The following is a 72,089-nucleotide window of genomic DNA, read 5'->3' as shown; positions in this document are numbered from 1 at the left end:
TGCTCTCCGAGGGCTGCGTTGTGACTTATATAGGCGGAGACCCCGCCCCCTTTTGATGTCACAGTCCCTGGGCATGCTGGGACTGTGACGTTTTAGGGGGCGTGGTCACTGGGTGATGTTGAGGGCATGCGGCCTGGTACGGTTCAGGAGGGGGGGGCGCTCGCTCGTCCCCACCCCCTTTCCTGACCTGCCAGGCTGCGTGCTCGGATCGGGGTCTGGTATGGATTTTAGGGGGGACCCCACGCCGTTTTTTCGGCGTAGGGGGTTCCCTTTATAATCCATACCAGACCTAAGTGCCTGGTATGCCCCGCGACGGGGCTCGCAAGGTGTCAATCTCGCCGATAAAAGCGGCAAGATTGACATCCTTTTCTAGTCCCGTCGCACCTGAGTCACGTTCAAAATGAACGGACTTGTCCGTGTGTGGGCAAGTCCGTTCATTCTGAAAGTCCGCCGGAACTCCGGCGAAAGTCCGTCGGAAAGACGGGCGGACTTAGCCCGCCGGAAAGTCCGGGTGTGTGTGGGCAAGTCCGTCCGTTTTAAAGTCCGGTGCACCTGGCGGACAAAGTCCGTCGGAAAGTGTGCCGGACCAAGTAGGATAGAAAGTCCGACCGTGTGTACGCGGCATTAGACGTTCTCTCACCTGGGGGTATGAATGAAGGAATAGAAATCTCTACCATACTGTAATACTGTAATACTGTAATTCCGGTACCTTCGTCTTTCCGCCCATAATGTAGAGAGTTCACAACTATATAGGCTTACAATTAAAATAACGATATTATTCTTCATTATCCCCTAGACCTGTGGCCCCATTCAGTATTGCAGACACTGGTTTCCCCTTTTTATAGTCCTATTGACATTTCTATACAACTTCGTACTATGTCAGATATCTTCTATATATATTTCTATATGTGCATTTATTCTATATGTGCGTATATGCATTTACACGTGTACATATACGTGTATATATCCTATTGTTATACATCTTATATATATATTTTACAATTCCTTCCAATTTCTTTCAATTTTTTCAAATTTTTTCCAATTTTACTACTATGCAGAGCATAGTCAGTAGTATGCCATATTTTTATATTTTTATTTTTGACTCTTCTAATTCCTTACTTTATCTCCCAGTGCTATCCACGCATATGTTGTGCGTGTATATACATCTATCTTGAACATTTAGTGTTTTACCATTTTTATATATATGCTCTATGACTAATGTGTTGTATTAATAAGATGCATTTTACATGTCCGATTATTGTTTTGTGCTTTTAGAGACCAGTCAGTTGTCCCTTTCCCCCCTCTCTCTCTACTCCCCTTCCTTTTTTTTTTTTTTTTGCTCCAAGTCGTCTTCACCACTTCAGTCCTTTTTTTTTTTTTCCCCTCCCCCCTCCCCCTCCTTTCCCCTCTCCTTCCCCCTTCTCTGTTCTCCCCTATTCCTTGGTTACATACCTCCCCCCTACTTATTTTTTGTCTCCGGTTTTATCCTGTATTTTTTCTTTTCTATTCACGTCATTAATCACTTTAAACAGCATTGAGCTCTGTATATTCCTTTTGCTCTCCCACCCCATCCCCTCCCCTTTCTCCGCCCCGCTCCCCCTCCCCATCCTTACTTAACTCTCTAGCATGTCTAGTAGATTAGTCTGTTGAGAAAGGGGCGCGGCTTGCTTACCACCCAAGCGCGCTTGCTCAGAAAACGCGTCCACTACTGATGACGTCATCCCCCTGCAGCCAGCTGTCTCGTGTGTCTCAAGCCTCGTTCTGAGGCTGCTCCTCCATTGTCTGAAGCCGGCTCATTACAACCAGGAAGAGCTGTCACTACATCCACCACAGAGACTGTTCACAGGCACAGGACTGGAAGCGCCATCCATGACTCTTACTATCATGCTTGTTTTTATCACCACAATGTGAGTTTATCTCTATATATCTTATTAAAGCATTTTAAATCTATAAAAACGTCTGCACCCAGAGGCGCCTCTTTACTTGTTGTATTTCAGCCTCAGGACCATGGTTTTGTTCCTACTATGATGGCAGCCCTGCTTGCTTCTCTGGACATTTTTTTCCCCTCATCCTGATCACAACAATATATGGACTATTGGTCTATTGTATGGATTGTCATTGTTCACATTTTATATTTATTTTTTTGACTGTCCTTTGATTGCTGTATTGTATAGCTTTATTGTATAGATTTGATTATGTGGGAGCTCTAGGTGATTGCGCCTAGACTTGTTATTTTACGCTGCTGTCTCTGCGCGTTATTCCAAAAGTCCTTTGGTGTGGGCCTTTTTTGAGACGAGTACATCAGATCGCACTGCTGCTATTTGCAACATATGTCTCAAGCATATGGCCAAAACATCTCCCGCTTGGACATCACTTGCTTGACCAGACATATGTTGACCTTTCATGCAGTTCGTTGGCAAGCATATCTAAAAGACCCACACCAAAGAACAAAGAGGACCTCTCCTTGCTCCTCATCAGCTGAGATCTCCAACCCCACTATAACTTCAGTCTTCTCTGAGACCTGCACTGAGAGGAATGAAGGTGTAGAATTAGGTGTGTCACAGCCAAGTACTTGTGGGCAATCTGCTTTCGGTACACCGACATCAGATTGTACCAGGCAAATTTCCCTGCCCCAGCTGCTGCACCGCCGAAAGAAGTTCGCTCCCAGCCATCCACATGCCAGCGGTTGAATGCTAGCTTGGCAAAATTGCTAGTACTTCAACTGCTACCTTTTCAGTTGGTAGACTCTGCCCCCTTCCATGAGTTTGTGGAAAGTGCGGTTCCTCAGTGGCAGGTACCCAAACGCCACTTTTTCTCATGGAAGGCGATTCCGGCTCTCTACCGGCATGTGGAAGGCAATGTCTTGGCCTCGCTGGACAGGGCAGTCAGCGGTAAGGTGCATATTACCGCTGACTCATGGTCCAGCAGGCATGGAAAGGGACGTTACCTAAGTTTCACGGCGCATTGGGTCACTCTGCTGGCAGCTGGGAAGGATGCAGGACAAGGTGCAGTAGTGTTGGAGGTTGTTCCGCCACCACATCTACAAAATGCCACTACTAATGATTGTGACACACCTCTCTCCTCCACCCCCTCCTCTTCTTCTTCCTCCATGGCCTCTTCCTGTGCTTTGTCCTCGGAACCAGCGGTGCTCTGTAGGCATTCAAGGGGCTACGCAAGTACACAGGCCAAAAGATGCCATGCGGGCCTTGAGCTGGTGTGCTTGGGGGACAGGAGCCACACTGGGGCAGAGGTTCTGTCAGCTCTGCAGGGGCAGGTTCAGAGGTGGTTGACACCACGCCAACTTAAGGTAGGAATGGTGGTTTGCGACAATGGCACCAACCTCCTCTCCACCCTCCGACAGAGACAACTGACCCATGTGCCCTGTTTGGCTCACATCCTTAACTTGGTGGTGCAGCGGTTCTTGGGCAGGTACCCGGGCTTACAGGATGTCCTGGGGCAGGCCAGGAAAGTCTGTGTGCATTTCCGCAGGTCATATAATGCCAGTGCTCGGTTGGCTGACCTCCAAAAGGAATTTAACCTGCCCAAGAACCGCCTAATGTGTGACATGCCCACCAGGTGGAACTTAACGTTGGCCATGCTGCAGCGGCTGCACACACAGCAGAGGGCCATCAATGAGTACCTGTGTGACTATGGCACCAGGAAAGGGTCAGGGGAGCTTGTTTTTTTTCCTCACGCCAGTGGGCCATGATCAGGGATGCATGCACTGTCCTGTCACCATTTGAGGAGGCCACGAGGATGGTGAGCAGTGACAGTGCATGCATCAGTGACACTGTCCCACTTGTCCACCTGTTTGAGCACACCCTGCGTGGAATAAGGGACAGGGCACTTGAGGCAGAACAGAGGCAGGAAGAGGAGGACTTCCTTAGCTCTCAAGGACCCCTTTATCCAGACAGTGTTCCTGTATGCCCGCCGATCACGCAGGAAGAGGACGAGGAGGGTGAGGAGGAAGAGGAGGATTGTGTCAGCATGGAGGGGGAGTCTGGCACTCAGCATCAGCAGCAGTCTTTAAGGGATCATTTACAGTCCCAAGAAACTAATGGACTTGTACGTGGCTGGGAGGAGGTGGCTGCGAATCATGTCGTCCTTAGTGACCCAGAGGACTCCGGACCGAATGCCTCAGCAAACCTACACTGCATGGCCTCCCTGATCCTGCAAAGTCTGCGGAAAGATCCTCGTAATCGTGGTATCAAGGAGAGGGATCAGTACTGGCTGGCTACCCTCCTTGATCCACGTTACAAGGGTAAGGTAGCAGACCTCATCTTGCCGTCGCAGAGGAAGCAGAGGATGAAACATCTTCGGGAGGCCTTGCAGAAAGGTCTGTGCAACGCGTTCCCAGAGACTGGGAGGTTACAAACTTCTGTTCCTGGACAACGTGTTGCTGAGGCTTTGGTCAGTCAAAGAAAGAGCGGTGGAGAAGGTGGTCGTCTGACCAATGCATTCAGACAATTTTTTAGTCTGCAGCCCCAAGGTATGATCGGTTCCAGCAACCGTCGCCAGCATCTGTTTTACATGCTGCAGGAATACCTAGGAGCAAGATCTGACTTGGACACCTTTCCCACCAAAAATCCTCTGGGTTACTGGGTCTTGAGGATGGATCACTGCCCAGAGCTTGCACAGTATGCAATTGAGCTACTGGCCTGTCCTGAATCCAGTGTTCTTTCGGAACGCACATTCAGTGCTGCTGGAGGTTTTGTAACCGATCACAGGGTGCGTCTGTCCACCAACTCGATCATTCGACTGACCATAAAAATGAATCAGTCTTGGATCACCACCAGCTACCAAGCACCTGATGCTGATGTAACCGAATATTTTTTTTGAAATGTCAGATCCCTTCAAGACTGCCTATGCTGATGCTGAGTGACTATCCTGTTATGCTGAGTGACTATCCTCTTCCTCCTCAATGATCATGCTGATAGCTTGTAAGAATATTTTTGGTTCTGGGCGCCGCCACCAGTGGCTAAGGCCCAATTTTTCAGCCCCTGTTTAACAGGGGCGTGTAATTACAATTTTTGATGCAATATTTTGCAAGGAGGGTTCGTTTCTGCACTCAACTAGAGTATTTGTGAGGGGTTGCAGTGTTGTGGCACCAGCACCAGTGCCTAAGGCCCAATTTTTCAGCTCCTGTTTAACAGGGGCGTGTAATTACAATTTTTGATGCAATACTTTGCAGCAGGGCTTGTTCCTACACTCCAACTAGAGTATCTGTGATATTATTTATTTAATATTTCACAGCAGGGCCCGTTTCTGCGCCCACCAAGAGTAACTGTGAGGACTTACAGTGTTGTGGCACCAGCACCACCACCACCAAAGGCCCAATTTTTCTGACCCTGTTCAACAGGTGCATGTAATTACAATTATTGATCTAATATTTCACAGCAGGGCACGTTCCAGCTCCCACCAAGAGTAACTGTGAGGACTTACACTGTTGTGACAACACCACCACCAAAGGCCCAATTTTTCTGCCCCTGTTCAACAGCTGCATGTAATTACAATTCTTGATCTAATATTTCACAGCAGGGCCCGTTTCTGCGCCCACCAAGAGTAACTGTGAGGACTTACAGTGTTGTGGCACCAGCACCACCACCACCACCACCAAAGGCCCAATTTTCTGACCCTTTTCAACAGGAGCATGTAATTACAATTCTTCATCTAATATTTCACAGTAGAGCCCGTTCCTGCGCCCACCAAGAGTAACTGTGAGGGCTTACAGTGTTGTGGCACCAGCACCACCACCACCAAAGGCCCAATTTTTCTGACCCTGTTCAACAGGTGCATGTAATTACAATTATTGATCTAATATTTCACAGCAGGGCACGTTCCAGCTCCCACCAAGAGTAACTGTGAGGACTTACACTGTTGTGACAACACCACCACCACCACCACCAAAGGCCCAATTTTTCTGCCCCTGTTCAACAGCTGCATGTAATTACAATTCTTGATCTAATATATCACAGCAGGGCCCGTTTCTGCGCCCACCAAGAGTAACTGTGAGGACTTACAGTGTTGTGGCACCAGCACCACCACCACCACCAGCAAAGGCCCAATTTTCTGACCCTTTTCAACAGGAGCATGTAATTACAATTCTTCATCTAATATTTCACAGTAGAGCCCGTTCCTGCGCCCACCAAGAGTAACTGTGAGGGCTTACAGTGTTGTGGCAACACCAACACCTAAGGCCGCAATTTCTGCAGAGTATTTAGGGCAGGCCCCTACTTTCAAACATCCAACTTACAAACGACTCCTACTTGCAAACGGAAGGAGACAACAGGAAGTGAGATGAAATCTACCCCTAGGAAGGGAAATTCTCTCCTGTAAGAGTTAATATGGGAAAAACGTGTCTCCTCTCCACTGATGTTTTATCACCAATCCTTGTTTCACTAAACACCCCAAATTGTCAAAAAACATTTGTCATTGGGACAGAAAGTGAGGTAAAATCTTCTGAAGAGGTGCACAGACAGCAAAACAAATGTCACAGGGGTGATAACCCTTCCCTATGCTTTCCAAAAAGCTTAAAAATAGATTTTTTTGGCTGGAGCTACACTTTAAAAATGTACCAGTTCAAAATTACAAACAGATTCTACTTAACAACAAACCTACAGTCCCTGTCTTGTTTGCACCGCCTATATACTGCTGTTCAGAGGGCCTGGGGCCTTTCCTTTTTTAATTTGGGTGCGGGGTTCCCCTAATATCCATACAAGACTCAAAGACCTGGTAATGGACGGGGGGGGGGGGATACCCATGCCGTTTGTCTCACTGATTTTCATCCATATTACCGGGACTGGACATTACATTAAAGCCGTAAGCGGTTTTAAATGATTTTTATTACTTTAAAAGTATAATTTTGTGCAGGGACTGTTCTAAGCACGGGAAACACGCGCCACTTTACAGGCATACTATAGACACTCCCTAAGTACGATATTTAAAGGAATATTTCACTTTTTTCTCACTTTAAGCATCATTAAAATCACTGCTCCCGAAAAAATGGCCGTTTTTAAAACTTTTTTTTGCATTGATACAAGTCCCCTGGGGCAGGACCCGGGTCCCCAAACCCTTTTTAGGACAATACAATGCAAATTAGCCTTTAAAATTAGCACTTTTGATTTTGAACGTTTGAGTCCCATAGACTTCAATGGGGTTCTAACATTCGTGCAAATTTTTGGTCCGTTCGCAGGTTCTGCTGCGAACCGAACCGGTGAGGTGTTCGGCTCATCTCTAGTCCCTCGGTCGTCCGGGTCTTTCCCCCCTTATTTGCCAAGACACAGCAGTGGCACCATTGTCAATCAAAGTCAGTTAGCCAATCGGGGGGAGAGAGGGGGCGGGGCTGAATGGACACACAGAGCTGCAGCTCAGCTCAGGTCCCCCCGTAGCAATCTGCTTGCTTTGGGGGCAGGAGGGAGGGGCCAGGAGCAGCGAAGAGGGACCCGAGAAGAGGAGGATCCAGGCCACCCTGTGCAAAACCACTGCAACAGGGCAGGTAAGTATAACATGTTTGTTGTTTTAAAAGGAAAAAAAAACAAGACTTTACAATCACTTTAAGGGTAGGTTAAGCTAAAAGGGGCTGCCATTCTAAATCTCTTCTGAAAAATGCTAGTTGCTGCTTCAATGGCTTCAATATTTTTTGAACCAGTGACCCAGAAAAAGCATGACAATTAGGACTTCAGATTTAATTAGAGGCATACTAATTGCAGGTATATTATTCAGAAGAAACTCAGCAATGGTAGGCCTCGTTTTTCTCTTTGTCAAGGCTTCTTTTAATAAAATGGACCAGTGCTAGCTTCAAAGCCAGCAGCCAGATTAATGGAAACCTTGTTTAAAGTAGTTGGAGTTTCCACCTACTTGCCTGGCTGGCATTTATGAGCCCTGGATAAAAGGGAAGCAGAGATCAGTAGTAATTGATGCAGAGTTCAGGGATCAGTAGGAAGTGATGCAGAGTTCACAGGTCAGTAGTAAGTGACACAAAGTTTACAGTGCAGTAAAAAGTGATGCAGAGTTCACAGGTCAGTAGTAAGTGACACAGAGTTCAGTATGAAGTGATGACTTCCGGTTTCCGGCGCCGCATATAATTCTCCTCAGCTCCCGCTACCCGGTCCGTTCTTCTGCCCTTTAAAACCGGCCCTGACACCTATCACCACCAGCAGACCACCCACAGACCTTTCTCCTACCCTCCGCAATGAACCGATTTGTAGAAAAAAATGGCCCGCGAGTAGCGCCGGCCCAGCGCCAAATCGAGGCCAGGGATGCAGCCTTGCTCTCCAGCGCGGTGGACGCGCCTGACATGGAGGTGAGTGGCGGCCCACCCCCTCCATCACACCAGCTAACGAGCTGTGGCTGCAATTTTAGCCCCCACCATCTCAGCCTCTGTATAAAAAGCTGTAACTGCTGGCATGTAGCAAAGAGCTGGGAGAACATGCCTCTCGCCTCAATGAAGCTGAAGAAAAAATAGCAAGCCTAGAGGAAGAGCTCTACAAGGCACAGGCTACTGAGGAAGCCCAGGAAAAGACGAATCAATGTTTTACAGAGATTGGAAGATTTAGAGATCAGATCGAGACAATCGCTACAATCCTCTGCCATAGCAGAATTTTGCTCCTGTCGCATACCCAAAGCCCTAGGTCTGCTTGGACCATGCACGATCGAACGAGCACATCGCCTGGGGGTATACTCCTCCGAACGTTCTTCTCCATGTACAATTATTGCCAAGTACCTGAACTACGCAAATAAAGCAGGCATTTTACAGAAATACCGGCAAGCCAGGAGCCTTCAAATTGACGGTATTAAAATTCTGATCTTCGATGACTATACAATCGATGTCTCCAAGAAAAGAAAAGCTTTCCAGCACGTCTTCTCAGCGCTTCACCAACAACAGTTAAAATTCACTTTGGTTTTCCTGGCTACCTTTCGCCTCAAGGTACCCAGTGAGGACCAACTCTTCTTCCAATACCCATCAGAAGCAGAAAAGTTCATTCTCTACACCAAGATGCACAACCCAACTTTCAATCCAAGGCAACGCCGATCCCAAGACCCCTGGATCAACACAGTCCATGCAAGGACCCACCTAAATGCCTTAAATCCTCAGGATCAAACAATCGCTACAATCCTCGCTAACTCTTTGAATATGGTACTTATACGTTCACCACTCTGGTAATATCAAGTTTTATTTAGACTTTGGTACCGCAACCCGTCCACTATCGCATCCCCTTAATTGTGTGTTTTTATTACTCAAACAACTTGTTATTACACTCTAAACTTGGCGCCATATGTTTTCCTATGGGCCTTATTATTAGCACTATTAAGCCTCCCTCACTGATGGACCTTGCCCACCACACTGCATATTCGCACCTAATAGGCGGCCATTCACAGCACTTACAGGGCCTGTGGTTCGGAGCTGCCTTTTACTGAGTACCCATGTGCAAAAAAAGCGAAGTCCTCTGTTAGCTATGTTTGCTGGTTCATTTTTGTTATCCTCCCTCAATGTCCTCCCACCCACGCCTCTCCTACTCCCCCTATCTTTGATAACCTGCTCATGTGCCAGGCAATCATCAAAACACCTAGGCAACATACCCTACCAACCCCTTGTGTACTAGTCTCCCAATATCCTAAATTCACTTACGTGTTATTAATACCCGCACATCACCACAAGCTACACCCCCCCCCCCCCATGAGAATTACCTCATGGAATGTAAAGGGGCTAAGGTTTTCTATTAAGAGAATCAAGATATTAAGACACCTTAAAAGACTCAAAACTGATACAGCCCTGCTTCAGGAAACCCATCTGACACACTCTGACTACCACCGCGTGCAAAAATTATGGGTGGGATCTGTGTTAGGATCTGACGCAGTTGGCCGCAAAGCAGGGGTCATCATCCTGATCCATAAAAATCTTCCATGCAAAGTAATTTCGAGCAATGCGTATAACCAGGGGAGATTCCTCACAATTCATGTCCAAATAGGAGACAGGGATCTTCTGATCTCAAATGTTTATGCACCGAACAACCCTTGGAAACTGTTTCTGGGAGACCTATCCCTCAGACTTATACAACACCCCCTCACTCCCCACGTTGTCGGAGGTGACTTTAACTCCACCTTACACATGACGGAGGACAGATCCTCACCTTAACAATTACCGAAGACAGTAACAAACCCAGACCAAACCCCTCTTGCCTCCACCATGGACTCCCTTCACTTTACTGATTTGTGGCGGCTCTTCTACCCATTGGACAGTGAATACACCTTCTACTCTACCCCTCACAAGGTGTTTACTAGAATTGACTACATCTTTGGCACCGATACTGTGATTCCTCTGATCTCAGAGACTGAGATCCACGAGATAGCCATATCAGACCATGCCCCAGTATCAATTTCAGTGAACGATATGATTTCTAAATCCAACCCTCAACTGTGGCGCTTCCCATCATATCTACACAATAACGCTGACTTTCAAGTATATATGGACAAGGCATGGAGGGAATTTGCCACTGCCAACTCCTCCCACGCTGATAACTCCAATCTTTACTGGGATGCAGGAAAAGCTTATCTTGGGGGTCGAGTCATATCTTATGCTGCTTCCTGTAAGAAACATACTCTATCCAGTTACAAGACAGCAAGCTCCTGCTTTAAGCAAGCTCAACTAGCGCTCTCTGCCCAAGACTCTCCCGAAAATAGGGGCATTTGGCGCAAAGCCAAAAATTACTTTGACACGTGGGCGGACATTTTAGAACTAACTAAATGAGCTCTTGCTGACGCAAAGTTATACAATGTCAGTAATAAATCAAGCAAGCTCCTGGCTAGATTGTGCAAGGGTCCATACAAGCCCACACATATCACAACCCTAAGGGACCCATCCGGCACCATCAAAAAGACACCACAAGAGGTCAGTAGCATCATACAATCATTTTACTCCTCCCTTTATGCAACGGACCCCATAGACCACAGCTTAGCCCATAAATTCCTTGACAAGTTTAAATTACCTTCAATCACTCCATCTCAGTTAGAGACTCTTAATGAGCCAATATCCACCACGGAAATTTCTACTGCCATAAACCAACTTGCCCTTGGCAAAGCCCTAGGTCCCAACGGTTTTTCAGGGGAGTTTTACAAGACTCTCCACAAGACCTTTGAACCCATCCTCCTCAATGTCTACAATTACATCTGGAAAGGTGGGCTGTACCTACCTTCTGGTAACCAAGCCATTATAAAATTAATCTTAAAAAAAGGGAAAAACCCTTTAGACCCGGGTTCATACAGACCCATTTCCCTATTAAACTTGGATGTCAAGTTCTTTTCAAAAATAATTACCACCAGACTTGCCAATATCATCCCCTCCTTAATCCATCCAGCGCAGTCAGGATTTGTAAAAGGGAGAACAGCTAAACATCCGCAAGATACTGCTGGTGTTAGATCATGCGATAAAATACCGGGATGGGGATTTTGCTATTATCACTCTGGACGCGGAGAAAGCTTTTGACAACGTCAGCTTCGACTGGCTCTCTTTAGTCCTGTCAAGGCTGGGCCTCATGGGTCCATTTAATCATCTTGTTAAATCCATGTATACTGTACCCGCGGCCAGACTGGTAGTGGCAGGTCTCCTCTCTGAGGAATTCTGTCTTTTTAAAGGAATGAGGCAAGGCTGCCCCTTATCACCTTTACTCTTCAGCTTGGCACTGGAACCTCTCTCTAGATTCCTAAATACTGAGGTTTCTTTGCATGGATAGGTGAACATGAGCTGAAATCGGCTCTTTTCGCAGATGATGTACTCATATTCACAGACAACCCCACCTCCATCATGTTCACCATTAAACAAATCTTTGATGACTTTAGACTATGCTTGGGTCTACGTATCAATTACAATAAAAGTGAAATTCTTCCTCCAGGCCCCATCTCCAACCCTCCCTGGGCGTCACTCTCGCCCTTCACCATAGCCAAATCTCACATTACCTATCTGGGAATTAAGATTGGTAAAATCCCTTCTTCTCTGTATACCTTAAACTATCCACCACTAATAAACAAAATCATCCAAGAACTGCAAAACTGGATGGATCTGCCTCTCTCGCTCCTGGTAGGATGCCATTTGTTTCAAATGGTTAGTTTTGCGCAGCTCCTTTACCCACTCCAAACCATACCTTTACTCTTAAAACATAGAGACATCCAGCTTTTGAATAAAGCCACCTTCAAATTTATCTGGAGACAAAGGAGGCCACACATAGCACTGACTACACTGCATCTCCCCAGGGGGAAGGGAGGCATTGGTTTACCAAATATTAGAGTTTATAACCTAGCTTGCTTATTAAGGATAGGCCTAGACTGGATACAACAGGCATCAAGATACTCAAACTTTCCTCTTGAATCCGCAATGGCACACCCCTACTCTTTGGTGGCTCTACTACACTGCCAATGGAAATCCGTACATCTGGACTTACAACATAACCTTCTCCAGTCATTGCATGGAGAGAAGTACGAAAAAGTGAAAAATGATCCCCTTTCTTATCCAGGTACTCGCCTATCCAAGGAAACCCTAGCTTTTCTCAGGGAATGGACCACCAAATCTACACTCTATGGTCAAGGAACGGTCTGAAAAAATTTTCCTCCCTCTGTGATATGGATACAGGTCTACCACATGCATTCCCAGACATAGCTCGGAAGTTCGCTTTACCACATTCTCACATATTCTACTTCTGGCAATGTGTCAACTTTATCCACACCTCTTGTAGGGAATGAGACAAGAGATTTAGATCATCCATCATGGACAGATTGCTGCATGCGGGTTCAAATACCATCTCCAGCATTTACAAACCACTACTATGCAAGATCACCCCTTCCATCGCATCTTCCTCTGTTGCGCACTGAGGCAAAGACTTTCCTGATCCAGAGCTAATTGACAAACTGTTGCAGTGATACAACAAAGTCCTCCAATTGATACCTTGTGAATACTGGAGGAAAACTCAGATGAAAATACTGCACTGCGCTTATATACCTTTCCTCATGGACAAAAGCAACCCCCAGTCTTTCCTTTGCCCTCTCTGCAACCAGCCAAAACCTACTTTAACACATTGCTTCTGGTCATGTTCATCCATCTCCTCTTTCTGGGAACAAATCATATCCTTAAATCATATCCATATGAATACCCTTCATACAGGGTATTACCCTGCTGCATCTCCCTAAAGACCCCCTGCTTCTGATCTTTGGTTACTGGGACAAGCAACTTCTGACTTGGTCTTCCAGTGCTGATCATCATCATAAAAAGTGGATCCTCATCAGCCTCTTTGCAGCAAGGAGAACAATTCTAAAAAATTGCACATCTCCATCCTGTCCAACAATATCACTTGTCAAACAAGAGCTACTGCTGCAACTACACAAGGAAAAAATTAGTCCGGATTTCAACCGCCCGGTCGATATGCAGCGCCTCTTCTCACGATGGGGGGCTTTTATTTATGCAACAATACAGCCAGAGTCACTAAAGTCTCCTGCGACACCTTAGGAAAAGTGTCGCAGGTTCCCCTCCCCTTCACTTTCTTCATTTTCTTCCTCTCCTTCTTTCTCTCCCCTCCTAGCCCCCCTCCCACTTTTTAGTTTTCTCGTTATCAGAATGGTCCATCCAGTTCTGTACTGTGGTTTACTAGTTATTGTCACCGGTTTCACTAGATTTAATGCTTTATGTCTTGTACCTATGTTAACAAACAAAAAAAAAATGTACTATCTAGGGCGACGCGGGGTTCCCCCCATTGCTCACAATATTTATCTGTATGTTGATGAAGTGATGCAGAGGTCAGGGACTAGTAGTAAGTGAAGCTGAGTTCAGAGATCAGTAGTAAGTAATGTGGAGTTCAGAAATCAGTAGGAAGTGAGGCAGAATTCACAGATTAGTAGTAAGTGATGCAGAGTTCAGTAGGAAGTGATTTAGAGGTCAGGGATCAGTAGTAGGTGATGCAGAGTTCAGAGACCAGTAGTACGTGAGGTAGAGGTCAGGGATCAGGTGTAAGTGATGTAGAGTTCAGAAATCAGTAGGAAGTGAGGCAGAATTAATAGATCAATAGAAAGTGATGCAGAAGTCTATTATCAGTAGCAAGTGACAGGTGGTGGAGGTGGTGCAGAGCTCAGAGATCAGCAGGAAGTATGGTTGGAGCTCCTGGTAAATACCAACATGTATCCCAACTACTCCTTGTACAAAAAAATCCTAATTAGAGCTCAACAAACCCCCCAACATTCTATTAGTAATATTTCAATAGTCACAGCAGCTTCATTCTTTATATTCCATGTATTATGGGTGGAATGTTGGTGGGTTTTCTCTAATCAGGATTATTTGTAGAGATGTTACATTACAGTTAACCCCCACAAGCATCTCCCTATGTTGTGCAATTTGTGAGGGCACAGTGGGCTCTCCTCCCTTAGCGTCCGCGTGCACTGCACACATTGCACCCATGGATGATACACAACCAGGGAAACAACAACAAAATCTAAATGTATTTGAATGCGTACATACAGTATATTTATCTTTCTAAAAGAAATATGAAAGCTCTTGTGTTTATTTTATTGATGTGTTATAGTTTGGACTAAAAGTTAAAACTAAAAAATATATATTCAGTAAGTTAAATATGAAATATTGCTTATTATTTATACATTCTACCTTTGACCCAGTAGGTGGATACTTATTTTCCATTATTTACTATTTTTCTACAAAGGACTTGTTCCTATCTCTAAGATATTTTTTTAACAAATTTCTAAAACTTATTATAGTCAGGAAAAAAGTAAAATTTACAAAATATATATTTATTTGGGTAAATATAAAATATTAATAAAAACAAAAAATGTGCAATGCTCTTATACAATAGTGTAGAAAGTATGAAGCAATATAAAAATCTATGTCATGCTCTATTGTAGGCACACAAAATAAAATATGAAAATAATCAAAGCCAATACCAATTACATCACAAAGGTGTCCATACAAAATCTTTCCAAAATTGCATTAGCATCCATACATAATTCTCTTAATCCATAAACTTGGTAAATAAATCATAATCCACACTTGATCCTATGTGCACCAAACATGGTACTTAGTAGACCACCACTAACACCTCCACACTGTGCAATATATATGTTCACTAGCGTTGGGTCCTCTAAATTATAGCAGGTTGCACAAGCTCATGTTGAACAACCGGGTCTTTTTTTTATATAAGTGGGAGGTTGCGTGGGGACATTGTTTATTATTATAAAATATGAAATATTGCATATTAATATTTTGCATTCTATGTTTGATCCAGTAGGTAGATATTTAGGCTAATTTTCATCTATCTTTGCATTATCTATCTCTTTGCTCCTGCATTGCAAATGATAAAGTCACATGGGACATGATGTAATGTGTGGGAGGTGCTGGGTGACGCCGATGCCACAGGAATGTTGGATCGTGCTGCATAGCAAGGGTTTTAAAGGCACATTTACTATATTTATGCTGTAAGTGCAATACTTCTAATACATACTTGGTACTTATTTTACTACACTATGAGAGGCCATCCTATGTTTTTTTGAGCATATTTGCAACAGAAAAGGTAAAGACTGGTGGTCTCTTAAAGAGATACTCACTAGGTGTAACAAAATGAGAAGATCATCCCTAAGGATATCCAGGAAGATAGAAGGAATCATACTCATACCCCCTGGGGGTAAAACGCCCATCTGACCAAATAATTTACGTTTTTAGGGCCATATCTTGAGGTGAGCACATTGAAGGAAAAGTGGTGGGATTCACTTGCATGTTGGTGTGGTATCTTGATACTGTTTGAACACAGAGTGGAGGAAGATATTGTTTGGACACAGAAAACACGTTCTGGGACCATACATATTGTATTGGTATTATTTTAGGCATATTCACAGACATTCAGAATTTTATTGGTCATGTTCATTATATTACTTTTTGTATTGAGATTGTATTGGTCATATCCACAGATTTTATATGTTTTTTTATGCACATTGTATATGTATATATGTATAGAGCTTTGTGTTGCATAGTGACTCATAGTGAGTTTTATATAGGATCATATATCTTAGTGAGCGCTGCATGATTATTGATAATTGCAAATAAAAATGCTGCATACAAAGCTCAATAGCTCTAGCCCAAATTACCAAATAACCATGAATGAGTCAGAGAAGTGATATTTCATTTATTGGTCTGATCTGTTAGAGGGTTCAATACATGGCAGCCTGCTACAATGGAGATAACAATTGTTTTGCTGCTTCTTGAGACAACCTATAATGTTCTGCAAATTCTTTGGTAAGTACTACATTTTATTAGATGAACAAAATTGCAAACAATTTGTTGTGTTTGTACATACTGTAGCAAATGTATCATGTTAACAAACAAAATAAATATTAATACACAGAGTAAAACATTCAGAATGCACATAAAATTTTAAATACAATGTTTTTTTTTAACAACTGGAAAAAATTACAACCACATGAAACACAGATTAGGTTTGAACATTTTAATTACACACTAACAATTGTTGCAAGCAAGACAGTGTTTTATGGATGGAAATGAAAAGATATTTTCTGTATGTAGATTTTATAACTGCTTATCAGAAAATCTTTATTTTAAATGAGCTCTAATGAGGGAAAGTTACAGAAAAAAAATAAAGGCATTTTTTAAATCACTGCAGGGAACAACATTAACTGAAACAAAATGATGGTGTTTACTCTACGTGACATACAAAAACATTCATGCTAGAAAGCTTGTGTGTTTCTGTATTCAATCAGGAATACAGCCATGACATTTTTTATAAAATATTATAGTTCACGATGATCAGAATAGAATGACATTGCAAAAATTAGACCAGAAATGAAATAGTATAGGACATGATGAAATTAAATACTATTCTGCCTTTGGTAAACCTGGCAAGATTGTTTGTTTCAGTAGAGGGCATTTACTCATTTGCTGCTATGCCATTCCTCCTTAAGGGGTGTAATCAAACTGAAAGACCTCTATATAAGCTGAGCCTGGTTCACAATGAAAGCACAGCAGTTTTGACAGGAGTACAAAACCTGGAAATCTTCTTTATCACTCTGTAACTCTGTAACTGAGCAGAAATGTCAACTGTTGGAAAGGTAAGATACCCTTTAATTAGATGTTATCTCATGAATATTATGTGGCATAATCCATTATGAAATACTGATATGGAAGTAATAACGTGTACTTGAATAATCAATACCATATACTATTCATCTAGTATAATTTTAACTTATTTCACTTGCTAATCATCATTTTTATAATAAACATTCTATGACTTTCTTTGAGCACGGATTCTGTCATTGTTCTCAGAAGTTTTTTCCACTCATACAAATACACTCATAGACAGAAGATTCAATTTTACTTTTTTCAGAGTTAAAACTAAATGAATCTTTCTTTGCATTTTGTTGTAAGAATAAATTGAAAACGAGGAATAATAATTCATATAAATGAAATGCATGCTAAAGTATGTTGAAATAATTACAGGTGGCTGTATGACATTTGTGTGAGTGTTCAATGTAAACTAAGTTTATGGCCGCAGGGGTATAAATAACTCATATTAATCCTTGCATGTTATGAAATTTAGACAAGTAATTAGTCATTAGACATTAGTAAGCATAACAAGAAATATGAAATTGTGTTCCTGTGTATGCTTTGTATTTCTTATACTTACTGGGGTTGCTTTTTTAAAGGCAAATAGACATTTCCTCAGAGTTTAGTCACTGACTGTGGTAAAATTTGACTTTGCAAAGAATGCCCTGTCACATAAAAATACTTTAAAAAATACATTTAAAAAAAGGATTTCTGCTTGCGCATGATTGGATGATGGAAATCAGCAGAACTTTACCTCATTCACTAAGCTCTGTAGATAATTCCTTTGCAAAGCGCAACTAAATTTGCAAAGTTAACGTTCTATTTGCCTTTAGTAAATCAACCCACTGCTTCTTTGAGGTGTTTTTTTCTGTTTGTAGACCATCGTAAGTATTATTTGTCACGATGATGCAAAGATTTGCTGATATTTGTATCATCCTCACATATAAATTATTTTAAACTTTGAAATTTATGAACGGTGGTGTAAGATTTGCATGTATTAGTTGTGTTAGTAAGGTAAGTAATGGTAAGTAAAGTAGTAATGAAACATAGTATAAGACATAGTTTGTCTCTTCGCTAATAAAAATTTGCCTGTTCGCCATTTTTTTTTTTTTCGAGCACTAAAGTTCTATTTTATTTTACCCCTAAATATTTAGTGACTGACCTCCAAATGTGACAAAAAATATTGCCCATTTCAGGTCTTAATTGTTTCCCAATTTCTTTGATTTTGTTTGTTTGCACCAAAAATCTTGAGTTCCTGTGCGATTTGAGCACAGTGTGGGAAACTCACATGGAATGCAGGTTTCCTGCACCACATTCTAGTGTGAAAAGCCCCTAATGATCAAAATTATGGTATCCATAGATGATTTTAAACTTTCAAACTCTATAGTGAAACACTAATCTCAATAAACACTTTTGACAGACCTCCCTTTGGTTAAAGAAAAAGCTGCTTTGTATATTTAATTCTAGTACATCCCTAAGATAAGCGGGGCCCCAGGTATCTTAGGTGCAGTCAGACCTGCATGCTGAAGCCCATCTCCAGGTTGGGGTACATCCCCCTCCCACAGATCCTCTCCCCCTTACAGTCATTTTTATTTAAATTATCAATATACACACCTTTTTGGTATCTTCCTGGTGTCTTCTAAGCAGTCAAGGTGAAGGGGGTCTTGTTCCGCTTCCTCTCTCCTCCTACAATGGTCAATCTAGAATGCTGCAGAGAATAGGAGGCTAAGTACTGATTTGAGCCCCTTTTTCCTGTGAACTCAGGTCAGAAATACTCCCAATAGGTGTCCATGACACCCTAGGTTTACAGGAAACAGGTTGTATGATGCTGGGCATTAACCTAAAAATGGAGCATAGGGCTGTGCTGGAGCAAGGAGAAGGTGAGAATTGATTTGACTTTTTTTTTTCAAGTAAGAAAGCAGAAGGCGAGAATTAAAAAAAAACTATATATATACTTTAAAGCTATGCGTATAAACAGTATTTGCTTCTCAGGGAGGCTGTGGACCATTTACTGGCTGTGTATTTCCTACATGTTTAACCATTACCCTATCTATTATCTGTGAAACACAAGTCATGCTGTACTTATTACAATTTCAGCTAAATATTATATTGATTCAGCCTATCTCTTAACAAAACTAGCAGCATTAAAAATAAAATGCACTTTGATTTATTGACATAGAGATGGACTGTATTGCTAATTCCCTGCCTAAATACTACACAGTACAGTAATGTGTGACAAAGAGCTTAAGAAGAAAAAACTATAAGAAGAAACTAAAAGGGCGGCACAGTGGTGTAGTGGGTAGCACTCTCGCCTAGCAGTAAGAAGGGTCGCTGGTTTGAATCCCGACCACAACACTACCTGCCTGGAGTTTGCATGTTCTCCCAGTGTCTGCGTGGGTTTCCTCCGGGTACTCCGGTTTCCTCCCACACTCCAAAGACATGCTGGTAGGTTAATTGGATCCTGTCTAAATTGGCCCTAGTATAGGTATGAATGTGAGTTAGGGACCTTAGATTGTAAGCTCCTTGAGGGTATAGGGACTGATGTGAATGTATAATATATATGTAAAGCACTGCGTAAATTGATGGCGCTATATAAGTACCTGAAATAAATAAATAATACTATATATATATATATATATATATATATATACATATATATATATATATATATATATACATATATATATATATATATATATATATATATATATATATATATATAATTAATCAACATTAGGGTTTGAGTCAGCATCTATTCTTGTGTGCATATACATTTTATATGGTCAGCCACATACTATACATCTACTCAAATCTAAGCTATTGTAGAAGTTTGCAAATAAATTGTTTCTAAAGGTTGTTCTTTGTCACCAAGTTTTGTTATATGATATGTAACAACTGCAATAGAAGAAGAAAAACGTAAAACCTCTCTAAGAGAAACACAGAGCTCTCCTTTTGAAAATGCTATTGCTGTAGTTGTCGTGTTGATCATTTGGTCCTAATATTTTATGTGACTGACCCACAACATGGTCCATGAAGTAGAAATAAATAGGTCTAATCTCTTGTATCCACATCTTTATATCTATGGTTAACTATGAACCACAGTTTTTTTTTTTTTTGTCCCCCAGAGAGTAACAGAGGACACAAATCCCTATTCAAACATTGTAAAAAAAAAAAAAAAAAAAGGTTGACTCCAGCAGCATTTGATTGGATGGGAAAGCTGAGACCTGTAATAGTATACTGTTAGCACACTGATTACAATTCATAACGCACCACACCCTGTTCCATTTCAAGCTTTGTTGAACCTGGATAAATAACAGTTTTGGACATGCCTTCTGCATATTTAAAATACAAATTAAAATATAAAAGTAGGTCTGATTTACTCAAGAAGTTGAGAATCCTCATGCAATACATTGTAAATATTCCCTATAATTAAATCTAATCATGTGAAAATCAGATTCCTGTTCACTTAGAAAACCCCAGTCCTGTGCAGATGAAATGAGTTAACAAAAATTTCATTTTCACATAATAATTGAAGTGAATATGTATACAACTTATTGTGCAAAAAATCTTAGCAACTTTAGTAAATTGACCTCATTTTTTATGTTAGGGGTTACATTGTTATTGTTTTTTGACATGTGCTTATTTTTATGTTTTGAAAACCCACAAAGAGTTTGTAGCTGATCATTGTTAATTTTTGCTTGATGCTGTTGAGAATTTTGTGCATAGAAGTAAAACTGCCACATCTTAATTCTTTAGTAATCTATTTCAACTACCAAATTTCAGTTACCATTATTCAGAATGTAAAAACACTCTAGATGGAAAAGTTTTTTTATGAGGGGTATTGCTATTTGGAGCTTGCTTGGTTACAAAGTTTTCCATATCATTCAATGGTTAGGCTCATACCCTGTGAGCTTCACCTCTGGAAATAATACCTTGTGATAGACATTTAAACTTTTTTCATATTATGAACATGTAGTTGATCTAAAGCCTTTGTATCCATTGTAATATTGTATTAAAAAGAAAGGGCTTAGCCAACACTTTTGGCATATAGGTGCATAATATGTAGTCCCACTACCAGAGCTCCCTGCATTTGCAACAAAGCAGGCTTTTGTTACTTGTGCCAGAGTTTGTCTGTAATGAGAGTGTGGACGGTAAGATCTGAGCTCATATCATAATTTGCACTGTTTACCTTCTAACCTAACTTGATTTGATTGTAGCCATATTAGTGCAATTGTGACAGAGAAAATTGAGTATTGTCCATGATACTTCTTTTTATTTGCACTAACATACAATTTTTCAGGACAAGCTTTCGAAGTATGTCCCCTTCTTCAAGGTCGCTTGGACCTTGAAGAAGGGGACATACCCCGAAAGCTTGTCCTGAAAAATTGTATGTTAGTGCAAATAAAAAAAGTATCATGGACAGTACTCAATTTTCTCCTTCTAACCTAAGAAAGTTATATTCTGTTTCTAGCAAGGTCTCTATATACTCCCTATATATTATACTCATTGCAGGATATAAATCACAGGTTAAGAACTATGTGGTTGATTTACTAAAACTGGAACGTGCAAACTCTGGTGTAGCTGTGCTTGGTGGCCAGTCAGCTTCTAACTTCAGCTTGTTCAATTAAGCTTTGACAATAAAACCTGGAAGCTGATTGGTTTCCATTCAGAGCTGCACCAGATTCTGCATTCTCCAGTTTTAGTAAATCAATCCCTATGTGCCTAGCTTATTAACTTGCATACATTGCAATGAACACATTGGGGTTGTTTTACTAAATGTAAATAGGCTGTTTTTTGTTTTTTTTGCAAGAGACATTTAGTTTTGCAAGGGAATGTTGTGGAATTCACTTGCAAAAAATACCCAATGTGCAAAGAAAATTAAAAAAACAGCATTTTTGCTTGCACATGATTGGATGATGGAAGTCAGTAGAGCTTCACTTCATTCACTAAGCCAAGGAAAATTGCCTTGCAAATTGAACTGCCTATTTGCCTTTAGTGAATCACGTCCTTTCTAATAATGGTGCAGAGTAAGGCTTATCAAAGGCAAAACACTGTTTACTTAGCACAGTCCAAGAAAATTCTCACTTTGCAAATAATATCTAATTGCATGCAAGAAAAATAAAAGAAACAGAATTGTGCTTGCACATGACTGGATGGTGGTCAACATAACTTCACCTCATTCACTAAGCTCTGGGGAAAATCCCCATGCAAACCAACCCATATATACCTCCATCCCCAATCAGAGTTAGCCACATGGACTAGCTATGGGTGCAAACTGGAAAAGGAGGTGATTCAACAAAAATAAACTCATACCACATTGTGGTGGGTGTCAGCTCACCCAGGGGACCATAGTCAAAAATGCTTTAACCTCCCTAGCGGTATGATTATTTCAGATTTTTGAATCTCAAAGCGGTACAGGCATATCCCACTTTTAAGTACACAATGGGATTTATTTACTAGAGCTGGAAAGTGCAAAATCAGGCTCACTTCTACATAGAAACCAATGAGATTCTAACCTTGGCTTGTTCAATTAAGCTTTGGTAATAAAACCTAGAAGCTCATTGGTTTCTATGCAGACGTGAGCCTGATTTTGCACTTTCCAGCTTTAGTAAATAAACGCCATTGCATACTTAAAAGTGGGGTATGCCTGTACATTGTTTTGCATAGAAATTTGGCGTTTTATATTGTAGGCCTGTAATTCTTAGGAATAACTTAACTTAAATCTGTCCAAACAAGAGTCTAGTAGTCTAGTAGACATTCCGGGTATGATAAAGTTTGAAACACTAAATCATAAATTCTAATATAATAAATACCTATAAATAATTATCAAAAATAATAATATAATAATAATAATAATAATAATAATAATAATAATAATAATAAATGTATTCAATAATGTAAGCAAATCAAAAACACTGAAATTTGCTCAGTTGCAGAATTGTCGCTCTGGTCACTTTCAGTGTCTGATGACAAATTTCACCACGAATCACTATCGCTCAATTCTCCAAGTGATTCTAATTTACTAGCACTGTTTTCTAGCTGGTGAAAAACTGCTTTTAAAGTAAAGGAACGCTTTTTGGTTTCCATGGACAATTTCAAGTTTCCAGGCAGAAAGAACAGTATATATAATGTAAAAGTTCATGCAGGGCACTGGACAAAGCACTAGGGACAAAAGAGAGGTGAAATGATTTGATACAGTAATGTAATCTTACAGATGACAGTGTACTGTATGTGTTATGCTTTTTGCACTTTTTGAATTTGCCGCCGGCTCTGCCCCCATGCGCTGTGACGCTCGCAGGGAACGGAGCCTGGAACAGTAATACATCAGGCAGAGGATCCGGCGGAGAACACAGCGGGAGGACATCGCAGGATCCTGGGGACAAAGTAAATTGCATGCACCAGGATACTGCGATGCAATCGCGAGTGTGGTTCGGGGTTACCGCTAATCGTACTAAAAATTAACCCAGAGTCACACTCGGGATTACCGCTAGGAAGGTTAAAGGGGTTACTTTACTAAAGGCAAACCGACTGTTCACTCTGCAAGACAGTTGCATTTTGCAAGGGAATTTGACCCAAGGCTTACTGAATCAGGTGGAATTTTACTTGTAGAGAATACCCAATCACGTGTAAGGAAATTAAAAAAACTGCATTTTTGCTCCCACATGATTGGATGATGGAAGTCAACAGAGCTTCACCTCATTGACTTAGCTCTGGGGAAAATTCCTTTTTAAAGTGCAACTTCCCTTGCAGCGTGACTGGCCTATTTTCCTTTAGTAAATCAACATCAAAGTATGGGCCCCAATTATTTCCCTGCTTATGATCTATAACAGACACTTGGTAATGCATCAACACAGAAGTTTTTCAATACGCTCAATTTTTTAGCAATATGTCAGAACTGCTATTGTTTCCTGTACCTGCCGTAGACAAAAACATGAATGCTTGGGAGGTCTTAGATTGTGCCCACTTGTCCAAACACTGGCACCTATGTCCAGATTTTGCTGTTTTATATAATTAGGATTTGGTGTGTCACAATGCTTCTTTCAGTAAGAATTTATACAAAGCTAAGAACGTTTGGTTTAATTTAAAAGTCTCAGTAAAGCAAAGAAAGATTTTAGAATGGCTAATGTTATCTGCAAACCCTTTTGATTTCCAACATCTACATGAAATGGAATGTGTTTACCACTTATATAGTAACTAGAGTCCTTTTGTACAGCTCGTGGCTTTCTGCCAGCTTACTAGTAGACAGGCATAAAAACAGCTTGGAAAAGTGGAAGGGTAGTGCTTGCTTTAGTGTGAATAACTTTTTCCGGTTGCACAGTCACTACTAGAGGTTATTTAAGGACAGCTAATATAATCAGAATACAGAATGTCATTACATGCACTGGAAACTTACAAATGTGTGTGTGTATAAAGTTATATATATATACACACACACAATCCAATCAAAAGTATAAATGAATAATGTTTATTCTAAAGTCCAAATTGTCCTATTTATAGTGGACCTGCAATAGTAGAAAATCTACTGGCTTGTGTTTGAAAGGTTCAGGATCCAGGGCACTCTTTCCGATTCTGCCATCACTACTTAATGACAGCTGTGACTGCATGCTTGTTCCTACCCAATGAGGCTGATTTACTAAAACTGAAGAGTGCAAAATCTGGTGCAGCTCTGTATAGAAACCAATCAGCTTCCAGGTACATTTTGCCAAAACTGAACAAGCTGAAGCTAGAAGCTGATTGGCTATGATATACAACTGCACCAGATTGTGCACTCTCCAGTTTTAGTAAAGCGACCTCAATGCTTCAAAAGCCTACACCTTTAAAAAAAACAAGTCAGTAGAGGTGGTTGCCATATACCTGTTCTCACAGGTTTACATTAAGCTTATTGTGTATCTGAAAATCTGATGTAATATCCAGTGGCAGACAGTAGAAAAATTTTAGGGCCTCCCTATTAAAATATTGAATTAATCATAATAATAATAATGTTAAATAATTATAATAAACTACAATAATTTTAATTTAGATGACTTGGAGTAAGGCTCTAGGGCACGTTACAAGGGGATGACATGGGACAGGTTGATGAAGAGTGTTGGAAAACTTTTCCGCCTATTTTGCAAAATACTTAATCACCATTTTGCTTTTTTTTTTTTTTTTTTAGGGAATGTATAATATTTTGTCTTTTTTGTTATAATTCACATAAATAAATGTAATACTTTTATTCTAGCCTATCAAATGCAAGGCTGCAGTTCTTTATGGATTCAATCAACCACTGAAAATTGAAGAAATAGAGGTTGCTCCACCCAAAGCACATGAAGTTCGGATTAGGGTAACATGATTATGATGATGATTATATGAATACATAAATAAAAATATAAATACTCTCCATGCACTGATTCTTTTAGTCAAACTTCCACAACATGTTATGAAATTGTCATGGCAACAAGGATAGACAAAAAGAAGTAAAATGTCGAAAGTTTTTAAAAAAAATGCCAAGGAGGGTGACATATAAATCATTATACAAATGAGCCTACTGATGTGTGTTTACTGGGGATGATTGCAGTTTGTTGGTCATCAGTTCCTGTAAAAATTAAAAGAAAAAAGAATTGGCGCCTCTCCAAGTCCCAGATTTGCTTCTCTTGTACTCCGCTGCTCCGGGTGTTAACAAAGAGCTCATTTAGCACAGCAAATATAGCAAGAGTAAAATGCAAAACCACACTCTATGAAAGTCATCCTGTTAGGTTAAATTAATGTAGCCGACTTCAAACAAAATCCCCACGCTAAGCCATGGCGCCCCTGACACGTTTCACCCAGACTGGGCTTATTCATAGAGGTCTAGGAATAAGCCCAATCGGGGTAAAAAGGGTCAGTTGGAAGTGTTGGAAGTCAGCTACATTGACTAAATGGAATGACTTTTGTGAAGTGAACCATCAATGCTTGTTCAATTTTCATCTGTGGAATTCACATCTGTACATAAAATGATAATGCTAATGTAAATTTTACCAGAAATGCATTCAATATTTAGCCGATCATAGTACACATGCAATAGTGTAAATGGCCCTAATTCTTAATACTGTATACACTACATCTACAACATTTTTTTTACATGTTTTCAAACGCATAGCTAATGCAGTGAATTACTTTTACTAAGTAAATCTTATCACTGTGATGCACTAAACAGTCAGTACATTGGGCACAATTCACTAAAGGTTATCACATGCATTATGAAGGTCACGTGACCACTTATTGCATGTGATAATGAAAATGTCAATTCACTATTGCTCACATGCAGTATTTAGTACCAAAAATGCTCGTTAAATGCTGCATAAAAAGGCATTAAAGTCAATTCACAAAATAAATGCATGCGGTTATTATATACTAGTCCAAACTTGTGATAACTATGGCAATGGTCAGAACCCCCAGTGATTGGTTTAAAAAATAGGTGGGAAAGTGTAAGCTGGAGCAGGGGTCAGCTAGATTTTAATAAGGAGTTGTTTCTGGAGGCTGGCAGACAGCAGCCTCCAGAAAGAGATGGAGCAAAGATGATGGAGCTCTTTGAATCCAGTCTTCTGGAATTTAAAGCAATGCAGAAGAGGAGGAGAAGATCTCAAGTGGTCCCTTTAAAGGAAAGAGCACACACTGCTGGATCAGTTCACGGATACTGATACCCTGCAGAAGTTCAGCTTATCCAAGCAGTTCATGTTATCCTAGCCACTTATCATAGAGCTTTATACCCAACGTATAGGGTACCTTGAGCCCTCAACACAGAGAAGCCACGCCATACCAGCCATGACTAAATTGCTGGCTGCCTTACACTTTTTTGAAAAGCATCCCAGATGCTTGCGATAACTTACCGCATGATTTATGCTGTATTTAAGGCATACTTTGGAAAGATAACGCATGCAGGATTTTAAGGAGAGTTTCTTTGTGAATTACACAGTTTTATTTCTAAACGTTGTACGTACAGTATTTTTATCTCGGATGCAGTAAAATATCGCTTAGTAAATTGTGCCCATTGCTGTGTTTAGCAGTTAAAAATCCTTACCTTGGGATATGTTTTCTAATTACCAAACTAACATACTATCCTTATAAATAACATATATAGATAGATAGATAGATAGATAGATAGATAGATAGATAGATAGATAGATAGATAGAGATATATATCTATCTTAAAATGATCCCACTTCAGGAAGGGAAATGCCTATGAAGGAGTTTGGACTTTAACCTGGAAATGATGCAATGTTTTATAACAGATTCTTCAGATTTTTAATAATACTAATGGGTGGTAGTGCAACCTCCTGTCACATGATTCCTTGTTGTGCATTCTTCCTGTCTAAGAATCCTATTCAGTGCCAGTCAGAAAACAATTACAAATGTAGGGATTTGTGCAACAGGGCTGGCTGCTACGAGACATGGCAAGATGAAATTTAGACCCACTCAGCAGGTAGGATATTTTCCCCAATGAGATTGAAAGTTTTAAAATTCTCACGTTTCTTTTATTACTGTTAATTGCAAAAATGCTATAGATTAAGAGCACAGTATAAACATGTTTTCAGTTGGCTTGGATTTACATAAGCCTAAAACCTAAACCTTAAAGCAAGCAGTGGTAATCAACTCTGTCCTCAGGGCCCACTAACAGGCCAGGTTTTACATATTACCTTGGGAAGATGCAGACTAGAATACTCCAATCACTGAGCAGCAAATGATATCACCTGTGATGTATTTCAGTTATCTTGCAAACCTGGCCTGTTAATGGGCCCTGAGGACAGGGTTGATGACCACTGTCTTAAAACATGCACAGGGAAATGTGAAACATTAGTTTCCTCTACATGCCATTAGATATTTGCATTCACATTAAGTCGCATTTAGTAAATCAGGCCCAGACATACATGCTAGTTAGGTATGTTATATATAATGTATGTAATATTTAAACATTTTTTATGATGGATGTGTTTGATTTCTTAGATCTGTGCCAGTGGAATCTGCCACACTGATGACCATGCCCTATCATGCGGTATGGCCAGCCTAAATTTTCCTGTTATTTTGGGCCATGAAGGAGCTGGAATTGTTGAGAGTTGCGGACAAGGAGTAACAAAGGTTAAACCAGGTATCTGCATTTACCTTTAATATAACTCACAATTACTGTAATGCACCATATTTATCGGCGTATAACACGCGCCGGCGTATAACACACACCCCATGTTTAGGAGGGAATTTTAAGGAAAAAAACTTTTTAAGGAAAAAACTTACATTTAAATGCCCATCAATGCAGCCTTATCAGTGTCCATCTGCAGCCTTGTAGTGTCATTTGCAGCCTTTCAGTGTCATTTGCAGCCTTGTCAGTGTCATCTGCAGCCTTGTAGTGTCATTTGCAGCCTTGTTAGTGTCATCTGAAGCCTTGTAGTGTCATTAGCAGCGTTTCAGTGTCATTTACAGCCTTGTAGTGTCATCTGCAGCCTTGTAGTGTCATTTGCAGCCTTTTAGTGTCATTTGCAGCCTTGTAGTGTCATCTGCAGCCTTTTAGTGTCATTTGCAGTCTTGCCCAGTGACACTGCAGACTTATCAGTGTCACTGCAGTTTTTAAATATGGCGCCGCCGAGATACACAGAGCCGGTCCTGTGTATATCGGCAGCTCTCGGCCGCTTTCGCCTCCTCTCGTAGTCCTGTGGGCGGAGCTGAGCGCCGCCGATATGCATACATAGCCGAGTGTACTCGGCTAGGTTCGGCTAGCTGCGCTCACAGTCACGCCCAGTCCCTGGCGGGACTGGGCGTGACTGTGAGCGCAGCTAGCCGAACCTAGCCGAGTACACTCGGCTATGTATGTATGTCGGCGGCGCTCACTCCTCCGCTCACAGTCAGCGGGGGATTGGCGGGGATCGGCGTATAACACGCACCCGCAATTTTCCCCTGATTTTAAGGGGAAAAAGTGTGTGTTATACGCCGATAAATATGGTATTTTATTAAATCGAAAGAGAGAACATGCAACTGGTGCAATAGGAGCCGTCCCCTCGGAATTTTAAGGCAGAAATGGGAGTAATGAAGTATATATAGGGCAACCAAGTGCCACTTTTATTAAGTACAAATGATGAATGTTATTGTCCAAAAATAGTCTACTTAAAATATACAGAGTACACCAGATGAATTAATTATACATAGATATATATATCAAACCCAAAGGCTAATAATCTAGGCACTGCCAGAGGCAAGCGGAGGTCAGTCCATGAAGATTTGTAGCGTGCATCTCGACATGTTTTGGAAATGTTTATTGGTACATATTTTCCTTCATCAGGGGAGATTTATTTTGGGTGACTTTATCTTTATATACAGGGTTCATTGGAATAGCATGGAAAAGGATCAAAAAACAATAACATATGATCCACGTTGGCTGGGAGAGCCCAAAGGGACAAATAGGTCTGAATCGTGCAGTCCAGAGTCGGCAAGTGCTTCACACACACAAGAGACACCCTGATGTTGAACCAGCATAAAGATAACACTATGGGGTTGATTTACTAAAGGCAAATAGCCTGCGCACGTTGCAAAGTGCAGTTGCACTCTGCAAGAGCAGTTGCTCCAGAGCTTAGTAAATGAGCAGGAGCTCTGCTAACTTCCATCATCCAATCATGTGCAAGCAAAAATTCTGTTTTTTTTTATTTTCCTTACATGTGATTGGGTATTCTTTGCGAAGGGAATCTTTACCTCATCTACTAAGCTCTGAAGCAACTGCACTTTGCAAAGTGCACAGTCTATTTGCTTTTAGTAAATCATCCCCTATCTTTCAATGTGTTGGTAAAGGTGCAGTGCAAACATCAGAGCGGCAGTCCTGATAAAGGAAAATATGTACCAATGTACCTTCTCTGATGAAGGAAAATATGTACCAATAAAAATTTCTCAAACATGTCGGGATACACGTTACAATTCTTCATGGACTAACCTCAGCTTGACCTGGACCAGCAGTGCCTGGATTATTAGCATTTGGGTTTGATATACCGTATTTATCGGCATATAACGCGCACTTTTTTCCCCTTAAAATCAGGGGAAAAATCGTGGGTGCATATTATAGGCCGATCCCCGCCAATTCTGGTTGATCGGAGCGATCGCGGCGATCGCCGCCGACATACACAGCCGTGTGTAAATTCAAATATGGCGCCGAGACTGCAGGGACTCGTCGGAGCCGAGATACACATACCCGAGTGTCCTCTGCATTTCTCGGCGACGATCACAGTCACGCCCTGGCCCGCCATTGGACCTGTGTTATGTCCATCATAGGGCGGGACTAGGCATGACTGTGAGCGGCGCCGAGAAATGCAGAGGACACTCGGGTATGTGTATCTCGGCTCCGACGAGTCCCTGCAGTCTCGGCGCCATATTTGAATTTACACACGGCTGTGTATGTCGGCGGCGATCGCGGCGATCACACAAGGCTGCACTGGGGGCAAAGCTGCACTGGGGGCAAGGCTGCACTGGGGGCAAGGCTGCATTGGGGCAAGGCTGCACTGACAAGGCTGCACTGGGACAAGGCTGCACTGACAAGGCTGCACTGACAAGGCTGCACTGGGGCTAAGCTGCACTGACAAGGCTGCACTGACAACGCTGCACTGACAAGGCTGCACTGGGGCAAAGCTGCACTGACAAGGCTGCAATGGACACTGGGGCAAGGCTGAACTGACACTGACAAGGCTGCAGATGGACACGATAACGCTGCATTGATGGGCATTTTAATGTAAGTTTTTCTTCCTTAAACTTTACTCCTAAAAGTTTTTTTCCTTAAAATTCCCTTCTAAACCTGGGGTGCGTGTTATACGCCGGCGCGTGTTATACGCCGATAAATACGGTATATAATATATATATATAATTCATTCATTTGGTGTACTCTGTATGTTTTAAAGTGACTGTTTTTTGACGATAAAATTCATCTTTTGTACATAATAAAAGTGGCACTTGGTTGCCTTTTATATACTTCATTACTCCCATTTCTGCCTTAAAAGTCTAAGGGGGTGGCTCCTATTGCACCAGTTGCATGTTCTCTATTTCTATATTTAAAGAATGTTGACAGTCCCTCACATTTAATTCCCTTATAAACTTTTTCTATTTTATTAGATCACATTTTTTGAGTCTGTGATATGCTTAACTAAAAGCATTTTTCTGCCAGGTTGAACGAGTATTTCTCACTAGCATTGGACTTCATCCACAACAGAGGCGTAACTAGTATCTTTAGAGCAATAAACCATGGAGGGCCCCTGAACCCCTGGCTGGGGGCCCTTCCCTCTGAACCCGGGGCCCTTTTTTCCAACCATGGGGTCCTTTATTAGGGTCCCACAGTGTGATCCTTTCACATGTTCTACAGCAGGCCCCCTTCCTGCCATTTTCAAGTCTTTCACAGTGGCGGGAAGCCAGGGCCCAGTCGCAAGTGCCGCAGGTCCTAATTTAACAGGCGTGTAGGTGCATGTGTATGGCCCCAAACACAGACAGTGTGCATTAAAGGCCACTCATCCACACCAACACACCTGTCAAATAAAACAGGTGCTTGGACAGCCGGTGCATCCCCATAGATTAGCAAGTGGCTCCAGCTGCACAAACCCCTCATTCCAGAGAACCTGTGTGAATGAGCCCTTAATTTTTTTTTATAATTTTTTACATTTTTAATTATAAGTTTTTTTGTTTTTTTAATTTGTTGCAATTTTTTTTTCACAATGCTTTTGGTGGGTGGGGCTTTGGTGAAATTTTAGGGGTCTAAATAGGTCCCTGAAGTCTCACTTTTGAGACAGAGAAAGGGACTAAGGAAACACATTCCCCCCTTACTTTCTGCAGTCTCAGCTGCACAGCTTTTCTTTTCATTTATAAATGGAAGCAAAGTAAACAGAAGGGAGGGGGTAACGGCAGAGCTGTGAGAGGGGGGTGGGAGCACATAGGGGCCTGGGCAACAGACACGCAATCAGTGTAGAAAGCACAGAAAGGGTGATTGGTGGGCCAGTGTGCAAGGGACTGATCTCCTGTATGCCGATGAAAGTAGCGGAAGGGAGAGTAGGAGAAACTGGCATTCAGCTGCTGCAGGCTGAGCCAAACAGGGGATCAGATCCTATAATTGCCCCCACCCCTGCAAAATCTAATGTGACAGGGTGGCTGTACAGGCCCCCCTGGAGCATGGGCCAGGTCTCAATTTCGACATTTGCAACCCCTGACAGTACGCCACTGATCCACACATTTCACCACACATGAGATAGCCCAAATGCTATCTATCAAACTTAAAGAATTGTGGGAAAGCAGCATGGAAGGCTTGTGGGCCTCCTAAGAACAAATTGTAGACACCAGTCACTCTCGCTGCAAAAACCTCAACTCTCTGGGAATCTTTTAATCCTTTTTTTTTTCTCAGAAAGATGGTCCCATCATCACAAGATACTTTTTTATTTTATTTTACAGGAGATCATGTTATTGCATTGTGCAGTCCAATGTGTATGAAGTGTAAATGCTGCTTGCATGAGGACAGCAACTTCTGTGTAGACAATGAGTAAGTTCTTTTTTATTATTTCTATTTTTCTTCATTCTGGAGATACACAACTAGGCTCAACAACAGATATAATATACTCTTCACCTTGACAGGACATTTTACTATGATCTTTGAGTCTGTGTACTTTTTAATTACTAGTTTGCCAAAACATGGCAAAACTGTAAATTATGTTCTTGACACTCATCTGAACTGAAGAAGAAACTTGGCTCGATTAAGAAATCCCTTTACAGAACAAGTCCAGTTGAATGTGACTAATTAATATCTATGCAATGACCTTGATAAAAAAGAACCTTCATGGACAAAATACTATTGTTTATAGCTTGCATCTTCAGTGAACCATGGCTAGTCCCAATAGGGCAATATGTTTTGTTTTGTTTTGGGGGGCCATCCTAGACCTTCACAGTTGCATCCATCAATTAACTTTTTGCCCAATGGTTTTTCTTTTAAATAAGTGATGGGCATAAAAAATATATCAGGCAGTGGAAGTGTTGTATTCCCTATACAAATGTGGTGGATGCAGTGATGGCCAATATTACTTTAGGTGAAGTGGTGTAGGTCCCATAATTTACCAAAGAAGATTTGGGTTGTCTGCTAGTGCAGAAGTGCATGGAATTGTCCTTATCTCTAGTGGACGTCATGCTCCTACCAGGCCAGTGCATGTTTTCCCATGATCTTTGCTTAAAAGGTATCACCTAAAGACACAAGTAATGATCCAGTTACAGTCTAGGCCTAAAAAAATGGAAGGCAGCTGCTTAGCTAATTTTATCTTTTCAGTTTATTATAGTATAAGATGCAAATAAGTTGAACAAATGTTTGTGATAAACCATTATTAAATGTTTTCATTACAGTGTTGGCAAAAACAAAGGGCTCATGCTTGACAAAACCACCAGATTTTCCATCAATGGAAAACAGATTCACAACTTCATGTCCTGCAGTACATTTACAGAATACACTTGTGTGGATGAATTTGCATGTGTTAAGATTGATCCTAAAGCAAATTTGGATGAAGTGTGCCTTATTGGATGTGGATTCTCCACTGGCTATGGAACAGTACTTAACACTGCCAAAGTAAGTTTGAGTAAATATATTCCATAGTGCAAATTACAGATTGACATGTTATGAAATATTCAACAAAGATGAACACTTTAGCTTTAGGAGGTCAAAAGTAAGTATTCGTACAGTACAAGACACAAGCATAATATTCATATATATAAAGCTCTTGAAGACTTGCCACCCTGGGGCACCTCCCCTCATTCCATGAGTCTTCAATTTATTACTAGTGTCTATAGACACTAGTAACACTTCAGATGACACTTTTTCCTTGTGAAGAAATCAATCATAACTTGATTGCTTTATTATTTTAACTTCAGAATCTTCAATCAACTCTTCAATCAACTAATTATTGTTTTTGTACATGCTAATTATTGCAACCTTTGTAAAACCTTGGGGACTGTACCCGGATCCCTTGCTGTTGGGACAGCCTGTAATATTGCTTTGGACACTGGATCCTGTGTGGGGCCTTGGCATTTGGTGCAACATGTTTTCGTATGTTTTGCCATGTTTCGTTAGCAGCAGGGTGCTATGCAACTCCAGGGGCGTGGTCCAACCCTATGGCACCCAGAACTTAAATACCCCTTCTGGTGTATGCCCACCTTTACAGGGACCAGCAGGGTAGACAGGTAAGATAGGCTTACATTGTATTTATGACCTTTACTGTTTTAACAGAGATGATGTTTGGAATGTATTTCATGGTTCTGTAAACCTTTCCAAACTGATGCAAAAACTTAACCACTTAGAGCTCATGCTCAGGTGGGTGATATATATATATATATATATATATATATATATATATATATATATATATATATATATTCATCATAAAGTTTCTTGGCCAACTGATTCAATTGGCCATTGGGCTACTTCCTATACCTCTACTAACCTCTAGAGTTCTGCAGTCTTCTACGCTTTCCAGAAACTCATGCGTGTTTCTTGATGCAGATAGAATTCTCTACCCATAAAAAAGGAAAAAAGAGGTCTTAAGTATCATATGGCAGTAAGGTTACTCATCTATAAAAGCCCTGAGTTAGGTACTAACTCCCAGGGTCTCTGTTAAACTCAGCCCTGTTTTATCCTTGCTCACAGACCAAAAAACTTTAAGCAATCAAGGTTCCTATATATTCCCAATTCCGAATTACCAAGGAATATTTTATATCTTTCTAACCCTTATCCTTTTCATATAAGACAGGTCGAGGATATTAACCATTTCTAGGCATAGGGTATCTTCCCTGAGATTCTTTAACTCACCAAGCACACCAAGCCTTAATAAGAGTGTAAACGTAAATTCTTGATCACCTCCAATAATGGTGTGTTTTCATGATATGCCTTTCCTTTCAATTAGGCCCTTTTAAGTTTGTCCCAGATATGTACCTTACACCCTTGTTATAGGGCCTGGGCTACCCTATGCTTTTTCTCTAGGTGTACAAAAATTAGGTTTCAAGACTGAGATTGTTCAGAGTATGTTATCTAGCGCCAATTCAAATCCAATCTCCTTTCACCATTCTGTACACTCTGAGGGTCTCTGCATCAACAGAGCTCAGCCATGGAATGTATCAATTTATACCCATGGTGGATTCTTCCTTTTGAATAACTTCCAAGCAGCCTCCAAGCCACAGATATTCTTGACATCTCTGGCACCACCATACAATGGCGACCCTAGGGAGGGCCAGAGGGGGCCCTGACCCCCCCAACATTATGCTGGGCCCCACCATGTGCCCCCCCCCCAAAAAAAAAAATTTTTTTTTTTTTTTACAAAAAGGCAATTTCTTTTTGTTTGTATTCATATCGGATGTGCCGCATCTTACTCGGGCCACCGCTGGGGTAACACAGTCTCTATTGAGAGGGAGAACGTCCCCAGTCAGCTCCTGCGGGTGATTCCTCCCCCCTCCCTCTGCTCGCTGACACTGCATAATGCAAGCGCTCACACAACCATGGCCGCCCGATCTGCTCCTTCCCCTGCATCCTCATTGGCAGGGAGAAGAGTGAGTTGCAGGAAGGACTCCACCAGGACTCTCAGTTACTAAAAAAACAGACTGATTTCTCCCGTCCTTAGGACAGGAGAACCAGCCTGTAAAATCCAAGAAATGCCAGACCAGCGCTGTCAATAGCAGGGGCAGGACAGCAAGAGGAGGCTGGGGAACCCCACAGTGACAGAACACCAGGGCCCGGTGGCAAGACAACCTTTGCAACCCTGATAGTTCTCCCACTGCTTTGGACCCTTATATTTTCTTGGTATGCTGGTGACATATATCTCTTGTTCTCTGTCACCCTGGGGGGGGGGCCCCAATACAGTAGGAAGGGAGCTCACTGCAGAACATGTAAAAAGGGCCGTTGTGGGATCGTAGTAAAGGGGTAAAGGGCCCCAGGATAGATAAAATATATATAGATAGATAGATATATATCTATATATATAGCTATATATATATATATATATATATATATATATATATATTTGCATTTTATATTGCCCCCCTATTTTTGTCCCTGTCCCCCCATGTGCCCCTCCCAAATATGAAAGCTGGAGACGCCACTGCCACCATAAAGGGAACTTCTTCCTTTCCTCTTGAAAATAGTGTAGCACTATTACACACTTCCTTCTTACAGGGCAGTACACATTTTCTGTCATCAAATAGGCAAAAGCCTTTTTATCAGGGGTTCTTCTAAAGTGCCAGAAAAAACAGCCTGTGGGAATTCTCCTTCCCAAATTCATCCTAGTGACATTCTGTATTCCTCCCATCAGCACCAGCTGAACAGATCATCTATCTCAGATGCCTACCCCTCTTTCAATCATGTAATGCCACCTCTAAGGAGGGCCTCGTTCTATAGACATTCTGGGGCAATCTGTCATCTTGTTGGGTTAATCAATCCTTTTTGTGTGGACCTGTTGCACATTCCTGTTGCCTGTGTTTTACCCACCCCATCTAATTCATTGCTTGGTTATGTCCCAGGGTCTACGAATACAATATCTGTTAAATGCCTGCATTCTGATACACATTTACATATCTGTAAATTTCATATCTTGGCATACAGGACAGGGCACACCCTCTGTTCCTCGGTTACTCTTCACTGCTTGCTACAAAACTGAAGACTAATGGAGTGAGGCATGGGGCAGGTCCTCAAGAGCTTTGCCAGTGTCCATCATCTGAAGGTACAAGCCTATAACTCAGGGTTTATAAATACTTTGCCTGTGTCCTGTACTGTACTCCAAGAAATTGAATTAACAGGTATGTCAACATTAATTTTTTCACAAATTTGCAATGGATTCCTAGGATTACAGTCAGTGTAATGTGCTGGATTTAAGATGCTTAGATTTTCCATATCAGAAGTTTTTTTTTATAAGTATCACAGAGTTACACTTTAACATCCACATTCTGCAAAGTGGTAACTGCAGAGATGCATTAAGAAAGAATGAGGCCTAAGGCAAGACAACAGCTTTGCCCTTTCCCCCACAACCTCTTTAGTTAGCATTGATAAGGACTGAAGTAGGCACATAGCAACCCCATTTGGATTGTCTGCACTGGCATGGCCCCACCAGACATCAGCTTTCTACAAGTGTATCCCCCGTTATAAAGAAACCAGCAGGTGCAGAACTTTGATGAATTGTTCTATCCCCTTGGTTTACTACAGGAGCATACACATTGTAGATAGGCACCCTGGACATCCACCGAGCCCTAGGCAAATCCATTGGCCCATGGATGATTCAGCTCTACTTAATTGTTCATGGCTGGTAAAATTAAAACTCTAAAATATACAGATCTTGCAACCTTATAAGAAAAATTCTAAATTTTCAAGCTGTAGGATTTATTGAATAGTCCTCTCAACAGGTACACTTAGACATAGCTATTATAATTAAGGTTCATATTTTAGTGTATAATCCTCATACAGTACCCTAATACCATTTTAATGACTGTGTTTTTTCCTAGGTGAAACCAGGGACCACATGTGTTGTGTTTGGTTTGGGTGGAATTGGAATGTCTGCTGTCATGGGTTGTAAAGTTGCTGGTGCTTGCAGGATAATTGGTGTAGACATCAATCCAACCAAATTTAGCAGAGCTAAAGAATTGGGATGTACTGATTGCATCAATCCAAATGACTGTGACAAACCTATCCATGAAGTTATTGTGGAAATGACTGAAGGAGGAGCAGACTATGGATTTGAATGCATTGGCAAAATTGATGTCATGGTAAGAGATAAAAATATAGGATATTGTTTAGCTTGTCATTTCTTTATCTGTATAAAACTTAATCAAAGCCCAAAAAAGAGCCTACGGACTTTACTGGTACCAGGGAGGACAACATTTATAAAATCTTCATTCCGTTTATTACATGGTTAAAAAATAGAAAGAGCTGACTGTGAGGCCTCACGCACACTGGACGTTTTTACAGCTGCTGTTTTTGGCTTCAGACATTTTTTTCTGCAGTCAATATACTCCCCAGCATGTTATCCTATGTGTCCATGCACACATAGGCTGTTATCGCAGTTTTTGGCAGGGGCATTTTCTAGCTGGAGGAAAAAACCCAGAACTAGTGGGTTTTGAGAGAAGTTTTTTAGCTGTAAAAACACTCCAACTCTGAAAAAAGATGAAAACAGCTTAAAAACGTTGAACAATGCGGCTATTTAGCATTGATCAGCATTTTTGAGCCAAAAGCTTTTATATGAGTATAGTTTTGCTAAAAAAAAAAGCCAAAAAACACTACATCTAAAAAACACCAAAAGACGCTAAAAACGCTGCAAAACGCTACTACAAAAACACTGAAAAACTCACTCTACAGCTACAGCTTTCTACAGCTAACATTACTGGCTTTTTTTATAACGTTCAGTGTGCATGAGGCCTAATGGGTGAGGCAAACGTTGAATGATAATGCCTTTTATTCTTCTGTTAATTGTCTCTTACTAATTTGGCCTTATGCCGCGTACACACGAGCGGACTTTACGGCAGACTTTGCCCGGCGGACTTTTCGATGGACTTTACAACGGACTTTCTGAATGAACGGAGTTGCCTACACACGATCAACCAAAGTCCGTCGAATTCGTACGTGATGACGTATGACCGGACTGAAACAAGGAAGTTCATAGCCAGTAGCCAATAGCTGTCCTAGCGTGGCTTTTTGTCCGTCGAACTAGCATACAGACGAGCGGACTTTTCGACCAGACTCGAGTCCGTCGGATAGATTTGAAACATGTTTCAAATCTAAGTCCGTCCAACTTTTGAGAAAACAAAGTCCGCTGGAGCCCACACACGATCGAATTGTCCGTTGAAATCCCGTCCGCCAGGCAAAGTCTGCCGTAAAGTCCGCTCGTGTGTAGGCGGCATTAGGCCTACTGTGCTCCCTAGTGGAATTGTTTGTTAAGCTAGTTAACATGTTGCAGACATGCTCCATCTGAATTTACTTGGAAGCTTTATGTTTCTTCTACTGTATGCTGGCTTTACTACTATTTGCAGCCTAATGTTTTGTAATTTGTACAATTTGTCTTTTTCAATAAAACATCTATGGAACAAAAAAAAAAATGAAAGATTAAAATCAGAACAGGGAAATGAATCCCAAACATATACAGTAGTTACATCTCTTATAATAGCGACTACCAAAATATAGCGTTCAGACAACTTATTTGTCTGAAACAATCCAAGAGGACCTCTTAGATTGTTTTAGACAAAACACCAGTGATGGCTGGTGCTCAAAATTTTTTTGGGGGGCGCAAACAAACTGAAAAATTAAACTGTTAGTAATGCAGGACTGTAAATAGCCATTTATCAGTTGATTATATATAATTACTGCAAGATAAAACTGTGCCCATCAAATGCAGCCTCACTGTGCCCATTAAAAGGCAGCCTCACTGTGCCCAAAAAAAGAAAATAAAACCACTTAACATAAGGTATCCTCACCAGAGCCCCCTTTTACATCAAATGCCTCAATCAGAGTCCCCCTTTACAGCAGGTGCCCCCCTTTACATCAGGTGTCCCAATCAGAGTCCCCCTTTATTACAGGTGTCCCCATCAGCATCCCCCTATACATCAGGTGTCCTCATCAGAGTTCCCCTTTACATCAGGTGTCCCAATTAGAGTCCCCCTTTATAGCAGGCCAGGTGCCCCCCTTTACATCAGATGTCACCATCAGAGTCCCCCTTTACAGCAGATGTTCACATCAGAGTTCCCCTTTACATCAGGTGTCCCAATCAGAGTCCCCCTTTACAGCAGGTACGCCCCTTTACAGCAGATGTCCCCATCAGAGATCCCCTTTACAGCTGATGTCCCCTTCAGAGTCCCCCTTTACAGCAGATGTCCCCATCAGAGTCCCCCTTTACAGCGGGTCCCCCCCTTTACAGCAGGTATCCCCATCAGAGTCCTCCTTTAGAGCAAATGTCCCCATCAGAGTACTCCTTTACAGCAGTTGTCACCATCAGAGTCCCCCTTTACAGCAGGTGTCACCAAACCCCCCCCCCCTTTACAACAGATGTCACCAGAGCACCCCTTTACATCAGATGTCACCATCAGAGCCCCCCTTTACAGCAAATGTTACCATCAGAGCCCCCCGTTACAGCAGTTGTCACCATCAGAGCCCCTTTTATATCAGATGTCACCATCAGAGCCCCCTTTACAGCAGATGTCTCCATCAGAGTCCCCCTTTACAGCAGAAGTTCCCATCAGAGTCCCTCTTTACAGCAGATGTCACCATCAGAGTCCTCCTTTACAACAGATGTCCCCCCCCCCCCCGTACTCACAGCAAGTCGCCTGTAATCCACATTTTGACAGCCGGGATGAGTCAGAGGAACCAGCAGTGAAGGCACGGAACCCGCCAATCACTAACCACTGCATGGAACAATGCTATAGTAGGAGTGTTCTGGGCGCAGATCTCAGCGCTCCGATGACTTTCTAAAGGAAGCCAATAGAGCTTCTTGTGTGCAATCACATGATTTCAAACACGTCATGCTTCCCATAGCAGCTGTGTGTCCTGTTCCCTGCACACACATAAAGGGTCATTATTTATTTATTTTTGTATTTGATTTTTTCTCAGTGATTGCAGCACGTCATGCATCCCATACACCTGTGTGTCCGGCATCCCGCACACACTTAAAGGGCCATTATTTATTTTATTTTTTAAATTCTTTTAGTTTTTATAATGAGTAGTGTTGGGGGGGGGGGCGCCCCTGCACCCCCTATGGGCAGGTCGCCACTGCAAAAGACCTCTTGGATTGTTGCAGACAAAAGAGTTGTCTAAATGTTAACTACTGCAGTAGTTATTGCATGACTATAGTAAAATTACTGTGGAGGAAGAACACAACACAATAATACTTGTTATCTTAACTATGAAAAGCTATTGAAACCTTTTTCTAGAAATTTGCGCAAATTATTTTTTATTGTAGCTATGTACTTAGACCCACTTGATATTTAAAAATAAAAGTTGCAGAATGACTGAAATCTATTACAAATGATTTTCACAGGGACAAAGATTAAACTGGAAATGATTATACAGGGTTTATATTGCAGGCATATATTTAAATTGCTTCCATATTTGTTTATATTTAAGGATCAGCTAACTTAAAAGCATAAAGGCAGAGTGTAGTATGCTGAGTCACCGTATGTGGCTTGAGAGCTCATGAAGCCATAGTATTGATTTATTAAAAGCAAAAAGGCTATTCGCTTTGCTAAGGAAATTGCACTTTGCAAGGGGAATTTTCTCAAAGCTTAGTGAACATGGTGAAATTTCACTTCGCAAGGAAGACGCAATCACCTTTGCAAAGTGAACAGTCAATTTTCCTTTAGTAAATCAACCCTACGGCTCCTTCCAATACTTTCAGGATCTATCCATATACCTTAGAGTTTTGGAAGTTCTGGTTCAATCAAGTAGGGTAGTACCTCATATAATGGCAGTGGCATGAGTACAGACCTCAGAATTGTATTGATCTCAACACCATGGAAGCGTAAAAAAAGAAAACTATTAGGTGACTTTTCTCTGAAATATCAGGTTCAGGTGACTGACCATTTAAGGTGAACCTATGTTTTGCCTGTGCAGGGCGTAACACGGGCTCACCTGGAAGACCCTCTCCCTAGCAGCACACACTTACTGTCATTTCATTCTCTAGCCATTTTGTGTAGCCATCAGGGCAACAGAAAGAAACCTAGGATAATCACTGGGCACCAGCAATGTCACAAGTGCGGAATGGGCGTGAGTCACATGTTCCTCCATACCTGGATGTACCTAGTATCTTCTTCAGTCCTATTACAGTAGCTACATTGAGTGATGGGAGAGGAAAGGGAAGGGATGGTGTGCTGTTTGGGGGAGAGCAATCAAAATGCAATTACAGATTTACAGAAAAACTATAATATATGAAGTTTTAGCTGGTAAACGTGTTTAAAAGTGCATACAATAGGGTCAGTGTGTGTCTGTATGTATTGCAGTCTGCCTAGGAACACTCACTTCTCACTGAACACTCACTGACATCCATCCATCAAGGCGTTTTACCTTTGTCTAACTCCATTGCCAACCCAATGCATGCATCTGAGTTGAGGCACTTGAGAGAGAAGTACTGAGACATGGTGCTATGATCTTTTCAGGAAGCTAGGTATAGCACCCTGTTGACCCCTCCCACCAACAATGATCTACCTGCATAGCATAGAAAACCAAAGGAGACCAAGTGATAATATCAATGGGTCCAAAATAAGATATGTCGTGAAAACAGAAAGGTTTATTTGAAAAAATGTATTAGCAGCAAAGGCAACATTTAGGTAGAAAAAAATGTTCAGGTTCAAATAATAAATGATCTAATAATTAGCCAATTATTGATACATTTAAATAATGAACTAAAAATAAGCTAATAAAGAGAGTAACTAACTGGGAAACTTTTTTTTTTTAGGCATCTATGATTCAGTCCACTCACTATTCTTATGGATCTGCGAATATCATTGGAGTTCCCAAATCCACAGATAGGCTTGTTATAGATGTAATGTGGCTGCTAACTGGACGTTCAATACAAGGAGCCTTCTTGGGAGGTAAAACACTTACCCTTTACAACATGCTGAATACAGTCCACTGTGTGTTAAAATATATACAGTGGTACCTCGGTTCACAAACTTAATTTGTGAAATGACTCTGGTCGCGAACCGAATTGGTTGTGAACCGAGGCAAATTTTCCCATAGGGTTCAATGTAAATCAGGTTACTCCGTTCTGAACTTTTTTTGTCTATATATACAGTAAAATTATGAAATGTATTTACAAAAAAAAAGGATTTTAGGCATATATTACATATGGTCTTTTACATTAAGCGGACCTCATTCATGTGTACATCTAAAAAGAAAAAAAAAACTATAGCTCCTCTTTAATCCTTGTTTGAAACAATCCCAAACCCCAATTTAAATGACTAATCTAGGGGCCATAAAACAGCTCTGTGTACCCAGGAAAAGATAATCTGAGGGAACGATAAAGTTGTAGAATTCATATGAACTGTTTTTCCATGATTCCCAATCAAGTGAGCCCACCCTCATGGTAGTCAGGGGGCAGAAACCCCTATCTGAGTGGACAGGTTCTCTTTATGCCCCGTACACACGGTCGGATCTTCTGACGGAAAATGTTCGATGGGAGCTACTTGTCGGAAATTATGACCGTGTGTAGGCTCCATCGGACATTTTCCATTGGAATTTCCGTCATACAAAATTTGAGAGCTGATTCCTTAAATTTTCCGACAACAAAATCTGTTGTCCGAAATTCTGATCGTGTGTACACAATTCCAACGCACAAAATTCCACGCATGCTCGGAATCAAGCAGAAGAGCCGCACTGGCTTTTGAACTTCATTTTTCTCAGCTCGTCGTACATGTTGTACGTCACTGCGTTCTTGATGTTCGGAATTTCCGACAAGATTTGTGTGACCGTGTGTATGCAAGACAAGTTTGAGCCAACATCTGTCGGAAAAAAAACATGGATTTTGTTGTCAGAATGTGCGATCGTGTGTACAGGGCATAGCACTCTCATCCTGTACTGCTCTTCTCAACATTAACGTGTCAGAGCAGGGAAGATGGCCGTGGCAGTGTTCATGAACCGAAGAGGAGTTCGTGAACCGAAGAACATTTTTGTGAACTCTTCTGTTCGCGAACTGAGTTGTTCATGAAAAGAAGCGTTTGTTAACCGAGGTATCACTGTATGCACACTGAACACCACGGACTTGAATTCTAGCTTTTGCTTTTATTTCTTTCATTTACAGATTTTAAGGCCCCCTTGGACTTCCCAGGCTTAGTACAAGATGCCATACATGCCAAGAAATTTGACCTCTCCAAGCTGGTGACAAACAAGTTGCCATTTGAAAAGATCAATGAGGGTTTTGACCTCATGAGACAGGGGAAATGGTAAGCAGTTTGTTAGTATGGAACTTTTCCTTTTAGAAATCATGACAATCGTATATACAAATAATAATTAGCATTAAACGAATCCCTCTGCGGCTCTTAAATTCAGTGGTCTCAGCTTATGAGGTAACAAAAAAGCACTTTATTTAGCTCTATAAGCTAGTGATTTTTTTACCACTATTCATGCAAATATAGCACTGTCATTGTTTTAGTTGCCATTGTCAAAGAACTAAAGTGGTATTAAACGCAAAAATAAAAATATTATAATTCAACTTACCAATGCTTAGAAGTGGGGACTGCATTTGTTTTCTTTTTTCAATTTTTTTCCTTTATTTTCACCTGTTGATCCTGCCAGTAATGCCGGCCATACTCGGTTCGAATTTCGTAAGAATTTTCTTTCGAAAACCGTATGAAAGAATTTTCGTATGAATTTCGCACCATTAGTGGGCTGCAACAACGGCCGATTTTCGTGCGGCAATCAAATTTGAGGAATCGGACATGTTGGAAATTTTTAGAAAAACAAATGATTTTCTAATCAATGATGGGAGAATCGTGCGAGAAATGTAATAAGAAAAGAAAATTTACGGAGAGAAAATAAGATTCCCGGCCAAGAAAATTCTTTTCTGTAGTGGTGAAATTGAAGGCTTGGTCGGCCGAATTTCGAAAATCAATGGTGGCATCATCGGATCACAAAAAAAAAAAACGAACTTTCTGATTTTGAAAGAAAAGTTGTTCGAAATTCGACCGTGTATGGCCTGCTTTAGTCAGTTATTTTTCAACAGACCAGCAAATGTGGCAGTGAAAACATAACAGAAACCATTTGTTTATGTAAAAACTTTATCCCAAAAGGAACAAAACTGAAAGTATAATCTTCCACCCAAGGTGGAAAGTGTGTTACTGGCTGGATTACCAGGCGAAAATAAAGTAAAAAGCTTAAAAAACAAAATGAATGCAGCCAACATTTTTAAGGTTTGGCATACTGCAATATATTATTTTTGTGTGTTTGGGTTTAATGCCACTTTAATGTAAAAAATCTGAAATGTCAACTTGTGTAGTAATCACTGGGATTTTACTTTTGCATTGATTTTATCTTAAAGTGACAATAGACTCAAGTTTATATATAAAAAAAAGTCTTACAATTCTTAATTATAATGACTTTTAATTGTATATTTGTTGAACCAAAAGGAAGTGAATACGACAAGTTTTTGGTTGGGTTTACATTCACTATATTCATCTATCTTTCACCTAAACAGCTTTATCAATGGACAGCTACACCAGCACATTGAAAATTGCGAGATATTGGAACATGTTAGGTTCATTTTTCAGGTGGGATACAATACCGGAGAATCATATTTTATATACAAAACTGCACCACTGATTTTTTTTTTTTAAATAGAAAGATAAGATTGCCATCTGTGTAGTTTTGTGTATAAATATGCGACTAGAGGTATATTATGCCTAACAAATAAACCCAGCATGGTTTTTTTTTTTTTTTTATTGTTTAATACGATTTTATTGCAAAACATAGAAAAAGTACAGAAAGTCACACAACATGGCTATCTCTGAGAGGGGCCAAAGTACAGGGTAAACAGGGAATACACAGTGAAAGAAAATGTGTTGTACAATCACCATTAAATAGGTATATATCGCAGAATAGACGATAAACCACTGTAACCAAAAATGTGTGGGCAGTAAACAATCGAGAGCAGGGGGTTTGTTTTATTCAAATAATGAATAAAAAGAAGGGAAGAAGAGAAGGGTGAAAAAGCAATAGAAAAGGAGGAAGCGAGAGATATAGAGAGTAATTTGTTCCAGAAACATGCTTGTAATCCAAAGCACTTGTATATCAAAGCAAATTTTCCCATAACAAATAATGGAAATTCAAATGATTCGTTCCACAACCATTAATTCATAAGTCCTTTAGTTTATAGTCCATATAAAAAGATTATAGCAATGTGACCAGGTTGTGTAACCATAAAATGTCCATCCACAAATGGAAGCCTCCACAAGGGGATTAGAAGCAAAATCCAGCAGGAGCTACAGGGTATAAGAAAAAAGAGAGGCGCCTCTAAGTGTAGCAATATGTTGCTAAATGTTGTACGTTCATTAAATGTAACCTTATTGGTACACTTAGAGGCACCTCTCTTCTCTTTTATACTCACTTGTGACATGACACTACTTGTATATCAAGACATCGCTTGTATATCAAGTCAGAATGTATTAAAAAATTTAGCTTCTCTTGCAAAACGCCCTCAAACCAAGTTACTCTCAAACCAAGGTTTTACTGTATAGTAAGTCTGATGCACTGTGGTTATAACCTAGCATGTTTTAAACAATTATTCTTTCAGTCTATTGAGTTAACCACTTGCCGACCGTCGACCGTCGTTATACGTTGGCTGTTTGAAAAGGAATATCATTGTTATAGCAGCAGTTAACTGCCATAACCCCAGTATCCTCTTCTTCAGCGGGTGGTCGGCTGTCAGATAAAAGTGGTCTCTTCAGCGGATTCACCGCAAGATCACTTTTATCGGTGGCGGGAGAGGGCCCCGTCCTCCTGCCGCGCTCCGGTGCCCTCCACCGCTTACTGGAGCCGTCGGTAGCCTTCTCGGTCTGTGGTATGGAGCTAACTAAGGGGAAGATGGCCCCTGCTTGGCTCCATACCATTGCAATATGAGATCTGAGGTCTTTTTGACCCCAGATCTCATATTTAAGAAGTCCTGTCATGCTTGTTTTCTATTACAAGGGATGTTTACATTCCTTGTAATAGGAATAAAAGTGACACATTTTTATTAAAAGAACAGTGTAAAAATAAAAAATAAAAAGTAAAATAAATAATAAAAAAAAATTAAAAATTTTAACGTGCCCCGTCCCGCCGAGCTCTGGTGCAGAAGAGAGGGCATACGTGAGCAGCGCCCACATATGAAAACGGTGTTCAAACCACACATGTGAATTATTGCCGTGATTGTTAGAGCGAGAGAAACAATTCTAGCCCTGGACCTCCTCTGTGACTTAAAACATGCAACCTGTAGAATTTCTTAAACGTCACCTATGGAGATTTTTAAGGGTAAAAGTATGTAGCCATTCCACAAGCGGGCGCAATTTTGAAGCGTGACATGTTGGGTATCAACATTATCTTTCACAATATAAAAAAAGATGGGGCTAACTGTACTGTTGTCTTTTTTTCTTTTTAATTCAAAAAAGTGTATTTTTTCCAAAAAAAGTGCGCTTGTAAGACCGCCGTGCAAAAGACAGAAAGTATTGCAACGACCGCAATTTTATTCTCTAGGGTGTTAGGAATAAAATATACAATGTTTGGGGGTTCTAAGTAATTTTCTAGTAAGAAAACCTGATTTTAAAGCAGAGTTCCACCCACTTTTGAGAGGTGGTCTTAAATGAAAGACCACCTCTCCATCACTCGTTTTTTGGCTAGTTAAAAAAAAAATTCTTCTAACTTACCTTTTTATGAAGTACAGCCTGTACTTCTGATCCATCTGGTCCATGGCGCAGGACATCATATCCTCTTCTTTGGCGAGCCCCTCGATGTAGTCTGGGACATGTGTGTGTCCAAGAAGACAGCCGGCCGCAGTAGGAAGCTGCAAGTCTCCACTGCCTGTTTCCCTTAATTAGAATGGCGGCGCCTGAACCCGATCTGATGGATGGATCGGCCTCGGGGAGCCAACATTGCGGGCTCCCTGGACAGGTAAGTGTCCTTATTCAAAGTCAGCAGCTACGGTGTTTGTAGCTGCTGACTTTAAAAAAAAAAGTTTGTGGGTGGAACACTGCTTTAACTTGTAAACACCAAATCTCAAAACGAGCCTCTGTCCTTAAGTGGTTAACCAATAAATAATATCAATTCAAATCCATTTATTTTAATAAACCTTATGTTAAAATGGGCCTACCTGTAACAAAGGTAAGCTTTTGGGTTGCTTGAAGGAACACACCATTTACTAAATATTTAAAGGCAAAATAAAGTATGCTAATGCAATATTAAAATACTATCTTACAGCGTCCGTACAGTCCTTATAATGGATAAGTGTGGGAAGAAATAGAACACCTGCTGTCCTGTGGATATTCTTCACAACTACAATGTCATCTCCTCATCATTTCAATTTCATTGAAGCGCCAAAATTGTATTTTTATGTTTGGGTTCATACTGCTTTTCTAGGGTCTTTGGTGATCTTTTTGTACTAAACAAGATGAAATCATTTTATTTTACGATATAAAGCTAGCTTTTGACAATAAATAAGGTTTATGAGTTTGAACTAAACTTAATTGTCTCTGTTTTTATACTACCAAGTAAGCAACTTAGAACAATAAATTATAAAAAAGGAAATTTGAAAATAAAATGAAAGATGAATTCCACACACTCATTAAATGTATAAAAGTTCATTTATTTGCCACCCTGCATGTGGCTTACACTTACTTTTTCTTTGTTCTTCCACTGCTACATTCAGCCAGGAGCAAAGAGAAACACACTGTACTTCCACATATGGGAAATGTGCATCCATCACTCCCATTGCAGAATTTTAGGGAAATATGCACTTGTTCACCTCAAGCAGTCAAATTCGACTTAATATTAGCCACCTGTAATCGCTCACATCAGTACCTAGACTGGGAAAGGGAGATAGTACTCTGAGCCCTTGCTTGCAAGGAACACACTATCTAACACACTATCTCACACTATCTTACAAGGAACACACACTATTCTCGCAGTATCTCTTCAGCTGCCATAAGATGTCTTCAGATGCCCATTATCAATCAACTCTGAAGAGCACAGCTCCTTGAACTCACAGTGTATTGATGCAGAGAATGGTGCTGATGTTATTACAAAGGTGCTGCTCTTTGCATCAGCTGAGGATCACCCACTGCCAAGAGAAGACCAAAGAGGAAGAAAAAAATGAAAGCAAAATATACTGCTGGGAGGTCTAAAAGGTGGTCCTCTGTGGGGGCACCTGGAGTTGGGATTCAAAGAAAGGGAGAAAATATGAATAGCCTTATCTGTGGTGTGGTGCTGCTCTTTCAGTCATCGTCTGGAGAGAATCCTGGACCAGCGCTGACTCCTTAAGGGGCTGCTGGATTGTTGGATTCTTCCTGCTTTTCCCATTGGTTAACTGGACCGGACAACTCACAGACACACCAGTAGTGATTAAATGGGAATCATTCAAGGAGGAATAAGCCCTGTAAGGAAAGTGCTGAATATTTCAAAAATGGCAATGTGAACCCATTAACAACACAGAAGCAAAGTTATAACAAGGTATTTCATACTCATTCCCTTTTAAAAGCTCTTGTATGGCCTTGCCAGAATACACAGGGCAGATGAGGGAGGGAAACCCTGTTTAATGAAACAACCACACCAGTAAAGTATTGCAGGATACAAAAAAATGCATTTATCAGTGGCCTATCTTCTATCCACTGGTCAGTGGGATTGTAGATACAAAAGCTTTCCAGAGGTGGGAACCCGAATCTTGCATTGTAGTGCTCATCCTCCAAGTTAGGGTATTTGTAATCCAAGAATAAAGGAAGAGCAATGGAGTTCCCTTTAGGCAGAACTCAACTTGTGACAGCAAATGCCCAGGACAGCAACAAGTTCAATACTTATAAGGGTGGTCAAAGGCCTCTCTCCACAACAACGCTTGGCAGTCTGTACCCTGATGATGACTGGATGGAAACAGAGGAGGAGTAGGACACAATGCCTATGGTTGAATGATGGCAAATGAGAGATGTGAGCCACATGGTGGCCTCTGCACTGCTGGCAGATCAGGTGAGAGGTAAATGCTCTGGGCATCCCCTCTCTAGCTTGGGATGCTTCCAGCTCTCTGTCATTTCAGCCACAATACTGTCAGGGCTGGGCTCAGCCCTTCCTTCTCTGAGCTGGCCGCTCAGCTGTCGGCTAATTGCCAGCTCCTATCTCTCCACAGTGACTCACCTGTTGATGATATCCTGCTTGTCAGTCCTGCCTACTTAAACCGTCCAGCCCAGATGATCTCTGCCTTCGCCTTGATCAACATCACAGAGACTATCTCCTGCGTTCCTTTTAAAGACTTGCTTGGCTGACATTCCTTCTGGCTCCAAATCCTGCTTGCTGTTCCACTACGGTGATCCCTGGCTTCCTGACTTTCTGGCTTGTCTGACGTTACGGTTACCAAACTTTGGCTATGTTTTGACTAAGTTTGTTCTCTTTACTTTTATTATTAAACAAGTGTGATTTAACTGGACTTCTGTCTCAGTCTGATTCATGGTTTCTGACAGTAGGCGAAGGCCATAAATTCAGAAGATGCAGTCAATTCACTTGCTGGTAATATTTTTTCCAGATTGCATGAGTAGGATCACCGCATGGATCAATTTGCCATGGCGTTACAAATGCTCCTGAGTCACATGGCTCACCTTGAATCTCCCACTGTGGATGCTCGGGCACAACCTGTGTTGCAGGCCATCCTTGCTGCTGCTCCAGTCTCTGTGCAGGTACCCATCCAAGGAACGCCCGAACATTGAGGTCCTGTCATGGAAAGAGCTTAGGTGATGTTGTTTCATCCCCAGTTATCCAGAAGGATAAGCCCCTGGCTTCGGTTACCCTTTCTTGGGCTGAGTCGTCCGTCGAGATACAGGCTCTAATCGACTCTGGAGCTGAAGGCCTATTCATTGATGCTGTCTTTGTATCAAAGCACTCAATTCCGCTGCAGTTGTGTGACACTCCACTTGCCAGTGAGGCTCTTGACGGGAGACCTCTACAGCCTGCCCATGTGACTTATGGGACTGTTCCATTGTCCATGGCCGTAGGGGCTCTTCACCATGAGATAATCCAATTCCAAGTTGTTTCCTCACCTAGTCTCCGCTGGTTATTGGTTATCCTTGGTTACAGAGGCACAACCCCTCTTTTGATTGGCTCTGTGCTGAGGTTCTCTCCTGGTCACCACAATGCAGTAAGACATGCTTCCTAATGGTAGTCAAGGCTCTGTGCACCTTTTCACTTTCCTCCCTGCCAGAGGAGTACCGCGACTTTAGCGATGTTTTTGACAAAGGTCAAGCTGGTAGTTTGCCTCCACACCGGTCGTATCATTGCGCAATTGACCTTCAACCTGGTGTCATACCCCCCTCGTGGCCGGGTTTACCCTTTGTCGGTCTTGGAGGATAAGGCCATGGAGGAGTATGTTGCAGGCGCACTTTCTCGAGGTTTCATCCGCAAATCCTCGTCTCCTGCTGGGGCTGGTTTCTTCTTTGTGAAGAAGAAGAGTGGTGAACTGAGACCTTGTATTGATTATAGGGGTCTCAATCGTTTCACGATTAAGAATGCCTATCCGGGCGTGGCCAAGACTGGCATGTGAGAGGAAGCATCTCCCACAGCTCCCGGCGTTAATCCGGTAACCGATCCAACCAACTCCACACCGACATATGCAGTAAGAGTATACCCCAGAGATCCCTGTTGAACCTCCGCCAGCCCTCTGTACAAGGGGATGACCCAAAAAGGACAGGTGGAGATCGCGGGCCTGGAGCTCCAAGATGGCGCCACAGCGCTCTCAGTGAAGGGCACACCTCGTTGACAGGGCAAGCTGAAAGATCTGGGACACAAAACAAGTAAGCCGCATAAGCCCCTGTGTAAAGAGACCCCTAAGGACATGGTGTATTATGCCCAAAAGATGTCTGGGAACCTGGGGCCGGAGCAGCCTTCCCGCTCTGAGGAGACACAGCACAGGCAGGCAGATATGCAGGCAGCCATTTTTCCTGCTCACTTGGGGGAGGATGAGAGGTAACAGACAGCTCCCATGCCAGGAGAACTACATGGCCCAGAAACGCTGGACACAGCGCAACCCACCCTGGCTGACATCCTTAGGGCTGTGAACAACTGCACAGCTTCTGTTGATACCTTAAAGGAACAGTTTAGGGGTTTAAGAGAAGATGTGTCATTATTGAGACAGGACATGCAAAAGATTTGTGAACGCACCACGGCTGTGCAGAGCAGGGTCAGTGAGATGGAGGATCAGATACCACCCATGGCTGCTCTACAGCTAGCTAGAGATGCAAAGGATCGTGCAGAAGACATAGAAAATCACCTAAGACGAAACAACGTGTGCATAGCGGGTGTCCCGTAGCGGGTGGTAGGCAGAGACCCTACTACATATAGAGAACTGGCTGATCGAAATTTTCGGCAAAAAATGCCTTTGCACCCTTCTTTGTGATGGAGCGTGCTCACAGAGTGCCGTTGCGCCCACCCCAGCCAGGGGGACCCCCCAGATCCATCCTGGTGAGAACAATCCATTACCGTGACAGGGAAGCAGTGATGCGTCAAGCACGGGAGTGGGCAAATATCCAACACAATGGCACCAGGGTTTCCTTCTACCCGGATTTTTCAGCGGAAGTCCACAGACGCAGAGCTAAATTTACCAATGTCAAGCGCCGGCTGCGGCTCTGCAACTGCCATTTGTCATGTTGTAACCGGCGAAACTCTGGATAGCAGTGAGAGGACAAGCGCAGTTTTTTGAATCTGCCAAGGAGGCTTTAGCATGGCTGGAGCGAAACGAGCAGGCCTTGAAATGGTAATCGCAAATGGAAGAAGACTGACGCCCGAACTGTGAGTAAGCCTGTGGGCTTGCATTACCTAAAAGCGGCATGGCTAGTTGCTACCCTTAATTAGGGGGGGACCCCCTTCAATATGTTTGAAAGCTGTTCTCTGGCTGGGGGACAAAATATTGTTGCACAATGCAAGGAGAGCGAATTGGATTAAATGTTGAATCTACAAAAGTTGAACTTGGACAAAAATGGGCAACGGAATATCGCAGAGAGTGTTAAAGTTGCCCTGCTGGCGGTGTGCGAAGTTTGCAGCACAGGAAAAGTTACCTTTTTGAAACGCCTTTCTTTCATCAGTTACAGTTTACCAACAACGGAACACAGCAGAAGAAACAAGCCTCAAGTTAGTGCATGCCCAGTTACCCTTACTGACCCCAACCGTGCAGGAGGCGATACTGCACTGGTACGGGGGAACCCTTGCACACTTACATCCATACTTACCCTGGCTCCTGAAATTGTTCATTTGAGTATATGGTGGGGGTACCTATAGTTTCTTGGAAAATTAGAGGACTGCACTCCCTCTTAAAGTGCACTATGATTCTCATGTGCCTGAAGAAATATGTTCCTGGGGTACTTTGCATCCAGCAAACCCACTTGACAGCAGAGACTGTGAGCTGGAAGCCCCACTTATAGTAGAGGAGCTACAGGTCACAGTTAGCACCTTTCCTAATTGTAAAGCTCCAGGGGAGGATGGGATCCCCATGGAGGTGTATAAACATTATTCTGGAGAGCTATTACCACATTTACTGAAAGTCTTTAATGAATCACGAGAGGAAGGGTTTCTTCCACCTTCAATGTCCAAGGTGAACATAGTTTTACTGCTTAAGCCGGGTAAGGACCCAGTGGATCCAGGGGCATACCGCCCGATCTCGTTGCTACAGAGCGATGTCAAGATATTAGCTAAGGTGTTGGCGATCAGGCTGAATGGTGTGATCGCATCTATTGTGCATGATGACCAGGCAGGTTTCATGCCCAATAAATCCACGGTCGTTAATCGAAGAATGCTGTTTCTAAATATTCAGTCAAAGGCAAATAACATGGGCAGTAGGGCACTATTATCGTTGGACGCCACAAAAACGTTTGACAGTACAAACTGGGAATATCTATGGTCGATAGTATTGTAATTTGGGTTTGGTCCGTTTGGGTACATTTCATTTCGCTGTTCAGGCTTTTGGTTTCCTGTCTAGGGGCTTCACATTGAGGAGGGGTACTAGGCAAGGCTGTCCGTTGACCCCCTCCTCTTTGCGCTAGCTATTGAACCACTGGCAATTGAGATTAGGGCCAATCAGTGCATAACAGGTTTCTGCTATGGCAACATGCAGGAAAAAGTCATGTTATATGCTGATGACACCTTGCTTCTGCTAGGAGACCCGGACCTTTCCCTTCCGGAGGTCATGTCGACCATATCCAAATTCGGTGGATTTTCTGGTTTGCTTATAAACTGGTCAAAATCGTATCTGCTCCTACTGGATGGGGATGACACTCAGACAGTGAACTCCTCATGTTCTATACACATTACCACCTCCTTTAAATACCTGGGGATTCAGATCACATCTAGGCCAAGGGACTTTATTCACTTAAATATCTCCCCCCTCCTCCAGCAGTTTAGAGAAAGAGTTAAAACTTGGAACTCCCTCCTCCTGTCAGTTGTGGGTAGAGTGAATCTAATAAATATGATACTCATGCCACAACTACTGTATTTCCTCCATAACACCCCCATGGTTATCCCCTTGAAGATATTCCGTATAGTAAACACCATTTTTCGCAGCCTCATTTGAAAAAATAGACCCCCTAGGATCAAACTGGAACACTTGCAGAGGCCCAAAGACAGCGGAGGTTTGGCGTTACCCAACCCCTGGCTGTATTACCTAGTGGCCCAGCTGCAACATCTAATTGGCAGATTTGCAACAGCGGAGGGGACAACAACTAGGCCGCAAAGCTCATCTTAGAAACTGATGCTCCACACGGTGTGTAGAGGTCCAATTCCTATGGCGTTGGAGGCCTCAGCCTTCACTAAACCACACAAAAAGTACCCAACTTTTAGTCTAGTTCAGAAGGTATAGAACAAATCCAAATATCTCCAGAAGGCTGATGGCTATACAGAGTACAGCCCTATATGGCACAACGGCACGTACACTGAACTGGCCAAGCTGCAGTCTAGGGCTAGGTGGAAGACATATGGTGTTACCCATCTTAAGCAAATATTTAGTGGTGGGGTGCTGCGCTCCTTCGCTGACCTGCAGGAAACATATAGTCTACCCTCATCAATGCACTTCTACTATATGCAACTTAAGAACACAGTTGCAGCACAGGGCCGGTCTTCAGAGTGGCACTTGTCTCTGACTCCAGTGTTTAGCCTTCTTGGGGATGCTGTTTCGTCTAAAGGATTTATCTCCGAATGCTATGCCATCCTGTTACAGTCCGTGATGAGGCAGCATCCCCTGAGGGTGAGGGAGAAATGGGAGCAGACGTTGGGCATTTGGACGGGGAACAGTGGGAGGAGATCTTTCAGGCAGTGGGCTTGTGCTCATTAAATGTGTCCCAACGACTTACCCAGCTATACATCCTGTTAAGAACGTACTACACCCCTCACAGAGTCCATTTGATGAACTTGCAACCTGACTCCACATGTACAAAATATAAACGAGATCATGGAGACCTCATACATCTGCTGTGGGCTGTCCCAAGCTACATATATATTGGGCAGGAGTAGTGAATACTATTAATTCAGTGTTCAAAAGTTACTCTTCCATAGGACCTGAGAGCGTGCCTTGTGGGTGCTCTGGAGGAATATGAATGGGAGGGGCATGGCAGAGAGGCTATACATAGAGTTCTATTTCAAGCCAGAAAATTGATTACGACACACTGGAAGTCTGAGACCCCCCCGACCATAAAAGAATGGATTGACAATATTGGTACAGTATTAAGAATGGAAAAGCTGATATACCAGCACAGGGGCAGTGCACATTGTGGGCACCGTGGCTGGATGTGCCGGGACTTTCCACAGTGGAACTAGTGGCTGACAGATTACTAGGAATAAATGCAGGGTGAACAATGGGCTAAGAGAAGCAATAAAGGGGATAATGTGAAAATGTTGAGGTGCTTATGCTAATGGTTATCATTATGATGAAGACGTATGGAAATGAACCATATTGCAATGAAGACAATGTTTGTAATATACCTCTGCAAACTAAGTAAAATTTTGTTAGATTAAAAAAAAAAAAAAAGAATGCCTATCTGATTCTGTTGATTACGGAGTTATTTGACTACCTCAAGGGAGCAACGGTTTTCAGGAAGCTTGATATGAGAGGGGCATACAATCTTGTGAGGATTAAGGAGGTTGACGAGTGGAAATACCAGAACAGGCCATTATGAGTACCTCGTAATGCCTTTTGGCCTTTGTAACGCTTCGGCAGTTTTCCAGGAATTTATTATGAAAGTCCTCCAAGATTTGTTGCAGTTATGTGTTGTGGTTTATCTCAACGATATCCTCATAATTTCCAAGTCCCTGGAGAGAGCCACCACACAGATGTCTGTCGTGTGCTTCAGAAACTAAGAGAGAACAATCTCTATTGTAAATTGGAGAAGTGCGAATTCCATCGTGAACAGGTTAAATTCCTGGGTTATGTAATTTCCACTGCTGGTTTTTCGGTGGACTGAGAGAAACTTTCAGCAGTCCTACAATGGCCCTGACCTGTGGGTTTACGTCCTCTGCAGCATTTTCTTGGCTTTGCCAATTGTTATCGGAAGTTTATTCGTAACTTCTCATCTCTGGTCAAGCCCCTGACTGATATGACCAGAAAGAACGGTAACCCAGAGTTGGTCTCCAGAGTCCATTAAGGCCTTTGAGAGTTTCAAGGCTGCCTTTGTTTCTGCTCCCGTTTTGGCATATCCTGATCCTACGTTACCTTTTATCCTTGAGCTTGATGCTTCTGAGAATGGAGTTGGCACCCTTCTGTCTCAACGTCCTACCTCTGAGAGCGCTATGCATCCTTGTGGCTATTTTTCCAAAGAAATTGTCACCTGCCAAGTGCAATTATGAGATTGGTGACAGAGAGCTGTTAGCGATCATTTTAGCCCTGAAAGAATGGAGACATCTCCTCTCATTCCTACTGACCATAAGAATCTCACATTCTTGTCTGAAGCTAAATGCCTCTTTCCCAGAAGAGTGCGATGGGCTCTTTTCTTGTCACCTTTCAATCACATTGTCTCATTCTTACCTGGTACTTATGCCCTGTACACACGATAGGATTTTCCGACAACAAAATCCATGTTTTTTTTCCGACGGATGTTGGCTCAAACTTGTCTTGCATACACACGGTAACACAAATCTTGTCGGAAATTCCGAGCGTCAAGAACGCAGTGATGTACAACATGTATGACGAGCCGAGAAAAATGAAGTTCAATAGCCAGTGCAGCTCTTCTGCTTGATTCCGAGCATGCGTGGAACTTTGTGCATTGGAATTGTGTACACACGATCAGAATTTCCGACAACGGATTTTGTTGTCGGAAAATTTGAGAACCAGCTCTCAAATCTTGTGTGACGGAAATTCCGATGGAAAATGACCGATGGAGCCTACACACGGTCGGAATTTCCGAACAACAAGCTCCCATAGAAAATTTTTTGTCGGAAAATCCTATCTTGTGTACGGGGCATAAGGATGTAAGGCTGACGCTTTGTCACAACAATTTTCCTCCACTTTCAAGTTGGAGTCGGTTCTGGTTCCTGTATTTAGGTTACGGTTCGCACCAGTCTCACTTCTCCCTTGGGTGACAAAATTCATGCTGCTCATGTCCTTGCTCCTTCTGAGAAACCTTGTGATCGCTGTTTTGTCCCAGAGAGTCTCCGTACTGTCATGCTCCAGACTTACCATTCTCCCAAAGCTGCTGGCCACCCCGGGAAGAATCAACTCTTTTGGGCCACTTCCCAACAATTCTGGTGGCCTAGCCTACGTGCTGATGTAACCGCCTTTGTAGCTGCCTGTTCCATGTGTGCTCAGAGTAAGACTCCACAACACCTTCCAGTGGGTCTCCTACAACCCATACCCAATAGAGAGAGGCCCTGGACCCACCCGTCTATGGATTACATTGTGGAGTTACCCAACTCCCAGTGCAACACACTTATCCTTATGGTGGTTGACAGGTTCTCGAAAATGTATCATTGTATTCCACTTAAGAAGTTACCCACTTCTAAGGAACTGGCTTCAATTTTTGCTCGGGAGATCTTTCACTTACATGGGCTACCAGTTTGTGTCCCGGTTCTGGCGAACCTTTTGTGCACAGTTGGGAATTCAGCTTGTTTTTTCCTTTGCATATCACCCGCAGTTTAATGGGGCCGTAGAACGAGCCAATCAGTCCTTGGAGCAATTCCTACGTTGCTATATTTCTGACTACCATAACAACTGGTCAGACCTCTTGCTGTGGGCGGGGTTTGCACAGAATAGTGCCTTGAATTCTGCTTCCCGATTGTCCCCGTTTATAGCGAACTATGGTTTCCAACCTTCCATGATGCCTGACTCATTTATTCTGCAGAGTATTCCTGCGTTAGAGGAGCATCTCCGTGGTCTTCGTTCCACTTGCGCACAAGTCCAGGAGGCTTTGTGACATGCTAATGATAGGTACAGACATTTACATGTATATGCCCTCCATGTGCTCCTTACTGTGAAGGCCAGTTATGGGTGTGGGCGGTGGCCAGTGTTTTGTTACTGTTCGTAAATGTGGGTCGGGGACACACTGGACACCTTTGCTGCCATTGTGCTCTTGCTGGGTGTCCAGTGTGCTCCTGTCCCTTTAAGGGGGCTTGGGCCGCCTCCAGGCTCACCTGTCTCACACCTATCCATTTAATGCATGTACTTCCACTGTGGAGACACTTATAAATTTAGTAGTGTTAGGACTGCAAGTAATACAGGGTGCCTTGACGAGGCCTTGCAGCTTTCACATGCGTTTGCAAATGTGTGCTAACTAAACCTCTGCTTTTAACATACGGTTAGACAGGCTAATTTGGTTGGTCAGCAGACTGGTTGGTGAGTTGAGCTATGGAATTGTCTTTGTCTTACATGTATATGCCCTCCATGTGCTCCTTACTGTGAAGGCCAGTTATGGGTGTGGGCGGTGGCCAGTGTTTTGTTACTGTTCGTAAATGTGGGTCGGGGACACACTGGACACCTTTGCTGCCATTGTGCTCTTGCTGGGTGTCCAGTGTGCTCCTGTCCCTTTAAGGGGGCTTGGGCCGCCTCCAGGCTCACCTGTCTCACACCTATCCATTTAATGCATGTGCTTCCACTGTGGAGACACTTATAAATTTAGTAGTGTTAGGACTGCAAGTAATACAGGGTGCCTTGACGAGGCCTTGCAGCTTTCACATGCGTTTGCAAATGTGTGCTAACTAAACCCCTGCTTTTAACATACGGTTAGACAGGCTAATTTGGTTGGTCAGCAGACTGGTTGGTGAGTTGAGCTATGGAATTGTCTTTGTCTTACATGTATATGCCCTCCATATGCTCCTTACTGTGAAGGCCAGTTATGGGTGTGGGCGGTGGCCAGTGTTTTGTTACTGTTCATAAATGTGGGTCGGGGACACACTGGACACCTTTGCTGCCATTGTGCTCTTGCTGGGTGTCCAGTGTGCTCCTGTCCCTTTAAGGGGGCTTGGGCCGCCTCCAGGCTCACCTGTCTCACACCTATCCATTTAATGCATGTGCTTCCACTGTGGAGACACTTATAAATTTAGTAGTGTTAGGACTGCAAGTAATACAGGGTGCCTTGACGAGGCCTTGCAGCTTTCACATGCGTTTGCAAATGTGTGCTAACTAAACCCCTGCTTTTAACATACGGTTAGACAGGCTAATTTGGTTGGTCAGCAGACTGGTTGGTGAGTTGAGCTATGGAATTGTCTTTGTCTTACTTGGAGCAATTCCTACGTTGCTATATTTCTGACTACCATAACAACTGGTCAGACCTCTTGCTGTGGGCGGGGTTTGCACAGAATAGTGCCTTGAATTCTGCTTCCCGATTGTCCCCGTTTATAGCGAACTATGGTTTCCAACCTTCCATGATGCCTGACTCATTTATTCTGCAGAGTATTCCTGCGTTAGAGGAGTATCTCCGTGGTCTTCGTTCCACTTGCGCACAAGTCCAGGAGGCTTTGTGACATGCTAATGATAGGTACAGACTCCATGCTGACCACAGACGCCTGCCTAGGCCTTCCTACCACGTTGGGGACAGGGTCTGGCTGTCATCTCGCAGCCTCCGACTTCGTGTTCCCTCTCTGAAGTTCGCACCTCGGTTTATTGGGCCTTTCCGTATTCTTCGCAGGATTAACCCAGTGGCTTACGCGTTAGACCTTCCTTCTAATATCCGTATCTCAAATGTATTTCATGTCTCCTTATTAAAACTTTTGGTCTGCAACCGCTTTACCACCTTGGTGCCATGTCCTCATCCTGTACAGGTTGAAAACCTCAAGGAGTATGAAGTACAGTCCATTGCTGTAGGTTTCGTGGGCGTGTACAGTACCAGGTACATTGGAAAGGGTACGGTCCGGAGGAACGCTCTTGGGTCTCATGCTCGGATGTATATGCCCCTGTCCTCTCTGTGATTTCCATAGATGTTTTCCCCTTAAGCCTTGTGGTCCTCCGAGGGGGAGGGGTCGTTGAGGAGGGGGTACTGTCAGGGCTGGGCTCAGCCCTTTCTTCTTTGAGCTGGCCGCTCAGCTGTCGGCTAATTGCCAGCTCCTTTCTCTCCACAGTGACTCACCTGTTGATGATATCCTGCTTGTCAGTCCTGCCTAGATGATCGCTGCCTTTGCCTTGGTCAACATCACAGAGACTCCTGTGTTCCTGTTAAAGACTGCAGATCCTGCTTGCTGTTCCACTACGCTGATCCCTGGCTTCCTGACTTTCTGGCTTGTCTGATTATCCGTTCCGGTTACCGAACTTTGGCTATGTTTTGACTACTTTGTTCTATTTACTTTTATTATTAAACAAGTGTGATTTAACTGTACTTCTATCTCGGTCTGATTAACCACTTCCCAACCAGCGGCCGCAGTTTTACTGTGGCAGAATGGCATGGGTGGGCGAAGCTACGTTATGTTACGGTGGCTGCGATGATCGGATTAGTTTCAGAGCCGATCAATCTCCAGGCCCAGGCCAATGATTTCTGGCCTGGACCTGCTGATGGGTCCTTATGAATGAAATCCTCCCCTGCTTGTGTAAGTGTAAACACAGACAGGGGAAGTGATGTCATCTCCCCTGTCTGGTCTGGTGGGAAGGGTTAAGTCAATCAAATTGCCATGGGAAAGACAATCAGCGGCATGGCCACAAAAATGCCTAGGCTGTATAGCTTCCACCTTAAAGGGACCTCTAGCTCGGCAGCACCTAACTACTGTGCAGGCTTTATAAAGATCAAAAGGTTGGCTCTGCGGTCTGGCAGGGATGTCAGTATTTAAAGCCAGGTTTAGACCTTTGGGGGCTCGGGACACTTCAGGTTTGGGAGGCTCCTCATACACAGAGTTTGTTTACATTCTCAATAACACATTTTTAAAATGCATGACACAACATCATTCTGAGGTTATGTGTGCACACACATGCAGTCATAGGCCACCTTCCTTAAGAGCATATGTGCTCTATGTGTGGTTCGCTTGAGCTGCCAAAATTCATTTTAAAAAATGATACGAAATACCAGTCCAAAGTAAAAACTTTTACAGATGATGGCTGGCAAAATGTTGCTTTCTAAGATACATTTTATAAAAGAAAATATTTTTGTATTATTATAAATTTTATATTATTTTAGTATTATTTATTTTTATATATATATTTTAATTGTTTTAGATTATTTTTGTATAGAAGGGGGCCCCTTCTGTCTGGGGGGCTCAGGACAGTTGTCCCTTTTGCCCCTTATAAATCTGACACTGTCAGATAGCAAGACTTGCTCAAAGAGTGCTTACATACCTTTGGATTAAAAACATATTTTACCAGTGCATTTTGATGTTAAAGTTTAGCTTTAATATTTCTTTAAGCCACACTATAATACATACCGCTGATCCTGGCAAACAGAAAAATACACTGCCTGACCTGCCAACAACCAACAGATCAGGGGTGTCAGTTCTGGCAGTAAAATAATATCGAAGTGTATGAGGATGGTCATTATACTGGAGCATGTATTCAGTTGCAAGAGTGAACTGAGAGCTCTGGATAAGCATAGATGAAAAACTATGACACACATGGCACTCAGGGCAATGTCCAACAGCTAATTGCCAGATAACAGAGCTTTATGGTTGCCTTTAAAGCTGAACTCCAAGCTGATATAAAAGACACAATTTAATGCAGCTCTGCAATCATATTTTTTTTAACACAGACAGCGCAAGTAGCAGTGTTTGACTCTTTTGACAGTGACTCCTGCAGTCACTGTAGGGCAGAGTTCAGAGAGGGGGAGATAGAAGCAGCACAAGGATGCAATCAGGAATGCTGCAGTGAAAGAAAACATGTTGATAGGTGGACAGAGCAGATTGACACCGAGATTAGCTTATCAGTGTGCTGCTTCACTGTCCAGTCACAGGGTAGGGATGGGGAAGAGACCTGTAAATAAAAGTGGAACTACAGCAGAGAAAGATCAGGTCCCCTGCCATGCCAAACAGGGCCATGCTGGCATAGCTGCATAAATCTCAGAACTGGATGGACTGAAAAATACAAATGCTTTGGCATGTAAAGCAGCTGTCATACTGTCTGTCATGTATTTCAGCTGTTTATTTAGCTGTTTGCCTGGAGTTCAGCTTTAGGAATTTGCTGCTGAGAATAAGGATTTTACGTTTTGGTGGTTATGCTTTCATGTGTATTCGTGCATTCATTTTTTATTGAGCTTGTTTTTTCATCTTTACAAAACAGTATGGTCTCAAGCAAATCTCATCATCAAGTAGTCCACACGGGGAATTTTTTTTTTTCATTTCCCTATATAACATTGTAGCCTCCTCCCCCATTCTGTATAGATGTTCTGTATTATAATTGTTAGAAATTCTGTATATAGCCCCATAGAACAGACAGTCCACATATGGTTTATCTGCTGCTTAAAGAGGAACTGCACTCTGCTCACACAATTTGTAATAAAAACATCTTTGCCATTCTGAAGCTTCCCTCCAACCACTTTGCATATTATTTTATATATACTGTGATTCTGTACTTGCCAAATATGCAGAAATCTCCCTCCACTGAGTCTGGCTACAACTGTTTTAACTGTGGGCAGCTGAAGCTGCTGCCTGTTCACTTCCTGGATTTACACAGACACACACACAGACAGACACACCTCCAGCTCTGCAGCCCTGCAGCTCTCATTGGCCCTCTTATGACTCATCCCCCCTCCCTTCCTGGCAAACTCTCACGAGAGTGAGAGAGAGAGAGCTGTGCATGATGTCATAGCCTAGGATAATGGCCTGACAAGAAAGAGGAAGTGGGCTGTATAAGGTATTTACTGGCAGAAAACTAATATTTTACTATCCAAAGTTAAAACAACAAGGGCAGAAGATTTAATAGATGTAAAGTTGAAAAAAACTACTGAAGGTCCACTTTAACTGCAAACAGGAACTTTATTATACAGAGAAAAGTCATAGAGTTTACCCATAGAAACAGCTACAAACGTATAAACACTGCCATCTACTGGCTGTAGTTGTTGCACAAAAATACATGAAAAATGTATTTCAACACCCCCACTCAATAACTGCTCCTTATATTAGTCCCATCTCGGATCTCAGGTCTATAAATCTGTTTCTTGTAAGCGTATTCGTCAAAGCATCTGATCCACTTTTGTTTCTCATAAGTTGGAAGTCTTTGCATCTCATCCCATGAATCTGGCTCTGGTTTTAATGGTACACGAGCAACATGCTGTATGACAGGCAGATATGCCTTTTTTGCCTCTGGTGGGTTTCCTGATTGTGGTCCTCTTGTGGTCTGGTTTCTTCTTTTACAGTATGGATTGTCTGCGTTAATTTCTATTTCTGTGTCACTTTGTTGCATATCTTCATGTGACACTATTGTGGAATTGCCCTAAGTTTGAAGTGTTTGTGTTAGTTCATGAAATTGTGAACACACTGAAGTTCCATCAACAATTACTCTTCTACTGATGGTTAAATTGTTTGTGTCTTTGTGTAGAATTCTGTATCCCTTTTGAGATTCACTGTACCCCACAAGTACACCTTCCTTTGTGCAAGCATCCTATTTTGTACATTTTTCTTTTGGGATGTGCACATAGGCCTTGCTTCCAAAAAATTTTAGATAGTTCATTCCACAGTCCATACAAAGTTTTCTCATTAGTTTTTTTCTGGTAGTCAATTTTGGAGATAGCATGCAGTCATAATTGCCTCCCCCAGTATGTGGTTAAAATATCTGCATGAAACTGCATAGTTCTTCCAGAGTTCCACACAGTGTACAGGGATCAGGGCACAGCACATATAGTAGTCCTAATAAGGGCTTTAGGGATAAATAATAAACTGAACATGGGTTGGGGGGAGAAACAGAAAACTCCACAACTGAAATTTACAGAAGTAAAGCAGAGTTTGCTAACAGACCTTATTTTCTACCTATGCAGATCCAAAGGTCCCTTTATTTGCCCTTTTTTGCCCACTGGCCATGGTGCAAAGGCCATGCAGCGCATTCTGGTTTTAAAAAAATTCAGCCCAGGAAATTTAGACAAAAATTCATCTGGGCCACAAATTGCGAACAGACATGATTCCAAGTGTAGCCCAGGGACATTTACAGACAAGGCTGCAGGAGAATATGTATTCACAGAACACAGACCAGCTAGTGTTAATCCACTCTCCATCCCCAAGTGGGCGACCTGAGGACATGGACTGCTGAAGAGTCTGAGGAGAAGTGTGAAGGACTGTGGGAAATGTTGTGTTATGTATTGTAGTGTGAGAAATGCGGTGTAGTTATAGTCTGTTCTTGGACTTCAAGTCACAGTTACACTGTGCTGTGGAGAAAAGGGAGAGTTTTTAAGTATTTTCCTGGGCTGAAAATAGGAAGCAGAGGCTTTCTGCAGAGAAACTGAGGTTGATACAAACCTGCAGCACATCGGGAGAGTGGAGAGGCAACTTTTTGCAGGAGCAGAGAAAGTGAGTGTACGGTAACACCTCAGAGCAATAAAGACAGTGTGGCAGCCATTCTGGAGCAGTGGAGTGAGCCCTGGATGCTGGGGAGACTGCTAATGAGTTTGACGAGGAGGACACTGACAGACAGGGATCCTTTACTTAGTAAGCGGAAGGAGACCTCCTGCTGACACAGAGCTGTCAGGGAAGGGATGTCTGCCAGAAACACCGTGGTATTGCCTGCATCAGCTCCTAAAGGGACTCTACCTGAGCACTCCTACCTAATGTTTTAGTCCCCAACCAGCTGGCCAGCAGGAGTAGAGTGGACTGTTACTAACTGCTGAACTGGTAGTGTGGTATATTTCCCCCCCACCCCAGTTAGCAATATAGGGTGCAGAAGGGGCTGTGATTTATACCTATCATTGTGGTTGTTATCTGGTTGTAATTTACTTTTCAATATTGCTTAACTTTTTACTGTATTATCCCAGGTACCTATTAGATTTGTTTCATTACGAATCAAAATTCAGACAAAACTTGTGTGATTCGAAGATTCAGATGTATCCCAATCTCCAAATAATAATTGTAACAAATTTCAACTAGTCCAAAATAAATTATAATGAAAACAACAGATTTATTCATGTTTATTCCTTTAGGGATGACAGGATGCAATAATTGGGTCTTTTGTTAATGTTCAAAGCACTCGAAATAACAAATGATCCAAATTGGTTTGGATCCATCTGATTTTATTCTAGTGAGTGTAGCAATAATATTCTAATAAGATTCTTTTTGTTTTGGGGTTAAACTTGAGATACCATTTCTTTATTTGCATGTACGTGGCCCATCAAACAAAGTCAGTTGGGAATGGGGAAATTAATTCAACTTTATAACATAACAAATGAATAATTATTAATTTGGATTTTTTTTTGGAATGAGAGCAGCGTGGTAGTCTTTGACTCTTGGATAATCAGCCAATTCTTTTTGCATTAACATTCTTCATTACTACAAAAAATATACTACGGAAACGTATTGCAATTAATATTATAAGGTATTAATGTGAAATAAGATGATTCCTACTTATTGTGTTTGGGTTGGATGGAGGTGGAGCCATCAGAATCTCCGAATCATAACATAATGAATGAATCCAAAATTAATTTAGTTCCATTTGTTACTTTTGGATGCATGCGACTCCTGTTGATATCGTCCAATCAACTCATTCCATTTCTCTGTGTGGGCTGGACTAGCAGGAATGATTCAGAGTGCATAAGTAATTTCCAAAAATAATTAATTAACAGGTTAACGAATATAGTCAATCTTCCGAAATAACAACAGCAAAACAGAACTTCTGAAAATACTAATTGATTCAAAACAACAAATATATACTCTGAAAATGAATCATTCCAACATAATGATTATGATGTAACAAAAGGATTTACTTAACAAATGAAAATGGAAGTAAATACATTTTTCTGTCGTACACATCTCTAGTACCTAAACACCTTACGTCATCGGGGTGTATATTTAGCTATCTGCAATAAATATTCCTCAACCGCTAGGTGTGTCAGGTGAGTGTGGTGCTATTCATGGAGTTGTGGGCGCAGGAAAAAGAGACCCAATGCATTGTAATGCCACGTACACGCGGTCGGATTTTCCAATGGAAAATGTCCGATTGGAGCGTGTTGTCGGAAATTCCGACCGTGTGTCCATCGGACATTTTCCATCGGATTTTCCGACACACAAAGTTTGAGAGCAGGATATAAAATTTTCCGACAACAAAATCCGTTGTCGGAAATTCCGATCGTGTGTACACAAATCCGACGGACAAAGTGCCACGCATGCTCAGAATTAGGGATGAGCCGAACACCCCCCTGTTCGGTTCGCACCAGAACATGCGAACAGGAAAAAAGTTCGTTCGAACATGCGAACACCGTTAAAGTCTATGGGACACGAACATGAATAATCAAAAGTGCTAATTTTAAAGGCTTATATGCAAGTTATTGTCATAAAAAGTGTTTGGGGACCTGGGTCCTGCCCCAGGGGACATGGATCAATGCAAAAAAAAGTTTTAAAAACGTCCGTTTTTTCAGGAGCAGTGATTTTAATAATGCTTAAAGTCAAACAATAAAAGTGTAATATCCCTTTAAATTTCGTACCTGGGGGGTGTCTATAGTATGCCTGTAAAGGGGCGCATGTTTCCTGTGTTTAGAACAGTCTGACAGCAAAATGACATTTTGAAGGAAAAAACTCATTTAAAACTACCCGCGGCTATTGCATTGCCGACAATACACATAGAAGTTCATAGATAAAAACGGCATGGGAATTCCCCAAAGGGGAACCCCGAACCAAAATTTAAAAAAAAATATGACGTGGGAGTCCTCCTAAATTCCATACCAGGCCCTTCAGGTCTGGTATGGATATTAAGGGGAACCCCGGCCAAAATTAAAAAAAAAAAATGACGTGGGGTTCCCCCTAAATTCCATACCAGACCCTTCAGGTCTGGTATGGATTTTAAGGGGAACCCCGCGCCAAAAAAAAAAAACGGCGTGGGGTCCCCCCAAAAATCCATACCAGACCCTTATCCGAGCACGCAACCTGGCAGGCCGCAGGAAAAGAGGGGGGGACGAGAGTGCGGCCCCCCCTCCCTCCTGAACCGTACCAGGCCACATGCCCTCAACATTGGGAGGGTGCTTTGGGGTAGCCCCCCAAAACACCTTGTCCCCATGTTGATGAGGACAAGGGCCTCATCCCCACAACCCTGGCCGGTGGTTGTGGGGGTCTGCGGGCGGGGGGCTTATCGGAATCTGGAAGCCCCCTTTAACAAGGTGACCCCCAGATCCCGGCCCCCCCCCTGTGTGAAATGGTAAGGGGGTACATAAGTACCCCTACCATTTCACGAAAAAAGTGTCAAAAATGTTAAAAATGACAAGAGACAGTTTTTGACAATTCCTTTATTTAAATGCTTCTTCTTTCTTCTATCTTCCTTCATCTTCTGGTTCTTCTGGCTCTTCTGGTTCTTCCTCCGGCGTTCTCGTCCAGCATCTCCTCCGCGGCGTCTTCTATCTTCTTCTCCTCGGGCCGCTCCGCACCCATGGCATAGGGGGGAGGCTCCCGCTCTTCTCTTCTTCTTTTCTTCTCTTCTGTTCTTCTTCATTTTCTTCTCCGGGCCGCTCCGCAATCCATGCTGGCATGGAGGGAGGCTCCCGCTGTGTGACGGCGCTCCTCGTCTGACAGTTCTTAAATAACCGGGTGGGCGGGGCCACCCGGTGAACCCCGCCCCCCTCTGACGCACGGTGACTTGACGGGACTTCCCTGTGACGTCACGGGGAATGCCACAGGGAAGTCCCGTCAAGTCACCGTGCGTCAGAGGGGGGCGGGGTCACCAGGTGGCCCCGCCCCCCGTTATTTAAGAACTGTCAGACGAGGAGCGCCGTCACACAGCGGGAGCCTCCCTCCATGCCAGCATGGATTGCGGAGCGGCCCGGAGAAGAAAATGAAGAAGAACAGAAGAGAAGAAAAGAAGAAGAGAAGAGCGGGAGCCTCCCCCCTATGCCATGGGTGCGGAGCGGCCCGAGGAGAAGAAGATAGAAGACGCCGCGGAGGAGATGCTGGATGAGAACGCCGGAGGAAGAACCAGAAGAGCCAGAAGAACCAGAAGAACCAGAAGATGAAGGAAGATAGAAGAAAGAAGAAGCATTTAAATAAAGGAATTGTCAAAAACTGTCTCTTGTCATTTTTAAAATTTTTGACACTTTTTTCGGGAAATGGTAGGGGTACTTATGTACCCCCTTACCATTTCACACAGGGGGGGGGGCGGGATCTGGGGGTCACCTTGTTAAAGGGGGCTTCCAGATTCCGATAAGCCCCCCGCCCGCAGACCCCCACAACCACCGGCCAGGGTTGTGGGGATGAGGCCCTTGTCCTCATCAACATGGGGACAAGGTGTTTTGGGGGGCTACCCCAAAGCACCCTCCCAATGTTGAGGGCATGTGGCCTGGTACGGTTCAGGAGGGAGGGGGGGGCCGCACTCTCGTCCCCCCCTCTTTTCCTGCGGCCTGCCAGGTTGCGTGCTCGGATAAGGGTCTGGTATGGATTTTTGGGGGGACCCCACGCCGTTTTTTTTTTTTTTTTTTGGCGCGGGGTTCCCCTTAAAATCCATACCAGACCTGAAGGGTCTGGTATGGAATTTAGGGGGAACCCCACGTCATTTTTTTTTTTTTAATTTTGGCCGGGGTTCCCCTTAATATCCATACCAGACCTGAAGGGCCTGGTATGGAATTTAGGGGGACTCCCACGTCATTTTTTTTTTTTAATTTTGGTTCGGGGTTCCCCTTTGGGGAATTCCCATGCCGTTTTTATCAATGAACTTCTATGTGTATTGTCGGCAATGCAATAGCCGCGGGTAGTTTTAAATGAGTTTTTTCCTTCAAAATGTCATTTTGCTGTCAGACTGTTCTAAACACAGGAAACATGCGCCCCTTTACAGACACACTATAGACACCCCCCAGGTACGAAATTTAAAGGGATATTACACTTTTATTGATTGACTTTAAGCATTATTAAAATCACTGCTCCTGAAAAAACGGCCGTTTTTAAAACTTTTTTTTGCATTGATCCATGTCCCCTGGGGCAGGACCCAGGTCCCCAAACACTTTTTATGACAATAACTTGCATATTAGCCTTTAAAATTAGCACTTTTGATTTCTCCCATAGACTTTTAAAGGGTGTTCCGCGGCATTCGAATTTGCCGCGAACACCCCAAATTGTTCGCTGTTCGGTGAACTTGCGAACAGCCAATGTTCGAGTCGAACATGAGTTCGACTCGAACTCGAAGCTCATCCCTACTCAGAATAAATAAAGAGATGAAAGCTATTGGCCACTGCCCCGTTTATAGTCCCGACGTACGTGTTTTACGTCACCGTGTTCAGAATGATTGGATTTTCCGACAACTTTGTGTGACCGTGTGTATGCAAGACAAGTTTGAGCCAACATCCGTCGGAAAAAATCCAAGGATTTTGTTGTGGGAATGTCCGAACAAAGTCCGACCGTGTGTATGGGGCATTAGTCTCTTCTGACAAAACAATAAACTATATTGCCTTTTTTCCAGCAATATTTTTTTAAAACTTACACTGACTACGACACATGCACAGTGCACTCTTGGCATCTGCAACATACCGAAAGTTCAGCTGCCTGATAGGGTGCTATACGCCCATATTCTTGTATTTACAACTGTGTGCATAAGCCCATATGGGTTTATGAGGTATACCTCTGTCCTTTGTATGCCAGACTGATCTTTACAGAGAAAATTAATGATATGTTTGTCAGTTCTCAGTGTATATAAAAATGAGCGTATTCTAGAGATTTTTGTCTGCATGCTTCGTAAAGAAAACTATCCTTTTGCATTTTTCAGTCTAAAAAGTGGCCTTTGTTGATTCTTTTTGCGGTCCGTTTTCCACTTGTACTGGATTAGTAACTGATACAAATAATTGTTTATATGATCCTGCATAGCCAGTAGAAGGTAAGTTAAGGTTTATTTGAGACCTTCACTTATAGCACCCTATTTAAACCACATGCCGACTGCCCGCTGTCGTTTGACGGTGGCAGAATGGCTCCCCTGCTTGAATCACCGTAGCTGTACGGCGGCCGCTTTAAGGGGTATAGGGGGCGCGCGCGCCCGCTGCGTCACTGAGGAGCCAATATGTGTGCCCGGCAGCCACGATGTCTGCCTGGAACCCGCGATTGCTCGTGACAGAGCAGGTACGTGGATCTGCGTGTGTGTAAACACACAAATCCACGTTCTGTCAGGGGAGAGGAGACAGATCCTGTGTTCCAAGTATATAGGAACAACGATCGGTCTCCTCCCCCAGTCAGTCCCATCCCCCCACAGTTTAGAAGAAAGGGAAAGTCAGTCAGTCCCATCCCCCCAAAGTTAGAACACACAGTGAGGGAACACATTTAACCCCTTGATTGCCCCCTAGTGTTAACCCCTTCCCTGACAGTGACATTTATACAGTAATCAGTGGCTATGTATAGCACTGATCGCTGTATAAATGTTCATGGTTTCAAAAAAGTGTCACAAGTGTCCGATCTGTCCACCTCAATGTCACAGTCCCGCTAAAAATCGCAGATCGCCGCCATTACTATTAAAAATAATAAAAATGTCATAAATTAATAACCTATTTTATAGGCGATATAACTTTTGTGCAAACCAATCAATATAAGTTTATTATGCTTTTTTACCAAAAATATGTAGAAGATTACATATCGGCCTAAACTGAGGAATTTTTTTTTTTTTAATTTTTTAATTGGGGATATTTATTATAGCAAAAAGTAAAAAATATTGTGTTTTTCAAAATTGTCACTCTTTTTTTCTTTATAAAATAAAAACCGCAGAGATGATCAAATACCACCAAAAGAAAGCTCTATTTGTGTGGAAAAAAGGACATTAATTTTGTTTGAGTATAATGTCGCACAACCGCGCAATAGTCAGTTAAAGCGATGCAGTGCCATATCGCAAAAAATGGCCCGGTCAGGAGGGGTTAAATTCTTCCGGGGCTGAAGTGGTTAAGGAATATTTTGTGGGTACAGGGACTACAAACAGTGAACATTACAATGCACAAGTTGGGCCTACTGCGCCCATGCACGTGGGGCGATACTTGTGTGGAGCATGCTCATCAATGCCCAGAACAAGGCAGAGACTGCAGTCATGTGAAGAATCTAACATTAAGGCATTTCCCAGACTTAGAGATAAGTCTTCATCTGTGTGTAGTTGTCAGGATCGGTGCTATTGCTTGGGGTCACCTGCTGGTAGCACTGTTGCTTTTAGGACCAAAGGGTGTAGTTCTGGTGGCCACCAGCAGGTGGGAGTATATAAGCCCACCCTTTACTGAGGCTCAGGGCTTCAGTATTCCCCCTGCAAGCCTTGTTCCTGTTGAGCCTGACCTGTTCCTGTTCTGCATCCTGAATCCTGGCCCTGAGACCTGTCCCCTGATACCTGCTTCCTGCCCCTAGTACCTGGGTTCCTGTTCCATTTTTCTCTTGTCCCTGTTTGTTTGCTTATATGTATTTCCTTCATTTGTACATAGTTAGTTAGATAGTTAGTTAGGTGTATTTGGGGTTTGCTGTGTTCATTTAGGTTTCATTACCTGTTAATGGTTTGCTGGTGTTTGTTGCACGTGTGTCATTATCTTTAATGAAATGTACATTTTCATTTACTCATTTGTTCCTGATTCCTTAAGCCTCGGTTCACACCAGAGGCGGCACGACTTGCAGGTCGCCTCACCGAGGCGACCTGCACACGACTGCTGGGGCGACTTGCAAAACTACTTCTGTATAGAAGTCTATGCAAGTCGCCCCAAGTCGCCCCCGAAGTCGTACAGGAACCTTTTTCTAAGTCGGAGCGACTTGCGTCGCTCCGATTAGAACGGTTCCATTGTACTGAACGGGACGCTACTTGTCAGGCGACCT

The 72,089-nt window shown here is 42.4% G+C and overlaps 1 protein-coding gene across 1 annotated transcript; it reads left to right on the top strand.

The window, feature by feature from the left end:
* The first annotated feature begins 16,949 nt into the window (after positions 1–16,949).
* LOC141110070 (alcohol dehydrogenase 1-like) lies at positions 16,950–48,263 on the top strand. The gene is made up of 9 exons (XM_073601297.1): positions 16,950–17,106; positions 25,323–25,424; positions 28,064–28,205; positions 32,516–32,603; positions 33,452–33,671; positions 37,583–37,843; positions 42,514–42,649; positions 43,858–43,999; positions 48,003–48,263. The coding sequence occupies exons 1-9, from the start codon at positions 17,089–17,091 to the stop codon at positions 48,043–48,045; spliced, it is 1,152 nt and encodes a 383-aa protein (XP_073457398.1). The 5' UTR covers positions 16,950–17,088; the 3' UTR covers positions 48,046–48,263.
* The last annotated feature ends 23,826 nt before the right edge of the window (positions 48,264–72,089 follow it).

This window comes from Aquarana catesbeiana, linkage group LG01 (genome assembly GCF_042186555.1).
Source record: "Aquarana catesbeiana isolate 2022-GZ linkage group LG01, ASM4218655v1, whole genome shotgun sequence".
In the NCBI taxonomy this organism is placed as follows: domain Eukaryota; kingdom Metazoa; phylum Chordata; class Amphibia; order Anura; family Ranidae; genus Aquarana; species Aquarana catesbeiana.
The sequence above is the reverse complement of the archived record's forward strand: the minus strand, read 5'-3'. Positions and strand labels throughout refer to the sequence as shown.

What these genes read in the sequence shown, in the direction of transcription:
- LOC141110070 (XM_073601297.1), top strand. An exon ending in AGTAACAAAGGTTAAACCAG is followed by an intron (nt 28,206 to 32,515) that starts GTATCTGCATTT and finishes TTTATTTTACAG; the next exon opens with GAGATCATGTTATTGCATTG. An exon ending in CTCATGAGACAGGGGAAATG is followed by an intron (nt 44,000 to 48,002) that starts GTAAGCAGTTTG and finishes ACTATCTTACAG; the next exon opens with CGTCCGTACAGTCCTTATAA.